General features: G+C 44.2%; 7 protein-coding genes across 7 annotated transcripts in view; 1 reads left to right on the top strand and 6 right to left on the bottom strand.

The window, feature by feature from the left end:
- Positions 1-8,841, top strand: part of etv7 (ETS variant transcription factor 7) — an 11,624-nt gene extending 2,783 nt beyond the window's left edge. The window contains exons 3-8 of the mRNA XM_079516052.1: positions 1-89; positions 1,689-1,901; positions 5,081-5,218; positions 6,500-6,642; positions 6,949-7,049; positions 8,620-8,841. The exon at positions 1-89 is cut by the window's left edge and continues 76 nt beyond it. Coding sequence (XP_079372178.1) covers positions 1-89; positions 1,689-1,901; positions 5,081-5,218; positions 6,500-6,642; positions 6,949-7,049; positions 8,620-8,779 — 844 coding nt within the window. The 3' untranslated portion in view covers positions 8,780-8,841. The remainder of the gene's footprint in view (positions 90-1,688; positions 1,902-5,080; positions 5,219-6,499; positions 6,643-6,948; positions 7,050-8,619) is intronic.
- Positions 8,842-11,522: 2,681 nt separating this feature from the next.
- Positions 11,523-12,482, bottom strand: LOC306933734 (chemerin-like receptor 1; the record flags this gene model as incomplete). Its single annotated transcript, XM_079516043.1, has 1 exon — positions 11,523-12,482. One exon carries the CDS (start codon positions 12,480-12,482, stop codon positions 11,523-11,525), a length of 960 nt encoding a protein of 319 aa, XP_079372169.1.
- Positions 12,483-18,414: 5,932 nt separating this feature from the next.
- LOC306933723 (histone H1-like) lies at positions 18,415-37,070 on the bottom strand (the record flags this gene model as incomplete). Its single annotated transcript, XM_079516033.1, has 2 exons — positions 18,415-18,541; positions 36,499-37,070. 2 exons carry the CDS (start codon positions 37,068-37,070, stop codon positions 18,415-18,417), a joined length of 699 nt encoding a protein of 232 aa, XP_079372159.1.
- Positions 37,071-38,236: 1,166 nt separating this feature from the next.
- On the bottom strand, positions 38,237-56,119 carry LOC306933713 (uncharacterized protein; the record flags this gene model as incomplete). Its single annotated transcript, XM_079516023.1, has 4 exons — positions 38,237-38,275; positions 40,258-40,416; positions 50,362-50,877; positions 55,586-56,119. 4 exons carry the CDS (start codon positions 56,117-56,119, stop codon positions 38,237-38,239), a joined length of 1,248 nt encoding a protein of 415 aa, XP_079372149.1.
- Positions 56,120-57,274: 1,155 nt separating this feature from the next.
- LOC306933702 (histone H1-like) lies at positions 57,275-63,553 on the bottom strand (the record flags this gene model as incomplete). Its single annotated transcript, XM_079516012.1, has 2 exons — positions 57,275-57,281; positions 62,982-63,553. The coding sequence occupies 2 exons, from the start codon at positions 63,551-63,553 to the stop codon at positions 57,275-57,277; spliced, it is 579 nt and encodes a 192-aa protein (XP_079372138.1).
- Positions 63,554-67,840: 4,287 nt separating this feature from the next.
- On the bottom strand, positions 67,841-68,778 carry LOC306936008 (histone H1-like; the record flags this gene model as incomplete). Its single annotated transcript, XM_079519415.1, has 2 exons — positions 67,841-67,908; positions 68,238-68,778. 2 exons carry the CDS (start codon positions 68,776-68,778, stop codon positions 67,841-67,843), a joined length of 609 nt encoding a protein of 202 aa, XP_079375541.1.
- Positions 68,779-69,933: 1,155 nt separating this feature from the next.
- Positions 69,934-72,089, bottom strand: part of LOC306933691 (histone H1-like) — a gene marked incomplete at both ends in the record, with an annotated part of 6,244 nt that continues 4,088 nt past the window's right edge. The window contains one exon of the mRNA XM_079516001.1: positions 69,934-69,940. Coding sequence (XP_079372127.1) covers positions 69,934-69,940 — 7 coding nt within the window. The remainder of the gene's footprint in view (positions 69,941-72,089) is intronic.

The following is a 72,089-nucleotide window of genomic DNA, read 5'->3' as shown; positions in this document are numbered from 1 at the left end:
TCGACCAGAGAAAGGACATTTTGAAATGAACGGACGAGCCCTCTGTCTGCTCACCAAGGAAGACTTCAGAAGACGCTGCCCCAGCTCAGGTATGGACATTATTGCACATGCAGTGACTAATAAGACATATATTAAGACAAACTGCACCTTCATCGAGGTATCGTCATGCGAGGTATACATATCGATGTCGCGAGAGACGGCATCTATCGAGATAAATAAATGGCATATAAATAAATGGCATATTTATATATCTCTGCTGTCGGGAAGAAACCGCCTAACGGCCGGGCTCCACCGGGCGCGTCAGCGTCGCGTCAGCGTCGCGTCTCCGTCACCGTCAGGGAATGTTCCCTTTTTAATCAATGAAGGGTGGCTCCACTGCCCGCGTTGCGTTGCGTTGACGGAGACGCGACGCGTGCATTAAAATTGAACCGGTGCGTTTTTTGACGCACGCAACGGAGACGCAACGCGTCCGGTGGAGCCCTGGCGTAACACCAGGGCTCCACCGGGCGCGTCAGCGTCGCGTCTCCGTCACCGTCAGGGAATGTTCCCTTTTTAATCAATGAAGGGTGGCTCCACTGCCCGCGTTGCGTTGCGTTGACGGAGACACGACGCGTGCATTAAAATTGAACCGGTGCGTTTTTTGACGCACGCGACGGAGACGCAACGCGTCCGGTGGAGCCCTGGCGTAACTCCAAAAAGTTCATTTTCCAGGAAATGGAAAAATATTAAATTTTCAGGAAATTAAGGAAACCTTATATTTTGAAAACAAAGCAATACTGCCTCATCAAAGTTGGTGTTGTGACTTCATATATTGCCAATTACTTACAAGGAAGAGAGGTGGTGCAGTTAGTTGCTTTAGCAGACAGTTTGAGGATCCAATGGAGAGGTTTTGTCCAAAGCATTATTTTTTTTATTACTTTCCATTGGTTCAATATTTTCGAAACAACACACAGACGAAAATAATCAAATACCTCAAAAATGGAGTTAGGTGGTTTCCTCAGGTTTCCAACAGCAACGAATATTTCTTTTGGGTCTTTTTCTGCCTTTATTGATACATTGAAGGTTCTCGTGATCGGGAGTCGAACCCACGACACGCTGTGAGGTGCTTAGACGGCTACGCCAGCCGCCCGGGTCGGCATATATATATTATTATGTAGATTGAGAAATCCCATTGGAAACAAAAAGACATCAGGGATTTCGTTTTTTTATTTGTGGCAACAAAACCCCACTCCTTTTCACCTGTGAACTTGTGATGCCAAGCTGGAGAGACAACGTATTGTCCCGTATCCATTATGCTTGCTATGCCAATAAACATGCACATGGGCAATGACAAATACAGTTGGAGGCCATCGATATTGTCCTTTTCTTTTTGCTGAGGTTTGCGTGATCTGCGCAAAAGGACAGTTAACCCATTTTGGGCGGGAACCCCTTTTGGTGTTTTAAACATTATGTTATAATTTAGCTATTGAAAAATAGCAGATCTACAAGCTCATAGCGCGCCACCGAGTGGCGCGCTACGAGCTTGTAGGTCTGCTATTTTTGAAAAATCGTGAAAATATTTATTTCAGAAAACTGGAGGATTTAGAAGGATTTTTTTAAAATTTTGAGGTCAGGCCTAAATGGGTCAAATGATAAGGGACAATATCGGTGGCACCCAACTGTACACATCTCTCTCTTTCCACCCATAGGTGATGTTCTGTATGAGCTGCTGCAGTGTGTCAAACAGCACAGGACGGGTGCAGCAGGTGTAACTGGAAGCTCCCTGAACTCATCTGCCCATGGTGGTGCCACCCAGGCCAATGGTGGTGCCACCCAGGCCAATGGTGGTGCCACCCAGGCCAATGCCGGCAACATCCAAATGCCCATCAATCACAACACTCACACAACAGATGGAAACCAAGGTCAGTAGAACAGCAAAAATGTAATTCCACTATACATTTATAGTTTAGGTAGCCTCAGCCTGGCCCAGCCAGCGGGATTTTTGGTCTAGAGGGGCGGGTGCCACTGGGATCACAGCGGTGGATTCTATTGGTTTACCGATCTGTGCCGCCGCCCCCCACCCCCCATCCCCTCCCCGGTAGAAAACAGTAGAGAACACTGATGAAATTTGGAGTGACGTCCCTCTGCACTGTAGTTCACTGCCACTCCTAGACCAGGAAATGTGGCTCGTTTGCCCAGGCTTTCCTGCAGTCTCCGTGCACACACACACACACACACACACACACACACACACACACACACACACACACACACACACACACACACACACACACACACACACACACACACACACACACACACACACACACACACACACTCACTCACCTGGCATGAATAGGTGCTTTCCGTGCCTTATGGGTAGTTGGGTGCACGCCAGTGGGGAGTGGATTACCAGGAAATCTGGTAATGAGGCGTATCTAATCTATTGAGGCACGTCTGTCCACTGTTTCACAAGAGCATAGGAATCAGCTTTGTTCCGTGAAATGCACCCCTGGCAGAGAAGTACAGTATGACAATCTTTAACACATATACTGTACTCTTCATGTGAAAATGTTCAGTTGGTGAAATTGACTTTTACTTTCCCTTTAAGTTAGCCACACTTCCGTATATTTCTATGTTCCAGTTTCCACTGTCTACAGCAGGGGTTCTCAACGTTTTTGGCCGGGGACCCCCGGAAATGCTTTGGCAATGTCTCGGGACCCCCGCCCCGCCCCCTCCCGACCCCCAATATAAATTGACTGCTACAATAACCTTAAACCATTTTGGGCGGGAACCCCTTTTGGTGTTTTAAGCATTGTTATAATTTAGCTATTGAAAAATAGCAGATCTACAAGCTCATAGCGCGCCACCGAGTGGCGCGCTACGAGCTTGTAGATCTTTTTTTTTTTTTTTTTTTTTTTTTAATAATTTGGGGACCCCCTAAAATAATTTGGCGACCCCCCGAGGGGTCGCGACCCACGGGTTGAGAACCCCTGGTCTACAGCAACACAATGCCTATAGCCACTGTGAGCAGCGTGACCAGTCAGACAGAACCCATATCATCACCTGTCATGGACCACCAGACATCACGGCCTTCTCAGAACACACACACTAGTGGGTATAATATAATTCTTATCTATCCGCCTCGTTGACGGCAGACTGCTGGGCGAGCTCTGGTGCTTTGGCATGGGTGGTCAGATCAACATGGAATGAATTCTGTACTGGCCATAAAAGGAGCAAGTCTTGAGTCTTTGATGAGGTGAGATCAACATATGGGAATGTCAGAACAGGTCAGCTCCATATATGGAGATCTAAGGGTGGTAGCGGGGACATTCTCTTGAGTGTACAGGGTTTGATGAGGGCCGGGCATTAATTTTGGGCCTGTTGAGAACTCTAGTTTTCGCCGACTGCCGGGCGACTGCACTAATAACTTTGGGGCAGGCCCGTCTATTGTTTGAATGGACAGGTATCAGTCAAAAGGGAGACATCGAAGAGGAAGGATGGATGGGGAAGGATCAACATATGGTCAACATATGTCAGAACAGGTTCTGACATATATCCATATACTGTATGGAGATATAAGGGTTTGAGGTTTGAGGTCAGATGTAGGGATCTCCATATATGGGCTTAATTACGACAGCAGGGATCTCCATCCCTGATGTCACGTGATGTCACGAGACCTGGGCACCAAATATGGGGGCTTCCCCATGTATGGGGATTTTGAGTGACTGATGGACAATAATGTACAATTTCATAGTAAATGCACCAAGTCTCTATATGTGTGTATGTAAGTGCGTCTGTAATCCACATAACTCGAGAACCATTTGCCCCACAGACTTCAAATGTGACACACACGTTCCACACCACCACAGGGAGTGCAGTGCCCGGCCTTGAGCCGGTGGGATACACCATTGTCCAGAACCAGCACAAAAGCCCCTGCCCAGGCTCTGGACAGGGACCCTGCCCAGGCTCTGGACAGGGCCCAAACTAGCCAATTGTTAGCCTGTTCTGACATCACAATGATGTTCTGACATCTGCATAGACTCCATATTTGGGCATGCCTGATCAAAGAACTCCATATATGGGCATAAACAGGACACAGACATAATAACTGGGTGGGGCATGCATTTCCAACTTGCATCGTTCCAAGTAGGCCAGTGCCCGACGGGCACCACTCTAGTATATAGAATCATCAGGAATATTTTTAGTTTTCTGTCCTTCCCTCTCTATTGTTCTTCCCCTTCCTGAAAACCTTTTTTTACATCTGTAAATCTGTAATGTGAAGTCAAACCAGCCTAAGCACTGCAGATACTGTCTGAAATGGCACCTTTTCAACTCTGAGAGTGTACAAATGAAACTAATTTGGTTATATATAGTACACTTAGTTACAAATGGATACATTAACTCTGCGAAGTTTGTGGTGTACTTTATTTTCATGTGTGTCTTTCTGTGTCTCTCTCTCTCTCTCTCTGTCTGTCTCTGTCTCTCTGTCTCTCTCTCTCTCTCTCTCTCTCTCTGTCTCTCTCTCTCTCTCTCTCTCTCTGTCTCTCTCTCTGTCTCTCTCTCTCTCTCTCTCTCTCTCTCTCTATGTACAGTATCTCTAACTCTGTATCTCTTTCTTCATTCTCATAATGTCATAATGTCTCTCAGATATGTAGTGGTGGAAAGTAACTAAGTACATTTACTCAAGTACTGTACTTAAGTACACATTTGAGGTATTTGTACTTTACTTGAGTATTACCAATTTCCAGTACTTTTACTTCTACTCCACTACATCTCAGAGGCAAATATTGTACTTTTACTCCACTACATTTATTTGAAAACGTTAGTCTTCAGCCCTATACATTTCGGGCCATTTGAAAATAGCCAATCTACGTACAAGCTTGTATAGATCTGATATTTTCAAATGATTTTTGGAATTGGACATAATGACTACTTTCTACTTTTGTACTTTAAGTACATTTTGATAATGTGATACCACTACATTAGTACTTTTCAAGTACATTTTGAATTCCGGACTTTTACTTGTAATGGAGTATTTCTAGATTATGGTATTGATAATTTTACTTAAAACAAATTAGTATATTTTCCACCACTGCAGATATGTCCACACGCTGTACTTGCCCTCACGTTGAGTCTTGTCCAAACATTCTTGGCCTCAGGGAGGCGGAGCCTCTCAACCTGTCCAATCAGCTGAGACCCAGGAGTCCGCCGCGCGAAGCCAACGGCCGCATCCCAGGTAAAAATAACGTCTTTTTAAGAGAAGTCGGTTTAGGTGTGCGCCATATTGGTAGAACATGTTTCAACTGACAAGGAAAGCATCCTATTTCCTATCCCTTTGGATGGTTTCCCAAAGGACACCTCTTACACCATGGTGTAAGAGGTATGGTGTTGCACACGCTCAGTTGCCCTCTAGGCCGCACATGAAGCCTGCATGGCAGCCAATCAAACACTATGTCCTTTTTTGGGAAACACTGTCAAACACAACAACATAGAAATACACAACCTAGACTAGACCATACCTGTCCTCATTGCGCACGTAAGGCCTCCTGCATGAATACACAGACCTGTTTCCCTAAAGCCTCTTTAGCCTACACACACACACCTGTCGACATGTGGCAGTATTAAAACCATTTGCAGAGAAATGTGTGGTGCGAGTGGTGACTTTTTTCATCTCATTTAAATATAAAAACTTTGAAATTAAGGCCGACTTCAGCATCAAAGAAATTAAATTGAATTAAAAAAAATTAAGAGTGAAGAGAGCCTACTGTCAGCTGTCCAGCAGTTCAAATATTATTAAATTAAATTTCAGAATGGTAGACCTGAGGCCTACCATACCAGGCCTCAGGCCTGGGGCCTGAGGCCTACCATTGCGTGGCACATCTATGCACAGAATGTCTATGTTCACAGGCTTCATGTGCGGCCTAGAGGGCAACTGAGCATGTTCAACACCATGGTGTAAGAGGTGTCCTTTGGGGCCAAATTATCATTATACATGATAGAGTTACTTACTATACTGCCCCAGCAGTGGCTCAGGGGTAGAGTGGCCGGTAGAGCAGCTGGATGGAAACTGTGAGGTTTCCAGTTCAATACCAGGCTCCCCCAGAGTTAGTGTCAAAGTGTCCTTGAGCAAGACGCCCTAATTGCTCCTGAAACCCTAATTGCCCGATGTGTGCAGGTTGGTGCCTTGCATGGTTTCCTCTGCCATCGGTGTATGAATGGGTGAATGTAATTCAGAATCTATGTAAAGTGCCTTGGATAAAGGCGCTATATAAATGCACCATTTACCATTTTACACACACTGGCAAATTGTTTACAACATAGAGTGTAAGATTTTGTTTTAAAGGACACGGTCAAAGTCATCAACCGGTACGAATGAAGCATCCACTACATGAAGTTTGTCACACATCCAGTGTGTAAAGACTGTATAAATTATCTCTCTTATAACGATGCTGAAAAATTATACCAAAGGCAGTTACAAATGTATGTGTTTCATTTGTCATGTCTGAATGCTGAGCAGAGTGCAAGCTGCTGTGGGACTATGTGTACCACCTCCTCTGTGACCAGCGCTACCACAACTACATCCGCTGGGACGACCAGGACACAATGGTGTTCAGGGTGGTTGACCCCAACGGACTGGCACGGCTCTGGGGAAACCACAAAGTTAGTGGGGACAAGCATTTTCAAACACAGGGAATATAATTGAACTACACAACGAGTCATGGCGCATTGTGAGCTAGTTAGATCGGATATACTATAACTGTTAAACAGATTGATTTAATCGATAAGAAAAATCTATTACATTTTCTTGCGTTGATTTATTGATTTATAAATAAACATGCCTCTTGATTGTTTGATTAATCTAAAAAGGAATCAATCGAACACATACATACATATTAGCAACATAGCAAAAGGAGTGAGAGATGATGGGGCCACTGGGCATTAATGAAGTGTGATCAATTTTCACAGAACCGAATCAACATGACCTATGAAAAGATGTCCCGTGCTTTGAGGCACTACTACAAACTCAATATCATTAAGAAGGAGCTTGGACAGAAACTGACGTTCAGGTTGGTCTGCCTCGGTTCTATAAAACAACTCTGCAAAAAGTAGACTGTCTCTAGTTCCAGATAAAACATTATTATGATTTTTTTTAATTAACTAAATGACCTCATGCGAAGAAGTAGGTCGGGAGCGGCTTATTGTCGGTATCAGCTGGTACACGCGGGAGTCTACAATGCGCTAGACCCCTGGGAGATGGAGTCTATCCCTGTTACAATGCGCTAGACCCCTGGGAGATGGAGTCTATCCCTGTTACAATGCGCTAGACCCCTGGGAGATGGAGTCTATCCCTGTTACAATGCGCTAGACCCCTGGGAGATGGAGTCTATCCCTGTTACAATGCGCTAGACCCCTCGGAGATGGAGTCTATCCCTGTTATAATGCGCTAGACCCCTGGGAGATGGAGTCTATCCCTGTTACAATGCGCTAGACCCCTGGGAGATGGGGTCTATCCCTGTTACAATGCGCTAGACCCTTGGGAGATGGAGTCTATCCCTGTTACAATGCGCTAGACCCCTGGGAGATGGAGTCTATCCCTGTTGTTACAATGCGCTAGACCCCTGGGAGATGGAGTCTATCCCTGTTACAATGCGCTAGACCCCCTGGGAGATGGAGTCTATCCCTGTTACAATGTGCTAGACCCCTGGGAGATGGAGTCTATCCCTGTTACAATGCGCTAGACCCCCTGGGAGATGGAGTCTATCCCTGTTACAATGCACTAGACCCCTGGGAGATGGAGTCTATCCCTGTTACAATGCGCTAGACCCCTGGGAGATGCAGTCTATCCCTGTTACAATGCGCTAGACCCCTGGGAGATGGAGTCTATCCCTGTTACAATGCGCTAGACCCCTGGGAGATGGAGTCTATCCCTGTTACAATGCGCTAGACCCCTGGGAGATGGAGTCTATCCCTGTTACAATGCGCTAAACCCCTGGGAGATGGAGTCTATCCCTGTTACAATGCGCTATAGACCCCTGGGAGATGGATTCTATCCCTGTTACAATGCGCTATAGACCCCTGGGAGATGGAGTCTATCCCTGTTACAATGCGCTAGACCCCTGGGAGATGGATTCATCAGCTCCCAGTACTTCCTGCACGACTTGTTGCACTAAGCCGTGTTGTACTCATTCGCTGAGTTGGCGGTGCCCGTGATCGAACCCATGAACTTGTGGTCCAAAGGCGCAAGCTCTACCGACTGAGCTACCCGGACCCCGATTCAAGGACTGCATCCAAGATCCATTGAAGATCCAAGACCCAAGAAGACATATTTGGCCACATTAGTGAGCAAGTTTAAATGTAAATGTAGTGTGCCCCGGCCTAATGCAATGAAAGGAACAGATATAGAATGCAGATGTCAATGTGATAGGCTTCCACCCGCTTGGACTCCTCATGCATGGAAGGAAGCATGAGGTCAGTCCCTTGCTCTCCCCAGGTTGGCAGAGGGAGTGTAGCGCCCAGGATTACATTAAATCATTGACACTGGGTGAAAGAAGTAAGCTAGCTAAATAATGATCTGGACACTACAGATTATGATACATATCTGAGACTGTTATCTGCTTTTGCAACCCTTTTTTCCAGGTTTCTGAAGACCCCCGAGGACATCAGGACGCATTTTTACAGTGTTTATAAGAAAACCACTCCACCTGTCGTTGGGAACAGCCCTGATCGCCTTCCTTCATACGAGTTCAACTTAGAGGTTTCTCCTGAACCTTCCTCTCCCCCGGCAGAGCCTCAGTGACATTTCAATAAATGTGTATTTATTTATAATGTAAATACAGTAATTACATTTGTAATGTAATTACTGTACAGTAATTTCAGTCAGATAGCTCACGAATAGATTTAACTAATATTTATTATAGAATGAGAATACAAGTGTGCATATAGTATTTTATCTTGGCGTTATGCTCTGCTACGTTTTTCTCCTGCTTGGCACAATTAAACAACCATCGTTAAACATTAAGAGCAAGGAGATAGATATACAATAACACCCTCCATGGGGAACAAACCAATAGCCGAGCCCACTGGTGGCGCCCCTGGGGAGGCGCATACCAACAGTCCAGGGACAAATGACAGCAGTAGGATGACGGCAGGAAGGCTGAGGTGAGCTTAAATAACCCGGCATTATTGGTCAGCTGACTGCCACGTCAGCGTATGACGTATGAATCATATGTAGTACCATTGTAATACGCTTCAGTAGTGTGAAAACCCTCAAGGACACCTGATTGAAGTAACTCCACAAGCTACGTATCATAAGTACAAATTACAACTGAGAATGAACTCTCCTTCAGCTGAAACAGGCCCGAAAAGGAGAGTTGCTCGTGTTTTCAAAGATTAATGGCTTTTATTTATTTTATAATATACTGTAGCCTACTAATACAGTAAGTACACATACTACACAAGGTACACAATTACACTATAGTTGGTGTGGATAGGATACAGGTCCAGTGGGCACCTAAACCTTGTTGTTAGCTTTGGAAAATGCTCGGAATAAATATCAAGTATCATCATCTGTATAAATGTACCTCTGGAGACTTCAAGTTCAGACACGCCTCCCCAGGCGACTTGGCTGAGATCTGAACCCATTTGAGTTGGTGTTAGGGACCATGTTGCGACCACATGCATGCCCTTGCCGACGGCGGATTTTAACATGCACAAATCATTATCAGTAATTTGATTCACAGTTCAACGTCTTGTTTATCCCCAAAATGATCGGCTATCACAGGTTTTGTAATTTGTAGAAATATTGGGCCTTAAATGTAATTTAAAAATCACACCCGTGTGAACTGAGTGGTGTAAGGTATTATATAGCCTGATCAGCTGTGGTCTGACGTAATGTCTGACGTAATGAAATCAGCATCAACCAATCAGCATCAACCATGCTCATTTTTTTAGCACAGACAGACTAAAGCCAGTTGTAGGAGTGGTTTACACCACTCACAAATATATGTATTTGGCCCTGTTTGTAAAGTAAAAAAATGTATACATACATATTCAAAACAAAGTGCCCAGGAATACCAGGTGTCCACTGTTCCGGTTACAGTTGGCGTGTGACAGTTTGTACTATGAGAGAATTATTGATTTACTGTGAATTGTTACTGTGAAAAGTTTGTACTACAGAGATTCAAATAGAATGAACACTAACAGTATGACCCAGACATGTAATGGATGCAGACACGTTTGCATCACATAACAATAAAGCATCCGTGTGTGTGTTTACTGCAATGCATGCATTGCTATCTTTTTCCAGACATTGCTTAGCAAGATAAAGTATGAGCATTACTGGCCAGACATGATCGCTGTCATTGTGGGGACGGTACAGTGGAGTGCTCGGATAAAGTGTTAATGTTTATAGAATATTGTTGTCGGTAGAATTGTCTCAATGTTTAGTTTAGTTAGTTAGTTTATTTCGAACCTTTCACATGTATAACAATACATAATACATTATACACTTGAGTGGCCCGAAAAGGTGTAGGCTGAAGCTAAAAGCTTATAATTGCCTACCCTATTGGTTTACAGAACCAAATACAAAAGAAATAATAATAATAATGATAATAAAGCTGACAAAACTGTCAGACAGTAAACTAAGAAAATAACATAATAATAGTAATAATAATAGTAATAATAATAATAATAATAATGAAATAAGTAAAAGAAAACTCAAACCACATACATTATTAGTTGTCAATATGGTCCGTTGCAGCGTGACAATATGGAAGTATTGCCATCAAGCTGCACCAAACCACACCACACTAGCTACACCACTAGGTGGAGAATCAATAAGTGGTCATATATGGTTTGCACATTGACTTTGTGTATGGAATGATAAGACTCAGACCCTCTATAGACTGCTTCTTTGTAATATTTATACATTACTTATTAATAATTGCATTTGTATATATTTAAATTGATTTAATTATTTGGTTTTAATATTTACTATTACTTATTTCTAAATAGGATACTCTAATGTTTTATATCTATTTATTACCTTAGATTTAAACATTTGTTTGAAATGGCACATTTTCAGATCCTTATCCAGGCTGTTCCATAGACGCACCCCTCTTACGGATAAGCATTTGTCTTTGGTGTTGGTTCTTGCGTTGTTTCTCTTAAATACACCAGTTCCCCTGAGTTTGTACTTGGTCTCTCGTGCTTTGAATAGCTCCTGCATGCAGGGTGGAAGAATATTGTGTGAGGTAGGCTAGGAATATTGTGTGAGGTAGGCTACTGTTGTATCCATGAGCCGATGTTGAGGCTTTCTTCGCTTATAGATCTATGTAAAAAGAAGATATTATAAGATGATGCATGGCAAATGTCTTTGAGGAAACTATAACTATTGCCATGTAAAAAAAGAAATAAAATAAAATTCTTAAATGTGCAATTTGGCTTTCACATTTTACACAATGTCCTAGTTATTTGTAAAATAATAATCATATATTATTATAAATGACAAAGTTGACCGTAATAAAAAACAATTGAAAGACCTATTGTGCATCAGAAAGGGAAAGGTTTGTGGAGGGGTTGGATGGAGGCTCCTCTTCAGTGAAGGCTCTCTCCAGCACTTTCAGGATGGAGTGTTTCTTCTTGAAATCCTGACCCATGAGCACATACAGCAGCAGGTTGAGGCAGTGGTAGAGAGATGCCAGGCAGGCGGCTAGTGCATAGAAGACCACATCTATGTCTGACAATCTCCCAGCCACACCATAGATGACCTCCATGATTTGATAGGGAGCAAAGCAGAGGAAGAAAGAGGCGATAACAGCTGCTGTGGTTCTGAAGGGCCGACCCTGTGAGTGGCCGGCCGGCGAGCGATTCCTCCTGAGTCGGTGGATGATGACAGCGTAGCAGGACACGATGATGGCGAGAGGGACCCCGTATCCCAGGAGGAAGTAAGAGATGGCCATGGCCTGTTCACGAAACTGCGTCAGCAGAACCACGGCGGGATATTCGTACTCGTCGGAGAACGTGGAGACGTTGGAGAAGTTGATTCCGCATTCCGTGCGGTTCTCGACGTAGGGGTCGGGCCCAGAGTCCATGAAGATGAATTGAGGGGAGCTGAGGACCAGGGCCAGCACCCACACACCCACACTCACGCAAGACGCCGTCCTCACGCCGCGGCGGTTCTGCACCCACACTGGCCACACCACTGAAACACACCTGTCGACGCTCATGACCACCAGAACATAGACGCTGGCAAATATGGCCACTTCGTCGACAGTAGAGCGCAGTTTGCACATGAACTTGCCTAAAGGCCAGTGCCAGCCATTGGCCTCATGCATCACCGCCAGTGGCAGGAAGGTGATGTAGAGGAGGTCGGCCACGGCGAGGTTGAGGAACCAAACGGTGTTCATGGTTTTCTTCAGTTTGAAGCCCGTCGCCCAGATGACGAGTCCGTTCCCCAACGCGCCAACGACGAGGACCAGACATTGGACGGCGATGACCATCATGTCGAGGGTCGAGGTAAAGGTTCGGCATAGTCTTCTTCAGACTGCTCCATCACGTTGCTGTGAGAGACCTGAAATGGCAAAACAAAGATACATACATGATGCCTTGTTTTATAATACTACTACAATTTATCCAGCAGGGGGCAGTGATAGACTTAAAACAAAAACAGTTGATGAAACAGTTTCTATGTTTCTGATTTTTCCCCCTAAACATGCATTATTTGCCTTTAAACTGATCTGATTTTTCCTTAATATTAGTGTAGATTAAAAAGTAAAAACAACTCACCTCTCTCAGCGTGCAAGGGATGACAACCAGAGAACTGAATGTCCTGTTCAATGTGTATTGTATGTATGGCTGTCCTAGCTATTGAGGGCGGGGAAAATCCCCAACCCGTTTTGCACTCAAACATTGTAGCACGCACACACATAACAGCAGGCACGTGCACAAGTGTGCACACAGAAACGTTCTCATCCATCTAATGGATCTGTCTTTGCTTTAACTTTAACTGGGTTCATATTTCATTCCTTTGGTGCCAGGCCAACAGGTCCATTACTGAGAGGAGAGGAGAGGAGAAGGGAATAGACCAAAGGAGAGTGGAGGGGAGGAGAGGAGAGTGGGGTAGTAGAATTGCATAAGGAGATGGAGAAGGTGATGAGGCAGGCAGGCAGGCAGGCAGGCAGGCAGGCAGGCAGGCAGGCAGACAGACAGACAGACAGACAGACAGACAGACAGACACACACAAAATGTGATGTACTAAAGTAAAAACAGTAACAGTAACTACAGACAGTACGTGAGTAAATGTACCTATAGTCACTGTACACCACTGATGGTTTCCCTGAAGAGCTTGTAGAAGCAGCTCTCACATTGTGTTCTAGGTCTTACTCCCCCCTGTTCCTCTCTCACATCCTGCTTCTCACTGTACCAAACGTGAACAACACATGTTGTTAAACGATTGAAGGACGATCGGGAGTGGCTTATTGTCGGTATCAGCCGGTAACACGCGGGAGACCCCTTGGACATGGATTGCTGAGGTGGAGCACCACACTTGGTACGACTTGGAGCCGTGGAGCACGACTTTCTGCACCCAAGCCGTGCTACTCATACGCTGAGTTGGCGGTGGCCCTGAGATACAGTAGTAATGTAGTAATCTTCAGAAAGGCCTGTCCTAACACATGTGTCACGGCGTGCTGTCAAGTGGTCAACATTTTATATTATATTTATATTTTATAGCTTTTAAAAGTATATGATTTGTTTTACAAGTGTCTACACGGACTGACTCCTCCTCCAGTGCATGATTTTATCCACAGGAAGAGACATATTGGACGTGATGTTAGGTCAGACACCAGAGAGGACTGTGAGGTCCAGGTCAGACACCAGAGGGGACTGTGAGGTCCAGGTCAGACACCAGAGGGGACTGTGAGGTCCAGGTCAGACACCAGAGGGGACTGTGAGGTCCATCGCAGGTTTTGGAGTGGACAGAATGTTCTGTTGACATCAAGTTTGAATTTCAATGACTTATACTGTAGTCATGCGTGCACGCACGCAAATGCCAGAGTAGACGTTAAAATTATCCCAGATGTGATTTGAAGTGAAATATCCCTTTAAAGCCGGGCAAGGATTATGACTGATGGGTCATAATTATGAATGATTTGTGACATCTGTGGCTGGCTCTGTGAATAAATGGCTCTGACTGTCCGTGGAAATAATGAATTCAATGTATTCATTAATTATTTCTTAATACAAAGAAGCTGTTGTATTTCATGAATTCCCAACTCCTGAGTCACAGCCCTGGACTATAGTCAGAGTCAGTGGATTCACTTGAACATGGGATGGCCGATGGGGCCATGTCTGCTTATTATAACAGACTTTGGGCATTTCTTTCTGGAAAGTTGCTGGTAAATATCACCCGCTTCGACTGTTATCAATGGACAAGACCGCAGTTATCAGTTCGGATCAGTACGATTGTTTTCGACGAGTATGGGCATGCTCTGCCGACTGATTAAGGTTGGCGAACATGCGTTAATATTAGGACCGCGCTGCGACATGCTTGCGGTTAAGTTTAGGGGAGGGTATGAGGAGGCTTGTCATTTTCAGTAGGCTCCCAGCATGTCCAGTAGACCTGAATAGACCGATAAGATCGGTTAACGTGTCATCAACGCCAATCGCAGCCAGTAGGCTCCAGACGAGCCGATCGGCTAGATAAGATCGGCGCAATAAGTAACCTACTGGGAATTATCGGTTGATTTTCGGTCGAAACGGCTGTAAATATTGGTAGTTGCTGGGTGCGTTTTCTTGGACTTGTTTCTAAAGTGTAGTTGCTTATTTGGGCTTGCTCTCACACTTGTGAAGTGAGGGGCACCTTTGGGGGGGCACCCAATATGCCATAGTAAAAAAGTCCATAAACTCGGCTTCCACATCACGGGGGCACTCACAAAGCCAGGGGCCTTTCTGTGTGGAGTTTACATGTTCTCCCGTGTCCCCTAAGGTAGGTGGCGGCTGTGGCTCAGGAGGTAGAGCAGGTCGTCCAATGATCCATGGGTCGGCGGTTCGAATCCCGGCTCCTCCTGTCTACATGTCGAAGTGTCCTTGGGCAAGACACTGAACCCCAAATTGCTCCCGATGTGCTGGTTGGTACCTTGCATGGCTTCCGCTGCAATCGGTGTATGAATGTGTGTGTGAATGGGTGAATGTAATGCACTATCTATGTAAAGCGCCTTGGATAAAGGCGCTATATAAATGCACCATTTACCATTTTAGGTACCCTCACAAAAAAACGTGCAGTAATGCTAGTCTCTAAACCAGGGGTTCCCAACGTTTCTATTACCACGGACCGGCTGCCAGTTCAGCGGGGGTGCGTCGCGGTCGCGCATCATCGTACCGAAACAACGAAAGACAGTTTACTGGCCTCAGCCTACCTGCTGCTATATTATTATATCACAACATATATGTTATATCACTGTCATTGACCATATCATTGATCCTGGTGACGCACGGTTATAGATTCATGGTCGGGGAAACTTGGGATTCCCTTCTCGCGTACCAGTGGGACATGTCCCGAATACCAGCACAGGCACACGTACCAGTGGTTGGGAATCTCTGCCCTAAACTTCGTCGGGGGCGGCAGTTGCTCAGGGGTAGAGTGGCCGGATGTCAAACCCGGGCTCCCTCAGAGTTGGTATCAAAGTGTCCTTGAGCAAGACACTGAACCCCGAATTGCTCCCGATGAGCTGGTTGGTGCCTTGCATGGTTTCCTCTGCTATCGGTGTATGAATGTGTGTGTGAATGGGTGAATGTAATGCACAATCTTATGTAAAGCGCCTTGGATAAAGGCGCTATATAAATGCACCACGTAGCGCAGGACGCGCTACGTCCTGCTTGGACGTAGCGCGTGTTCCTTCCAAGCGCTACGTCCAAGCAGGGAACCTCTCACCTGTCAGGTGAAAAGAAGCGGCTTGGACTATGCAGTGAAGGAAGTATGAGGTCAGTCCGTTGCTCTCCCCAGGTTGGCAGAGGGAGTGTATAGCACCCAGGATTACATTAGATAATTGACACTGGGTGAAAAAATGTGGGTTAAATTAAAAATCACACCCGTGTGAACTGAGTGGTGCAGTGACGTCACACACTAACCATAGCAACCGTGCTCATCTGTACGTGGCCCCACGTACAGGTACACACATACACAGATACAGACAAAGCTGGTTATTGGAGTGGTTTGCACCACTAAAAAATCACACCCGTGTGAACTGAGTGGTGTAAGGTATTATATAGCCTGATCAGCTCTGATCTGACGTAATGAAATCACACCCGGATGTGATTTCACAACTGGCTTTTTTTGTGCAGAGAAAATGACCATGGTTGCTAAGGTCATCCAGTTCACCCGGGTGTGATTTAATTACGTCAGAAATTATTTTGAACATAGCAACCATGCTCATTTTTTTCTGCACACAAAAGCCAGTTGTAGGAGTGGTTTACACCACTCAAAAATAACAGACCGCTGCATCCAATGATTGACCAATCAGAATGAAGCATTCAATCAAGCTGTGCAATAATACTTGTTCCGTTCCGATCGAACAAGCACCCGTGGATGGTCCACCTGTCCTGTGTGCTCTCATTGGCTGTAGCACATCGCTGCTCTCTGCACAACACATGGCATGCTGTATTATTATTTCCAATCGCCAACATGTCAAGATGTATCTAGCATGCCAGCAGGGATGAATCCCGATTCTTCGGGACCCTGAGCCTGAGACCATGCCTCAAACTCCACATCTTGTGCTGTGCAAAAGGGACAGTGTCTGCAACCGTTTTATGGAGGGCCCCCCCTGCCCTGACCTTGGGGCCCCTGTGCCTGACTCTGGGCCTGATGCGCCTGCAGATCCCCAAATGAGTTCAGATATGTCTCTGCGCTCGGGCCTCGGGGAGGCATCTGTGAGCGCTGAGATCATGCTTGGCTCTTGCTCTTTGAACTGTTCACACACACACACACACACACACACACACACACACAGAGCAAAACCTCAGTGAGCATACCCGCTAATCTTACCGGAGCGCTCGGTACAGCAACCTAGTTGGACTCTTTTCTTTTTTTCTCTGAACACTCGGTACCAGTGGCCCGCTTGGCGAGAACAGTCGGTACCAGCGAGGCGGACAGACTAGGCAAAAACGACGGAGGCATGACATCTGAAGCTCGTACTGAGCTTGATTATCCCTCGACTAACCCTGATTTGATCTGGGGCTTTCACTGAAACCCAAAAAGTGGTGAGTGGGTCGAATCGGCACTAAAGTCTCACTCACTGACTCAGTGTACATTTTCTCATTATGTGACATTTGTCCTCTGCATTTATTCATAATATATATTACATTTTACTCCAAGTGGGTACTATTGTTTATTTTTTTACGGCTTTCGCCTTTATTTTATATATTTTATGGAGGGACAGACAGTAGGCTGACAGGAAATGGGGGAGAGAGATGGGGGAGTGACATGCAGTAAAGGCCGTCGGGATCGGGAGTCGAGCCGCGGCACACTGCCAGACTCGGACTACTGGCCAAGGTGCCTGGACCGCTGAGCCACGGCCTGGGCCCAAGTGGTTACTATTAACACAACAACCGGGGAACCATTGAGGATTAAGCGTCTTCCTCAGGGATCGGGCGGTGAACCAGGGACCTTCTGATTCCCAGATCAGACCCATTCAGCTATTGCCACAAGCATAAATTAAGTCAGACTAAAACAGATTAAAACAGAGAAAGAGGAGAAAAGAATAAATCAAATTAAAAACAGACCTTGTCTAAACAGATGCCCTCAGACTGAGCAAAAAGAGGGAGGGAAAAAATGGGTCATTGATTAAAAAGCTGCTAGATATGTGCTCAACCCAGGAAGTGAGTCCCAAATGCAGCTAAAGTATTGGCCCTCAGGACCCTCTCTGCCCCGCCCACAGACCAGATGTGAGGGGGTGAGGAAGGAAAAGTGAATCTCTCCCTCTCTGTCTCTGTGCATTGAAAATGAATGGAGAATTTACGTCATATGTGGACGAGCAAATCGGCTATTTTTGTCCTACACAAACATTAAATTCCTATTGACAATGAATGAACAATATGTACGTCATATGTGGACGAGCAAATCGACATGTTAGGGGTATTCAAATGGAGGCCCCTAGTGGCCCTTGAAACAATTCTTTTTTTTTAAAGAAAAAAAAGATTATTGGAGAGAGCTAATGAAAGTTGCAGGTATGGTGTGTGCGATATGAAGTGTGAGATTATCATAATGATAGTAATCCTTAATCATATTCAGGGCTTTTGGAGAGAAATGAGACAGACACAGTCACTTTAGACTAGAGTATTGCTGGCGTCTGCGTGCGTGAATGGGCTCGTACCAAGAGGCAGGGCTTACAAAGTGCAACCAAGTAAAGGAAAGGTCTGTGACTTGTATGATGGTGATCATCTGACAGGTAGAAGGCCGGGCTCCTGGATTATCGCGCCAGGGAACAGCCGTACCCCCAGCTCCCCCTGAAGGATTGCCCCTATAGCTGCTCTGATGCTATGCGCTTTCTCTGCCTGGATCTTCCTAATACATTGTCAACACAAAGAGAGGATATTAATACTTTCCATAATAGTGCCATAGTGTACACCCAGTTGGAATCAGGACCATGGACCACATGACACATTTAGCCTTCTGTCCTTCAAAAAATAAATCATATTCCCATGAGGCCACAGTAGCCTTGATGCCCCACCCACACTATGCCAGCTGATTGGACCATTTGCCTCTTTCCTCAAGAGTTTTTAGTTGTTGGCCACATGAGCAATTTAAATGAGATGCTTAATATTGAAATTATGACAGGTATCCGATCTCCGACTATTTGCAGGGTCATATCGACCGATACTGTATTACATTATTATATTATATTTGTATTGAACTCATTGCTGACGTTTAAAAATTAAAATGTGCTGGTGAAAGGCCCTCTCCCCACTAACAGCTGACGCTCTTAAAGAGACAAAGCCATTGGCGGTCACATTAATATTGCATCATCAATATCTGTGAAAATAATCAGAATTATTTTGAGATCGGTTCGATACCGATATGGCATTTTTATGGCCGATTTCGATACGCTACCGATTATATCGTGACTGAGCCAAAATTACCTACGTATCACTTTGGGGGTCTTATTGGCACGACAACGTTTGAGAACTACTAACTCTCAATGAGCTCATGTTCTATTTCGTCCCTGCTGACCGCCAGAGGCGGTGCTTAAGCACTGAATACGTCCCTTCGCGCATGCGCCGTCGAGTATTTTATACCAACAATGTCAATTTTGACCCCATGATCAGATGACCCGGAGTCGTCTATATCTTCCGGCAGTCTACAGGGGTTCAGTCCCTAATTTCTTCTCGCTCGCCTGTGAGAACCAAGTTTGCACCGAGCTGCGATGTGTTGCTATGCAATGCAAGATGTAGCCTATGGTGCCTGCCGAGTCGCTGGTAGTTCCGTGACCGCATCGGTCGGAGTAGCGGCTGTTCGCCCTCCAGGAACTGCGACTATGGATTTTGTTTTTACTCCTCTGAGTGGAGTTTATTTGGATTACCGTGGACGCGGCAGCGTCCGATCTCTCTCGCCGGTAATGAAGGCGAACAAAACCTCCCTGGACAAAAGGTACGTTATTGTCTAAAGCGGTGCTATCCCCGCTAAACAGACGTTCAAATTATATGATATATTGCATCATGGCATAACCTCTTGTGAGTAAAGGCTGCGTTCGCGCCACCTCCCTGCTCCGCATACGAGGTTTGTTTGACGGTGAACGCTAACAGACGTTCAAATTATATGATGTATTGTATCATGTCATAACCTCTTGTGAGTAGAGTCTGCGTTCGCGCCGCCTCCCTGCTCCGCATACGAGGTTTGCTCGACTGTGAACGCTAGCGCTTATTATAAGCGACTATAAGATTTGCCGAAGGATAAGAACACTGTCATATTGCCTTCGTTTGATAAACACGCCGCCCGGTACAGGAGCAGCTACCTGCGTCCTCCCAGGGTATTGATGTTGCTACCAGTAGTTTGTAGCTCAATAGTATTAACAGCTATTGGTGTACATAGCTTGTCTGGTTATTAACCCAGCTGGCCCCCAGCAGTGGGCCTCGATACTGATGCTGCTACCAGTATGTCTGGACTCAGCTCAAAGCTCTATTAACAGTTTTTTGTGTGTACAGTGGGTACAACTTTGTTTTTTCCCCACAGGTGCCCCTGGGTACCTCTGGGTACCTCTAGGTCCTATTAGCCCAGCTGGTCCCCAGCACAGGGCATCTGGCGCTGCTGCCAGCGTAGCTCACAGCTGCTACCAGTAGCTTAAAGCTAAAGGCGTTTATTAACAGCTATTCGTGTAGGCTATAGCTTGTCTTGTTGTTAGTAGCCCAGCTGGTCTCCAGCATTGGGTCTCTGACTGGCGCTGCTACCCATAGTTGTAGCCCAAGCGCTTATTATACTATTTATTATAACAGCTATCTGTGTATAGCTTGCCTTACTGTTGGTTGCCCAGCTGGTACAGGGCAGGCAGCGTATGCGCTCCGCTCCTCCAGCATACGGCCTCTAGTTTGATGTTACTTGCTACTAATCGTTTGTTAGCTCAAGCATTTATTAACAGCTATTGGTGTATAGCTTGTTCTGTTTATTAGCTGCAGCTGATACAGGCAGCGTACGCGCTCCCTTCCTTCAGCAGGCGGCCCCTATCGGTGGAGCTATCGGTTGTAGCCTTTTCTCCAAAACTTGTTTGTTGGTTTATTTAACCAAACTTTGGGCTGGTGTAGGCAGCGTTAGTGCTCCCTCCTCCCAGCATGAATGCGTAGTAGTGCCTTGACTAGCGCATTGGAAGTGTCTTTTGTTTCGCTCTGGACTAGCAAACATAAATAATAATGCACTTGTTTGGATAAACGTCATAGTGCTGTGATAAACGTTCGCATAGGAAACACTACAGCTGCTACATAGCAGCGTCCAAGCCTCGACTGAAGGCTACTTTATTATAAGTAAGCCTCAGCTGGGGGTACAGGTAGCGTGCAAGCTCTCCTCCCCCACCGCGACCATGCAGGTCGCACAGTCTAGCTAACAGCAGCGTTTGTGCGCTGTTCCTATGATGCACTTTACATCTGGTTAAATCTCAAAGTGCTACAATGAGCATTTGCATAAAACGTAAATGCATATTCACATGCTGCGGCAGGTATAGCAGCATTCAGTTGTTTGATTAAGTCATTATATGCCGATCTAAGTTAAAGCCTCTGCTGGTACAGGCAGCGTACGCTCCTCCTCCCCCCAGCATATGGCCAACACCTAGCAACCAGTAGCGTCCGCGCCCTGGGCTAGTTGGGACTGGTGTGCACCGGCCGGTCCAGAGGAACCGGTGCCACCACAACAGAGAGCTCCCACTTTTGTACCTCGAAAGCCTCTGCTGGTACAGACGGCGTACGCACTCCCTCCAGCATATGGCCAACACCTAGCAACCAGTAGCGTCCGCGCCCTGGGCTAGTTGGGACTGGTGTGCACTATGCCGATCTAAATTAAAGCCTCTGCTGGTACAGGCAGCGTACACGCTCTCTTCCTCCAGCATATGGCCAACACCTAGCAACCAGTAGCGTCCGCGCCCTGGGCTAGTTGGGACTGGTGTGCACCGGTGTGCACTATGCCGATCTAGATTAAAGCCTCTGCTGGTACAGGCAGCGTACACGCTCCCTTCCTTCAGCATATGGCCAACACCTAGCAACCAGTAGCGTCCGCGCCCTGGGCTAGCTGGTGTGACTGGTGTGCACTGGCCCGTCCAGAGGAACCGGTGCCACCACAATGGAGAGCTCCCACTTTTGTACCTCGTGTGAAGCTCCCCTTCAGCCGTGAGCCGACCTTGGTCCTGCCCCGTGTGCCAGGAGGAAAAGGTCTGACCGCCGGCCACAGCAGATCTGAGAGGACTCAGCTATCTGCGGAGCTGGCCCACATGAGGTCCATGCTCACCTAACATAACACCTAGGCACCTCGGAGGGTTCGAGTGCCTCCCCCTCCGATGCCACAGCTGACTCGAGGACGATGTACTCTCCCCGACAGCTTAAGCTATGCACTTCCATGACTATGAGGAAGATGCAGAAGACGGTGCCTCCCAGGCATCAGAGCCAGCCTCCCACTTCTCAGCTCAGGACCCACTGGCCGAGATGGCTCCATGCGCACCTTCATGCGCATAGCCGTGGAACGCTAATTGTTAGTCATACCACAGTAGGCAGTCGGATCCTCCAAGCGCCTTCTTCAGACGCGGGTCAGCCCTCACCGTCACTGGAGGCATTTGGTGTCATGTCCTCAAAGAGAGGACGGCTGATGTCCATCCTAGCTCTAGCCCATCGCCAAGTCGGGCTTTCACAGTCAAGCCTGACTGAGGAGCCTCTCTTCCTTCAGCATATGGCCAACACCTAGCAACCAGTAGCGTCCGCACCCTGGGCTAGTTGGGACCGGTGTGCACCGGTGTGCACTATGCCGATCTAGATTAAAGCCTCTGCTGGTACAGGCAGCGTACACGCTCCCTTCCTTCAGCATATGGCCAACACCTAGCAACCAGTAGCGTCCGCGCCCTTGGCTAGCTGGTGTGACTGGTGTGCACTGGCCCGTCCAGAGGAACCGGTGCCACCCGCCAAGTCGGGCTTTCACAGTCAAGCCTGACTGAGAAGCCTAGGCCAACTCTCCGTAGTCTCCATGAGGAGCCAGGAGCACTAGGTGGTTCAGCTGTGCTCTCCGGGCTGTGCAGTGCCTTCTGACGCCAGCCCCCCATATCCGGCGGGGTCAAAATGGCCGTTATCAGCAACATGACGAGAGCCCTAGTATCAGACCAGGAGTGATGTGTCCTCCTGCCCAAGGGCGCAACAGAGGCCGTAGATCCTCAGTCACACCAAGGGAAGTCCGATCTACATACTTCCTCGTGACGCAAGACAGACTGTTGTCGACATGTCTTGAACTGATGGGACCCAACAGGGTTATGAAGTTCATGCTCTGCTCTACAGCACTTCCTGCCGTACCTGAGAGGCAAGCACATTCTCATACGTTCGGGCAACACCTCGACCGTGTATCATGTAAGTCATCGGGCGGGGCCACGTTTGCTTGGCCGCCGTAGGTGTCTATGGACCCTCTGACTTGGGCAGCCCCCCCCCCGCCTGATCAGCCTATGGGCAAGTTATCTAAGTGGAGAGCGGGACTACATGGTAGGCTCTCTCCCATCAAAAGCTTCCATGAGGGGAGCGGTACCCCATCCAATGGTGGTGAACACTAATCAGAGGCTACCTCGGCAGAGCGGAGGTGGACCTCCTCACCCTAGAGTCGCTGACTCGCTAACCTCTCTGGTTCTCCCTAACGGAGACATCCAGCCCTCCGGGCCAGGACGCAATGGTCCGATGGTTTCATAGAACCTGAACGCCACAAATGGCTGTCAGCCCGCAGGCCTTCATGCCACATAGCCAGTATGAACAGAACGACCTGCATCGTTCCGACACATGGCCCTAAGTAGGCCACCGCCCACAGGGCACTATCCTTTTAAATGCGCACTGGCCAGAGGCACTGCATATGCCTTGCCACTGCCTCTCTGATACGACCAGCGCTTCAGAGAGTTCTTTAGGAGGGTCACACCATACTTCTGGTTGCCCCCCTCCAGCCAAGAAGTACTTGGTTTCCTCTGCTGAACAGACCCAGTCGGAGGACGCCATGGCGTCTCCTCGACAGAGGTCTCCTCAACTGGGAGGCGGTCGGATATGGCATTCAAATGCTCGACGCCCCCAACTGTGTGTTTGACCGCTGGCAGCCCTGAACCGCTGCCGAGCAGCTGTGTGGAACCAGCCAGGCATGCCACCCTGAATTCAAAGGTGCCATGACATCCATCAGACTACGGTACGATAACCGATGGAATCTATTTCCAACTGACGTGAGGGTCAGAGCAAAGACCTAGTGCGCTGCTCTGCCTACCTTTCTGGAGTTCCGCAGTCCCTCCTAGACGAGGGCCGATCTCCTACTCTAAAAGCATAAGTAGGGGAGATATCATGTCGATATGCTAGAATCAATATCGCACAGCCACAGTGGGGGCACGCCCCGTTTGTCAGTGACTTGCGTCTGGAGCAAAGCTCAGACGGCCTGAGTGTCTCTGTGGCCGAACACAGTGTTCCTCCTGAGGGTGCTGTCACATACACACCTCAACCAGCCTATACGGCTAGCACAGTCTTGCCCTCCACCAGGAGAGTGGATTGACAAGCGGGAACTATTGCGCCCAATGTGGGCCCTGAGAGCCGCTTGTTAGACCTGCCGCATGCATTCGGCGGTCAGAATAGCTGTTCTGTTGTGACGATGGCCCTTTCAAAGGTGGCGCTCTCTCCAGACAGCGCCCGCCCCACACTATTGTGGATGCCATTAACCACGCTTATGGGGCGAGTAACCGTACCCTACCATTTGGCGTGAGGTGCCACTCTAACGGGAGCGTCCCCACATCATGGGCTGCCCCGAGGGAAGTACCCCTGGAATATATCTGCCGCTGCCTCATGGGCATCACAGCGAGTTTTCTATGTTCCACTGGGTGAGTGTTGCCACTCCCCACCCGCTGGACGTGGTCCTCTTACGAGAGTCCTCCGATTCTACTCCTTATGGCTTGGGATCAGGATTCCTCGTGACTTTGCTGGTATAAGTCATTCAGTGCTTAAGCACCGCCTCTGGCGGTCCAACTCTCACAGACTGATGCTGAACGCTCTGAAGGGGCTGGACTTAAACACCACATGAGAACCATGTAGAGTCAACACACAAAGGCCCTCTTCTCTCTTGTGCCACTTGTGTTTTCTCCTCGATTAAAACAAGTTATAACAAACTACTGTGTATATTATTTAATGCGACAAAGAGCTGACACACATGTGCCTTTCTATCATGAATGTATATCTAAGATGAAAGCAGTGCACTCCTTTTTAGTAATAACCTCAAAACATCACCTGTCTAGAGTCAGATCAAAGTGTTGCCTTTGTCATTTTTCTTCTAAAATATTGTAAACTATGTTCTAATAACAACAATACTCACAATCAATTTAGTAGACATTCCTGGTGACGTGATACCATAAACTATGATTTTGTTATGTCATCCGTTTTGCTATAAATATAATGTTTTCTGAACGCAGTAAACACACTCCTGTTCAAGGAAAGCATGATGGTGGAGTTGATCCCAACTTCCAATGACAGAATGCCAGCTGTTGGAAAACTTGGTTAATTTTAATTTGGACAAATAACTCACTGTGATCAGAAAACTAAGAGTGTTTAAATCTTCTATAAACTGTATGTATATTTGATTATGGAGACACTTCTCAGGTAGGCCTAGATACTTCTAGCCTGGTTAATAAACCAGACCGAATCAGCCGTTGGCAAAAAAAGAAAAGCCTGCCAGTGTTGTGTGATATTAGTCTGGCTTATTAGCCAGGCTAAGATACTTCATTATGTGCCATGCTGCAAAGCAAATGTACTCATTGTACTCTGTATAAAATACAAATATATATAGGCATACTTCTTCCCTAGTGCCATTTCACACATTTCCATTACAATTACAATTACAATGTATGCGTTTAGCAGACACTCTTAATCCAGAGCGATTTACATTAAATTTACAAAAAGCATGGCAATACATCACATACATAGAAAGGGGAGGCATTGTTTCATTGTATTGAACTCAACAAGATGCTTCACACCAAAACCAGCAGTTGTTCACACTTCATCGTCCTGGAATGGGTGCGGAATGAGACTCTTCTGTACCAAGCAAGTCTAGAGTTTTGGTTTAAATCTAATCTACATGTCTAGTATCAGTGGCTTCTCAAAGCGCGTGGGGGTTGAGGACGCTGTCATTGTACAGCTGCACAACTCCTGAATCCAGTCACCAGGAGTTAATCTGCAATAAAATGTAGTCCAATCTCCCATTTGATGCCCCGTACTGAGTTCAAAGGTTATCTAAAGTCCAATAAACATAACTCATGGGACCTTAAAGAAATTAAATTTTTTAATGATTACCACCGGGATACATATCCCAAAACGAATGGGTCAGCGTGATATGAACAAATGAGTGTGTGTGTGTGTGTGTGTGTGTGTGTGTGTGTGTGTGTGTGTGTGTGTGTGTGTGTGTGTGTGTGTGTGTGTGTGTGTGTGTGTGTGTGTGCGTGCGTGCGTGTATGCATTGATGTAGGCCTATGTATGTGTAAAAGGACCCCCCCTAAAATGAGAAGCTGCATCTCAAGGGCTAACCTCTGTGTGTGTGGACGCTGCACACAGAAAAAAGAAACAACAAGCAATGCTTGATAAATGCATTTTATATATGTGATGTATCCCCATGCTTTTTGTTCTTGCCTAATGTAAATCGCTCTGGATTAAATGTCTGCTAAATTGTTGTAAATTGCACAGCAGAATTAGGGCGATACCCACTCATTAATACCCACTCATCAAAATAATGAAGAGAGCGATTACATTTCAGGACCGCCTAAAATAAAGGTGGTCAATCATAGAGAAAACCTACAGGGATGCCCCCTATGTCAGATGGTCCAGGGACTATATGCCAGGCGGTAAACCCATTGGATTTAACCAGATTATAAGAAAACAAAAAGAAAGCTATACCTGACCCTTGATACAATAATAATCAATGTGTTGCGTGCCCTGGCCGTGATAATAAAGTACAAATAAAAACGAGATGATCACCTTTAGACGGTAAACATATATGCCCGCCCCTATCCAACCAATCTATAAGTCTACATAAAGTGCTATCTAAGGGGGTAGTGTAAGTGCTACGGGCCATGATGGAGTCTGAAAAGGTGGGTTTTCAGACTATAGCGGAATATTGGGAGTGAGGCTGCAGTTCTGATTGTAATGGGAAGTGCATTCCATAGTTTTGGAACACCATTGCTTGATGTTCTGTGTAAAGCACATTTAATTGACTTGTTGAAATAAAATGGCTTTGCCTTTCATAGTAGCGTGCCCCCCCTCATTGTGTTATTTAGAACAAAAGGAGTCATGCAGAACATTGGGCCACACAACTAATAGTCTTCACGCAATGTCACCCAACACAAGACATTTTGTAAGATGTGTTTATCACTCTTCTACAGTATATAGAAAAACACCAACCTGGGTGTGCTTTTCATTAAAAGCAAATGGCCCATTGATTGATGGCTTCACAAATATTGATGTCAATATTTATTAGGGGTGGGGGGGATTTGCAAAATGTTCTAACTGAATGTATTGATTTGATTACGTGAGTAACTTTGATGTATTAATCTGATGACATGTATTCATTATCTGATGTAATGTAATGCCATGCATTGAATATTGTGTTGTACTGTTTTGGATCAGAGCAATGAGAGCATCATAGATAGGTCAGCAGCAGAAATTATGTTTGCAATACATAATATTAGCAATGAATATTTTAGAAAGGGTCCATATTTTTGCTCGTAAGGCAAAAAAAATGTATACGAAAATGTATTAATATAAAGCCATAAGCTTCCAGTGCCAACATGTGACCATGACGTAAAAAGTGAGGATAGTATACTCTTATAAAATAATGTGGTCGGCTCTTAAAAGAGCCTTTTGTGGGTATAAAGATGGAGCAGGCAGTTTACTTCTTTTTGCATTGTATGTACCCTAACCCTATGATGACTGATTATTATCAGAGCTTTCACGTTTTGATTTAACCAAAAACTAACAGACCTTTGAATAAAACTAATTCAATATCGAAAATGTATATGGAGAAACACGGTCCTCGTCCATTTTTTTCAGCAGGTAATCGATCCGCTCCGGGCCGGCCATCTCCTCTGGACACACATACCACCCGACGGCGCGCTTTGAGCCGGGCGGGGAGAGCTGTTTCTCTGGAGAGAAACAGTGCAGTTTGTCATCACGGTCCAGGATGGAACCGGGCCGCTCTGTGGAGACACGTTCCACGGGGAGACGCGGGCAGAGAGGAGACTCCACGACCACCACACCGGTCAGGCCGGTCATCTCCCGCACCAGGCGCTGGAAGAGCAGCTTGCGGATAAGCAGGATCTCCCTCAGAGCCACTGTACCTGGACGGTAACGGTGAGGTTTCTTCACTCCACCGGTTGCCGGCGCGCTCTTACGAGCTGCCTTGGTGGCGAGCTGTTTCCTGGGCGCTTTGCCGCCGGTGGACATACGAGCGGTCTGCTTCTTAGTTCTTGCCATTGTATCTTGTCTTGTTCTCTTCCAAAGAAGTTGAGAATAGAATGCTTATTGCAGCCGCAAACTTCTGCTTTTATTTGCGCTTCTGAGACGCCGTTGTTCTCTGATTGGTCAGTGGTGAGTCCAGGCGATACCCACTCATTAATACCCACTCATCAAAATAATGAAGAGAGCGATTACATTTCAGGACCGCCTAAAATAAAGGTGGTCAATCATAGAGAAAACCTACAGGGATGCCCCCTATGTCAGCTGGTCCAGGGACTATATGCCAGGCGGTAAACCCATTGGATTTAACCAGATTATAAGAAAACAAAAAGAAAGCTATACCTGACGACAGGAAAGAGACTACCAAAAAACATAGCTAAATGGAATGCTATCTATCACTAAAAAGATAATATACATGGCTGAATACCTGAGCACGGTAAAATGACCCAAAATGTAGGAAGTGTGTATGTGTGTGTGTGTGTGTGTGTGTGTGTGTGTGTGTGTGTGTGTGTGTGTGTGTGTGTGTGTGTGTGTGTGTGTGTGTGTGCACATGCATGAGAACAACTACAGAGAGTGCTTTAACACCAAGCAACAGTGCAAGACTAAGAACTTTGTTTCCTATGGTGATCCAGCCTAGGAAATACCCACAGACTGGTTGTCAGAGGGTTTCGACAACTTGGGATGCTCGCCCAAAGACAAGGCATGCAAGGCTGGCAAAGTGTGTCATCTCTGCTGCCCTTTATATCATGAGGACATATCCATGAGTTTGTGAATGTAACCTTTACGGCACCTAAAATATTTGTGTTCCTGTATGCTTTCCGTGTGTGGACATACATAAATTGTTACGTTAAACTGTGTGTGCGTGTGCGCGTGTGTGTGTGTGTGTGTGTGTGTGTGTGTGTGTGTGTGTGTGTGTGTGTGTGTGTGTGTGTGTGTGTGTGTGTGTGTGTGTGTGTTAGAGAGAGAGGGGGAGGGGGAGTGGGAATGTCTCTCTCTCTCTCTCTCTCTCTCTCTCTCTCTCTCTCTCTCTCTCTCTCTCTCTCTCAAAAATAACGAGCGACCCTTGATACAATAATAATCAATGTGTTGCGTGCCCTGGCCGTGATAATAAAGTACAAATAAAAACGAGATGATCACCTTTAGACGGTAAACATATATGCCCGCCCCTATCCAACCAATCTATAAGTCTACATAAAGTGCTATCTAAGGGGGTAGTGTAAGTGCTACGGGCCATGATGGAGTCTGAAAAGGTGGGTTTTCAGACTATAGCGGAATATTGGGAGTGAGGCTGCAGTTCTGATTGTAATGGGAAGTGCATTCCATAGTTTTGGAACACCATTGCTTGATGTTCTGTGTAAAGCACATTTAATTGACTTGTTGAAATAAAATGGCTTTGCCTTTCATAGTAGCGTGCCCCCCCTCATAGTGTTATTTAGAACAAAAGGAGTCATGCAGAACATTGGGCCACACAACTAATAGTCTTCACGCAATGTCACCCAACACAAGACATTTTGTAAGATGTGTTTATCACTCTTCTACAGTATATAGAAAAACACCAACCTGGGTGTACATGCTTTTCATTAAAAGCAAATGGCCCATTGATTGATGGCTTCAAAAATATTGATGTCAATATGTATTAGGGGTGGGGGGGATTTGCAAAATGTTCTAACTGAATGTATTGATTTGATTACGTGACTAATAAAATGGCTTTGCCTTTCATAGCGTGCCCCCCCTCATAGTGTTATTTAGAACAAAAGGAGTCATAAGGCAAAAAAAATGTATACGAAAATGTATTAATATAAAGCCATAAGCTTCCAGTGCCAACATGTGACCATGACGTAAAAAGTGAGGATAGTATACTCTTATAAAATAATGTGGTCGGCTCTTAAAAGAGCCTTTTGTGGGTATAAAGATGGAGCAGGCAGTTTACTTCTTTTTGGGAGCGGCCTTCTTTGCTGCCTTAAGTTTGGCAACCTTCTTGGCTGGAGCTTGGACTTATATCGTGTTATGTAGACAACACTAGATTCGAATTGCATTGTATGTACCCTAACCCTATGATGACTGATTATTATCAGAGCTTTCACGTTTTGATTTAACCAAAAACGAACAGACCTTTGAATAAAACTAAAACAATATCGAAAATGTATATGGAGAAACACGGTCCTCGTCCATTTTTTTCAGCAGGTAATCGATCCGCTCCGGGCCGGGCATCTCCTCTGGACACACATACCACCCGACGGCGCGCTTTGAGCCGGGCGGGGAGAGCTGTTTCTCTGGAGAGAAACAGTGCAGTTTGTCATCACGGTCCAGGATGGAACCGGGCCGCTCTGTGGAGACACGTTCCACGGGGAGACGCGGGCAGAGAGGAGACTCCACGGTCACCACACCACCACACCGGTCAGGCCCGGCAGACGACTTGAAGAAGTCCATGGCCATCTTATGCACGTGCTTGCTGCGCTGCACCTGGACCAGGGTGCCTTTAGCGACCAGGCTCTTGACGGCGATCTTAACGCGGGACTTGTTCTTCTCAACATCGTAGCCGCCGGCAGCCAGAGCCTTCTTGACCGCAGCCAGGGACACACCGCTCCGCTCCTTGGAGGCGGACACGGCCTTGACGACCAGCTCAGCGACGCTGGGGCCGGTGTTCTTGGGTCGGGGTGGTGCCTTCTTCTTGGCGGCCTTGGCCGGTGACGGAGCTGGTGCTGGTGCGACTTCTGCCATTATTGTCTCGGATAGTAGATTGCTGTTCCTTCTCTCAAGTAAACTCTCACAGACTGATGCTGAACGCTCTGAAGGGGCTGGACTTAAACACCACATGAGAACCATGTAGAGTCAACACACAAAGGCCCTCTTCTCTCTTGTGCCACTTGTGTTTTCTCCTCGATTAAAACAAGTTATAACAAACTACTGTGTATATTATTTAATGCGACAAAGAGCTGACCAGTTAACACACATGTGCCTTTCTATCATGAATGTATATCTAAGATGAAAGCAGTGCACTCCTTTTTAGTAATAACCTCAAAACATCACCTGTCTAGAGTCAGATCAAAGTGTTGCCTTTGTCATTTTTCTTCTAAAATATTGTAAACTATGTTCTAATAACAACAATACTCACAATCAATTTAGTAGACATTCCTGGTGACGTGATACCATAAACTATGATTTTGTTATGTCATCCGTTTTGCTATAAATATAATGTTTTCTGAACGCAGTAAACACACTCCTGTTCAAGGAAAGCATGATGGTGGAGTTGATCCCAACTTCCAATGACAGAATGCCAGCTGTTGGAAAACTTGGTTAATTCTAATAACAAATAACTCACTGTGATCAGAAAACTAAGAGTGTTTAAATCTTCTATAAACTGTATGTATATTTGATTATGGAGACACTTCTCAGGTAGGCCTAGATACTTCTAGCCTGGTTAATAAACCAGACCGAATCAGCCGTTGGCAAAAAAAGAAAAGCCTGCCAGTGTTGTGTGATATTAGTCTGGCTTCATTATGTGCCATGCTGCAAAGCAAATGTACTCATTGTACTCTGCATAAAATACAAATATATATAGGCATACTTCTTCCCTAGTGCCATTTCACACATTTCCATTACAATTACAATTACAATGTATGCGTTTAGCAGACACTCTTAATCCAGAGCGATTTACATTAAATTTACAAAAAGCATGGCAATACATCACATACATAGAAAGGGGAGGCATTGTTTCATTGTATTGAACTCAACAAGATGCTTCACACCAAAACCAGCAGTTGTTCACACTTCATCGTCCTGGAATGGGTGCGGAATGAGACTCTTCTGTACCAAGCAAGTCTAGAGTTTTGGTTTAAATCTAATCTACATGTCTAGTATCAGTGGCTTCTCAAAGCGCAGGTTGAGCATGTTTTACTAGGGGAGGGGATCAGAATTTATTGTAAGAATTGTTATCAGAGTAATAAATACACAAGCGTTTACAGGACATTGCAGAAAACATAGCAGGACGCTGTTATTGTACAGCTGCACAACTCCTGAATCCAGTCACCAGGAGTTAATCTGCAATAAAATGTAGTCCAATCTCCCATTTGATGCCCCGTACTGAGTTCAAATGTTATCTAAAGTCCAATAAACATAACTCATGGGACCTTAAAGAAATTTATTTTTTTAATGATTACCACCGGGATACATATCCCAAAACGAATGGGTCAGCGTGATATGAACAAATGAGTGTGTGTGTGTGTGTGTGTGTGTGTGTGTGTGTGTGTGTGTGTGTGTGTGTGTGTGTGTGTGTGTGTGTGTGTGTGTGTGTGTGTGTGTGTGCGTGTATGCATTGATGTAGGCCTATGTATGTGTAAAAGGACCCCCCCTAAAATGAGAAGCTGCATCTCAAGGGCTAACCTCTGTGTGTGTGGACGCTGCACACAGAATGAAAAACAACAAGCAATGCTTGATAAATGCATTTTATATATGTGATGTATCCCAATGCTTTTAGTTCTTGCCTAATGTAAATCGCTCTGGATTAAATGTCTGCTAAATGTCTAAATTGTTGTAAATTGCACAGCAGAATTAGGGCGATACCCACTCATTAATACCCACTCATCAAAATAATGAAGAGAGCGATTACATTTCAGGACCGCCTAAAATAAAGGTGGTCAATCATAGAGAAAACCTACAGGGATGCCCCCTATGTCAGCTGGTCCAGGGACTATATGCCAGGCGGTAAACCCATTGGATTTAACCAGATTATAAGAAAACAAAAAGAAAGCTATACCTGACGACAGGAAAGAGACTACCAAAAAACATAGCTAAATGGAATGCTATCTATCACTAAAAAGATAATATACATGGCTGAATACCTGAGCACGGTAAAATGACCCAAAATGTAGGAAGTGTGTATGTGTGTGTGTGTGTGTGTGTGTGTGTGTGTGTGTGTGTGTGTGTGTGTGTGTGCACATGCATGAGAACAACTACAGAGAGTGCTTTAACACCAAGCAACAGTGCAAGACTAAGAACCAATCTATAAGTCTACATAAAGTGCTATCTAAGGGGGTAGTGTAAGTGCTACGGGCCATGATGGAGTCTGAAAAGGTGGGTTTTCAGACTATAGCGGAATATTGGGAGTGAGGCTGCAGTTCTGATTGTAATGGGAAGTGCATTCCATAGTTTTGGAACACCATTGCTTGATGTTCTGTGTAAAGCACATTTAATTGACTTGTTGAAATAAAATGGCTTTGCCTTTCATAGTAGCGTGCCCCCCCTCATAGTGTTATTTAGAACAAAAGGAGTCATGCAGAACATTGGGCCACACAACTAATAGTCTTCACGCAATGTCACCCAACACAAGACATTTTGTAAGATGTGTTTATCACTCTTCTACAGTATATAGAAAAACACCAACCTGGGTGTGCTTTTCATTAAAAGCAAATGGCCCATTGATTGATGGCTTCACAAATATTGATGTCAATATTTATTAGGGGTGGGGGGGATTTGCAAAATGTTCTAACTGAATGTATTGATTTGATTACGTGAGTAACTTTGATGTATTAATCTGATGACATGTATTCATTATCTGATGTAATGTAATGCCATGCATTGAATATTGTGTTGTACTGTTTTGGATCAGAGCAATGAGAGCATCATAGATAGGTCAGCAGCAGAAATTATGTTTGCAATACATAATATTAGCAATGAATATTTTAGAAAGGGTCCATATTTTTGCTCGTAAGGCAAAAAAAATGTATACGAAAATGTATTAATATAAAGCCATAAGCTTCCAGTGCCAACATGTGACCATGACGTAAAAAGTGAGGATAGTATACTCTTATAAAATAATGTGGTCGGCTCTTAAAAGAGCCTTTTGTGGGTATAAAGATGGAGCAGGCAGTTTACTTCTTTTTGCATTGTATGTACCCTAACCCTATGATGACTGATTATTATCAGAGCTTTCACGTTTTGATTTAACCAAAAACTAACAGACCTTTGAATAAAACTAATTCAATATCGAAAATGTATATGGAGAAACACGGTCCTCGTCCATTTTTTTCAGCAGGTAATCGATCCGCTCCGGGCCGGGCATCTCCTCTGGACACACATACCACCCGACGGCGCGCTTTGAGCCGGGCGGGGAGAGCTGTTTCTCTGGAGAGAAACAGTGCAGTTTGTCATCACGGTCCAGGATGGAACCGGGCCGCTCTGTGGAGACACGTTCCACGGGGAGACGCGGGCAGAGAGGAGACTCCACGACCACCACACCGGTCAGGCCGGTCATCTCCCGCACCAGGCGCTGGAAGAGCAGCTTGCGGATAAGCAGGATCTCCCTCAGAGCCACTGTACCTGGACGGTAACGGTGAGGTTTCTTCACTCCACCGGTTGCCGGCGCACTCTTACGAGCTGCCTTGGTGGCGAGCTGTTTCCTGGGCGCTTTGCCGCCGGTGGACATACGAGCGGTCTGCTTCTTAGTTCTTGCCATTGTATCTTGTCTTGTTCTCTTCCAAAGAAGTTGAGAATAGAATGCTTATTGCAGCCGCAAACTTCTGCTTTTATTTGCGCTTCTGAGACGCCGTTGTTCTCTGATTGGTCAGTGGTGAGTCCAGGCGATACCCACTCATTAATACCCACTCATCAAAATAATGAAGAGAGCGATTACATTTCAGGACCGCCTAAAATAAAGGTGGTCAATCATAGAGAAAACCTACAGGGATGCCCCCTATGTCAGCTGGTCCAGGGACTATATGCCAGGCGGTAAACCCATTGGATTTAACCAGATTATAAGAAAACAAAAAGAAAGCTATACCTGACGACTGGAAAGAGACTACCAAAAAACATAGCTAAATGGAATGCTATCTATCACTAAAAAGATAATATACATGGCTGAATACCTGAGCACGGTTTGTGTTCCTGTATGCTTTCCGTGTGTGGACATACATAAATTGTTACGTTAAACTGTGTGTGCGTGTGTGTGTGTGTGTGTGTGTGTGTGTGTGTGTGTGTGTGTGTGTGTGTGTGTGTGTGTGTGTGTGTGTGTGTGTGTTAGAGAGAGAGGGGGGGGGAGTGGGAATGTCTCTCTCTCTCTCTCTCTCTCTCTCTCTCTCTCTCTCTCTCTCTCTCTCTCTCTCTCTCAAAAATAACGAGCGACCCTTGATACAATAATAATCAATGTGTTGCGTGCCCTGGCCGTGATAATAAAGTACAAATAAAAACGAGATGATCACCTTTAGACGGTAAACATATATGCCCGCCCCTATCCAACCAATCTATAAGTCTACATAAAGTGCTATCTAAGGGGGTAGTGTAAGTGCTACGGGCCATGATGGAGTCTGAAAAGGTGGGTTTTCAGACTATAGCGGAATATTGGGAGTGAGGCTGCAGTTCTGATTGTAATGGGAAGTGCATTCCATAGTTTTGGAACACCATTGCTTGATGTTCTGTGTAAAGCACATTTAATTGACTTGTTGAAATAAAATGGCTTTGCCTTTCATAGTAGCGTGCCCCCCCTCATAGTGTTATTTAGAACAAAAGGAGTCATGCAGAACATTGGGCCACACAACTAATAGTCTTCACGCAATGTCACCCAACACAAGACATTTTGTAAGATGTGTTTATCACTCTTCTACAGTATATAGAAAAACACCAACCTGGGTGTACATGCTTTTCATTAAAAGCAAATGGCCCATTGATTGATGGCTTCAAAAATATTGATGTCAATATGTATTAGGGGTGGGGGGGATTTGCAAAATGTTCTAACTGAATGTATTGATTTGATTACGTGACTAATAAAATGGCTTTGCCTTTCATAGCGTGCCCCCTAGTGTTATTTAGAACAAAAGGAGTCATAAGGCAAAAAAAATGTATACGAAAATGTATTAATATAAAGCCATAAGCTTCCAGTGCCAACATGTGACCATGACGTAAAAAGTGAGGATAGTATACTCTTATAAAATAATGTGGTCGGCTCTTAAAAGAGCCTTTTGTGGGTATAAAGATGGAGCAGGCAGTTTACTTCTTTTTGGGAGCGGCCTTCTTTGCTGCCTTGGGTTTGGCAACCTTCTTGGCTGGAGCTTGGACTTATATCGTGTTATGTAGACAACACTAGATTCGAATTGCATTGTATGTACCCTAACCCTATGATGACTGATTATTATCAGAGCTTTCACGTTTTGATTTAACCAAAAACGAACAGACCTTTGAATAAAACTAAAACAATATCGAAAATGTATATGGAGAAACACGGTCCTCGTCCATTCCACTGTTACGTACGCATTTACTACTTTCTATGTATGTGATGTATTGCCATGCTTTTTGTAAATTTAATGTAAATCGCTCGCTCTGTACATTTGCTTTGCAGCATGGCACATAATGAAGTATCTTAGCCTGGCTAAGAAGCCTGCTGCTGCGGGCTTCTTAGCCACTTTCTTGGGGCTCTTGGCGGCCTTCTTCGGGCTTTTAGCTGCTACTTTCTTGGCGGCAGGCTTCTTGGCTTTCTTGGGTGATTTCTTGGCGGCTGCGGGCTTCTTTGCTGCCACCTTCTTGGGCTTCTTAGCTGCTGCGGGTTTCTTGACTGAAGCAGGCTTCTTTGCTTTAACTGCTTTCTTAGCAATAGGTTTCTTTACCTTCACCGCTTCTGCCTTGTTCATCTTGAAAGAGCCAGAAGCCCCGGTGCCTTTGAGCTGGACCAGGGTGCCTTTAGCGACCAGGCTCTTGACGGCGATCTTAACGCGGGACTTGTTCTTCTCAACATCGTAGCCGCCGGCAGCCAGAGCCTTCTTGACCGCAGCCAGGGACACACCGCTCCGCTCCTTGGAGGCGGACACGGCCTTGACGACCAGCTCAGCGACGCTGGGGCCGGTGTTCTTGGGTCGGGGTGGTGCCTTCTTCTTGGCGGCCTTGGCCAGTGACGGAGCTGGTGCTGGTGCGACTTCTGCCATTATTGTCTCGGATAGTAGATTGCTGTTCCTTCTCTCAAGTAAACTCTCACAGACTGATGCTGAACGCTCTGAAGGGGCTGGACTTAAACACCACATGAGAACCATGTAGAGTCAACACACAAAGGCCCTCTTCTCTCTTGTGCCACTTGTGTTTTCTCCTCGATTAAAACAAGTTATAACAAACTACTGTGTATATTATTTAATGCGACAAAGAGCTGACACACATGTGCCTTTCTATCATGAATGTATATCTAAGATGAAAGCAGTGCACTCCTTTTTAGTAATAACCTCAAAACATCACCTGTCTAGAGTCAGATCAAAGTGTTGCCTTTGTCATTTTTCTTCTAAAATATTGTAAACTATGTTCTAATAACAACAATACTCACAATCAATTTAGTAGACATTCCTGGTGACGTGATACCATAAACTATGATTTTGTTATGTCATCCGTTTTGCTATAAATATAATGTTTTCTGAACGCAGTAAACACACTCCTGTTCAAGGAAAGCATGATGGTGGAGTTGATCCCAACTTCCAATGACAGAATGCCAGCTGTTGGAAAACTTGGTTAATTTTAATTTGGACAAATAACTCACTGTGATCAGAAAACTAAGAGTGTTTAAATCTTCTATAAACTGTATGTATATTTGATTATGGAGACACTTCTCAGGTAGGCCTAGATACTTCTAGCCTGGTTAATAAACCAGACCGAATCAGCCGTTGGCAAAAAAAGAAAAGCCTGCCAGTGTTGTGTGATATTAGTCTGGCTTATTAGCCAGGCTAAGATACTTCATTATGTGCCATGCTGCAAAGCAAATGTACTCATTGTACTCTGTATAAAATACAAATATATATAGGCATACTTCTTCCCTAGTGACATTTCACACATTTCCATTACAATTACAATTACAATGTATGCGTTTAGCAGACACTCTTAATCCAGAGCGATTTACATTAAATTTACAAAAAGCATGGCAATACATCACATACATAGAAAGGGGAGGCATTGTTTCATTGTATTGAACTCAACAAGATGCTTCACACCAAAACCAGCAGTTGTTCACACTTCATCGTCCTGGAATGGGTGCGGAATGAGACTCTTCTGTACCAAGCAAGTCTAGAGTTTTGGTTTAAATCTAATCTACATGTCTAGTATCAGTGGCTTCTCAAAGCGCGTGGGGGTTGAGGACGCTGTCATTGTACAGCTGCACAACTCCTGAATCCAGTCACCAGGAGTTAATCTGCAATAAAATGTAGTCCAATCTCCCATTTGATGCCCCGTACTGAGTTCAAAGGTTATCTAAAGTCCAATAAACTTAACTCATGGGACCTTAAAGAAATTTAATTTTTTAATGATTACCACCGGGATACATATCCCAAAACGAATGGGTCAGCGTGATATGAACAAATGAGTGTGTGTGTGTGTGTGTGTGTGTGTGTGTGTGTGTGTGTGTGTGTGTGTGTGTGTGTGTGTGTGTGTGTGTGTGCGTGCGTGCGTGTATGCATTGATGTATAGGCCTATGTATGTGTAAAAGGACCCCCCCTAAAATGAGAAGCTGCATCTCAAGGGCTAACCTCTGTGTGTGTGGACGCTGCACACAGAAAACAAAAACAACAAGCAATGCTTGATAAATGCATTTTATATATGTGATGTATCCCCATGCTTTTTGTTCTTGCCTAATGTAAATCGCTCTGGATTAAATGTCTGCTAAATTGTTGTAAATTGCACAGCAGAATTAGGGCGATACCCACTCATTAATACCCACTCATCAAAATAATGAAGAGAGCGATTACATTTCAGGACCGCCTAAAATAAAGGTGGTCAATCATAGAGAAAACCTACAGGGATGCCCCCTATGTCAGATGGTCCAGGGACTATATGCCAGGCGGTAAACCCATTGGATTTAACCAGATTATAAGAAAACAAAAAGAAAGCTATACCTGACCCTTGATACAATAATAATCAATGTGTTGCGTGCCCTGGCCGTGATAATAAAGTACAAATAAAAACGAGATGATCACCTTTAGGGTAAACATATATGCCCGCCCCTATCCAACCAATCTATAAGTCTACATAAAGTGCTATCTAAGGGGGTAGTGTAAGTGCTACGGGCCATGATGGAGTCTGAAAAGGTGGGTTTTCAGACTATAGCGGAATATTGGGAGTGAGGCTGCAGTTCTGATTGTAATGGGAAGTGCATTCCATAGTTTTGGAACACCATTGCTTGATGTTCTGTGTAAAGCACATTTAATTGACTTGTTGAAATAAAATGGCTTTGCCTTTCATAGTAGCGTGCCCCCCCTCATAGTGTTATTTAGAACAAAAGGAGTCATGCAGAACATTGGGCCACACAACTAATAGTCTTCACGCAATGTCACCCAACACAAGACATTTTGTAAGATGTGTTTATCACTCTTCTACAGTATATAGAAAAACACCAACCTGGGTGTACATGCTTTTCATTAAAAGCAAATGGCCCATTGATTGATGGCTTCAAAAATATTGATGTCAATATGTATTAGGGGTGGGATTTGCAAAATGTTCTAACTGAATGTATTGATTTGATTACGTGACTAATAAAATGGCTTTGCCTTTCATAGCGTGCCCCCTAGTGTTATTTAGAACAAAAGGAGTCATAAGGCAAAAAAAATGTATACGAAAATGTATTAATATAAAGCCATAAGCTTCCAGTGCCAACATGTGACCATGACGTAAAAAGTGAGGATAGTATACTCTTATAAAATAATGTGGTCGGCTCTTAAAAGAGCCTTTTGTGGGTATAAAGATGGAGCAGGCAGTTTACTTCTTTTTGGGAGCGGCCTTCTTTGCTGCCTTGGGTTTGGCAACCTTCTTGGCTGGAGCTTGGACTTATATCGTGTTATGTAGACAACACTAGATTCGAATTGCATTGTATGTACCCTAACCCTATGATGACTGATTATTATCAGAGCTTTCACGTTTTGATTTAACCAAAAACGAACAGACCTTTGAATAAAACTAAAACAATATCGAAAATGTATATGGAGAAACACGGTCCTCGTCCATTCCACTGTTACGTTCTTAGCTTACGCATTTACTACTTTCTATGTATGTGATGTATTGCCATGCTTTTTGTAAATTTAATGTAAATCGCTCGCTCTGTACATTTGCTTTGCAGCATGGCACATAATGAAGTATCTTAGCCACTTTCTTGGGGCTCTTGGCGGCCTTCTTCGGGCTTTTAGCTGCTACTTTCTTGGCGGCAGGCTTCTTGGCTTTCTTGGGTGATTTCTTGGCGGCTGCGGGCTTCTTTGCTGCCACCTTCTTGGGCTTCTTAGCTGCTGCGGGTTTCTTGACTGAAGCAGGCTTCTTTGCTTTAGCTGCTTTCTTAGCAATAGGTTTCTTTACCTTCACCGCTTCTGCCTTGTTCATCTTGAAAGAGCCAGAAGCCCCGGTGCCTTTGAGCTGGACCAGGGTGCCTTTAGCGACCAGGCTCTTGACGGCGATCTTAACGCGGGACTTGTTCTTCTCAACATCGTAGCCGCCGGCAGCCAGAGCCTTCTTGACCGCAGCCAGGGACACACCGCTCCGCTCCTTGGAGGCGGACACGGCCTTGACGACCAGCTCAGCGACGCTGGGGCCGGTGTTCTTGGGTCGGGGTGGTGCCTTCTTCTTGGCGGCCTTGGCCAGTGACGGAGCTGGTGCTGGTGCGACTTCTGCCATTATTGTCTCGGATAGTAGATTGCTGTTCCTTCTCTCAAGTAAACTCTCACAGACTGATGCTGAACGCTCTGAAGGGGCTGGACTTAAACACCACATGAGAACCATGTAGAGTCAACACACAAAGGCCCTCTTCTCTCTTGTGCCACTTGTGTTTTCTCCTCGATTAAAACAAGTTATAACAAACTACTGTGTATATTATTTAATGCGACAAAGAGCTGACACACATGTGCCTTTCTATCATGAATGTATATCTAAGATGAAAGCAGTGCACTCCTTTTTAGTAATAACCTCAAAACATCACCTGTCTAGAGTCAGATCAAAGTGTTGCCTTTGTCATTTTTCTTCTAAAATATTGTAAACTATGTTCTAATAACAACAATACTCACAATCAATTTAGTAGACATTCCTGGTGACGTGATACCATAAACTATGATTTTGTTATGTCATCCGTTTTGCTATAAATATAATGTTTTCTGAACGCAGTAAACACACTCCTGTTCAAGGAAAGCATGATGGTGGAGTTGATCCCAACTTCCAATGACAGAATGCCAGCTGTTGGAAAACTTGGTTAATTTTAATTTGGACAAATAACTCACTGTGATCAGAAAACTAAGAGTGTTTAAATCTTCTATAAACTGTATGTATATTTGATTATGGAGACACTTCTCAGGTAGGCCTAGATACTTCTAGCCTGGTTAATAAACCAGACCGAATCAGCCGTTGGCAAAAAAAGAAAAGCCTGCCAGTGTTGTGTGATATTAGTCTGGCTTATTAGCCAGGCTAAGATACTTCATTATGTGCCATGCTGCAAAGCAAATGTACTCATTGTACTCTGTATAAAATACAAATATATATAGGCATACTTCTTCCCTAGTGCCATTTCACACATTTCCATTACAATTACAATTACAATGTATGCGTTTAGCAGACACTCTTAATCCAGAGCGATTTACATTAAATTTACAAAAAGCATGGCAATACATCACATACATAGAAAGGGGAGGCATTGTTTCATTGTATTGAACTCAACAAGATGCTTCACACCAAAACCAGCAGTTGTTCACACTTCATCGTCCTGGAATGGGTGCGGAATGAGACTCTTCTGTACCAAGCAAGTCTAGAGTTTTGGTTTAAATCTAATCTACATGTCTAGTATCAGTGGCTTCTCAAAGCGCGTGGGGGTTGAGGACGCTGTCATTGTACAGCTGCACAACTCCTGAATCCAGTCACCAGGAGTTAATCTGCAATAAAATGTAGTCCAATCTCCCATTTGATGCCCCGTACTGAGTTCAAAGGTTATCTAAAGTCCAATAAACATAACTCATGGGACCTTAAAGAAATTTAATTTTTTAATGATTACCACCGGGATACATATCCCAAAACGAATGGGTCAGCGTGATATGAACAAATGAGTGTGTGTGTGTGTGTGTGTGTGTGTGTGTGTGTGTGTGTGTGTGTGTGTGTGTGTGTGTGTGTGTGTGTGTGTGTGTGTGTGTGTGTGTGTGTGTGTGCGTGCGTGCGTGCGTGTATGCATTGATGTAGGCCTATGTATGTGTAAAAGGACCCCCCCTAAAATGAGAAGCTGCATCTCATGCAGAACATTGGGCCACACAACTAATAGTCTTCACGCAATGTCACCCAACACAAGACATTTTGTAAGATGTGTTTATCACTCTTCTACAGTATATAGAAAAACACCAACCTGGGTGTGCTTTTCATTAAAAGCAAATGGCCCATTGATTGATGGCTTCACAAATATTGATGTCAATATTTATTAGGGGTGGGGGGGATTTGCAAAATGTTCTAACTGAATGTATTGATTTGATTACGTGAGTAACTTTGATGTATTAATCTGATGACATGTATTCATTATCTGATGTAATGTAATGCCATGCATTGAATATTGTGTTGTACTGTTTTGGATCAGAGCATGAGAGCATCATAGATAGGTCAGCAGCAGAAATTATGTTTGCAATACATAATATTAGCAATGAATATTTTAGAAAGGGTCCATATTTTTGCTCGTAAGGCAAAAAAAATGTATACGAAAATGTATTAATATAAAGCCATAAGCTTCCAGTGCCAACATGTGACCATGACGTAAAAAGTGAGGATACTCTTATAAAATAATGTGGTCGGCTCTTAAAAGAGCCTTTTGTGGGTATAAAGATGGAGCAGGCAGTTTACTTCTTTTTGCATTGTATGTACCCTAACCCTATGATGACTGATTATTATCAGAGCTTTCACGTTTTGATTTAACCAAAAACTAACAGACCTTTGAATAAAACTAATTCAATATCGAAAATGTATATGGAGAAACACGGTCCTCGTCCATTTTTTTCAGCAGGTAATCGATCCGCTCCGGGCCGGGCATCTCCTCTGGACAAACATACCACCCGACGGCGCGCTTTGAGTCGGGCGGGGAGAGCTGTTTCTCTGGAGAGAAACAGTTCAGTTTGTCATCACGGTCCAGGATGGAACCGGGCCGCTCTGTGGAGACACGTTCCACGGGGAGACGCGGGCAGAGAGGAGACTCCACGACCACCACACCGGTCAGGCCGGTCATCTCCCGCACCAGGCGCTGGAAGAGCAGCTTGCGGATACGCAGGATCTCCCTCAGAGCCACTGTACCTGGACGGTAACGGTGAGGTTTCTTCACTCCACCGGTTGCCGGCGCGCTCTTACGAGCTGCCTTGGTGGCGAGCTGTTTCCTGGGCGCTTTGCCGCCGGTGGACATACGAGCGGTCTGCTTCTTAGTTCTTGCCATTGTATCTTGTCTTGTTCTCTTCCAAAGAAGTTGAGAATAGAATGCTTATTGCAGCCGCAAACTTCTGCTTTTATTTGCGCTTCTGAGACGCCGTTGTTCTCTGATTGGTCAGTGGTGAGTCCAGGCGATACCCACTCATTAATACCCACTCATCAAAATAATGAAGAGAGCGATTACATTTCAGGACCGCCTAAAATAAAGGTGGTCAATCATAGAGAAAACCTACAGGGATGCCCCCTATGTCAGCTGGTCCAGGGACTATATGCCAGGCGGTAAACCCATTGGATTTAACCAGATTATAAGAAAACAAAAAGAAAGCTATACCTGACGACTGGAAAGAGACTACCAAAAAACATAGCTAAATGGAATGCTATCTATCACTAAAAAGATAATATACATGGCTGAATACCTGAGCACGGTTTGTGTTCCTGTATGCTTTCCGTGTGTGGACATACATAAATTGTTACGTTAAACTGTGTGTGCGTGTGTGTGTGTGTGTGTGTGTGTGAGTGTGTGTGTGTGTGTGTGTGTGTGTGTGTGTGTGTGTGTGTGTGTGTGTGTGTGTGTGTGTGTGTGTGTGTGTGTGTGTGTGTGTGTGTGTGTGTGTGTTAGAGAGAGAGGGGGGGGGAGTGGGAATGTCTCTCTCTCTCTCTCTCTCTCTCTCTCTCTCTCTCTCTCTCGCGACCCTTGATACAATAATAATCAATGTGTTGCGTGCCCTGGCCGTGATAATAAAGTACAAATAAAAACGAGATGATCACCTTTAGGGTAAACATATATGCCCGCCCCTATCCAACCAATCTATAAGTCTACATAAAGTGCTATCTAAGGGGTAAGTGCTACGGGCCATGATGGAGTCTGAAAAGGTGGGTTTTCAGACTATAGCGGAATATTGGGAGTGAGGCTGCAGTTCTGATTGTAATGGGAAGTGCATTCCATAGTTTTGGAACACCATTGCTTGATGTTCTGTGTAAAGCACATTTAATTGACTTGTTGAAATAAAATGGCTTTGCCTTTCATAGTAGCGTGCCCCCCCTCATAGTGTTATTTAGAACAAAAGGAGTCATGCAGAACATTGGGCCATCTGCAATAAAATGTAGTCCAATCTCCCATTTGATGCCCCGTACTGAGTTCAAAGGTTATCTAAAGTCCAATAAACATAACTCATGGGACCTTAAAGAAATTTAATTTTGTAATGATTACCACCGGGATACATATCCCAAAACGAATGGGTCAGCGTGATATGAACAAATGAGTGTGTGTGTGTGTGTGTGTGTGTGTGTGTGTGTGTGTGTGTGTGTGTGTGTGTGTGTGTGTGTGTGTGTGTGTGTGTGTGTGTGTGTGTGTGTGTGTGTGTGCGTGCGTGCGTGCGTGCGTGCGTGTATGCATTGATGTAGGCCTATGTATGTGTAAAAGGACCCCCCCTAAAATGAGAAGCTGCATCTCATGCAGAACATTGGGCCACACAACTAATAGTCTTCACGCAATGTCACCCAACACAAGACATTTTGTAAGATGTGTTTATCACTCTTCTACAGTATATAGAAAAACACCAACCTGGGTGTGCTTTTCATTAAAAGCAAATGGCCCATTGATTGATGGCTTCACAAATATTGATGTCAATATTTATTAGGGGTGGGGGGGATTTGCAAAATGTTCTAACTGAATGTATTGATTTGATTACGTGAGTAACTTTGATGTATTAATCTGATGACATGTATTCATTATCTGATGTAATGTAATGCCATGCATTGAATATTGTGTTGTACTGTTTTGGATCAGAGCAATGAGAGCATCATAGATAGGTCAGCAGCAGAAATTATGTTTGCAATACATAATATTAGCAATGAATATTTTAGAAAGGGTCCATATTTTTGCTCGTAAGGCAAAAAAAATGTATACGAAAATGTATTAATATAAAGCCATAAGCTTCCAGTGCCAACATGTGACCATGACGTAAAAAGTGAGGATACTCTTATAAAATAATGTGGTCGGCTCTTAAAAGAGCCTTTTGTGGGTATAAAGATGGAGCAGGCAGTTTACTTCTTTTTGCATTGTATGTACCCTAACCCTATGATGACTGATTATTATCAGAGCTTTCACGTTTTGATTTAACCAAAAACTAACAGACCTTTGAATAAAACTAATTCAATATCGAAAATGTATATGGAGAAACACGGTCCTCGTCCATTTTTTTCAGCAGGTAATCGATCCGCTCCGGGCCGGGCATCTCCTCTGGACAAACATACCACCCGACGGCGCGCTTTGAGTCGGGCGGGGAGAGCTGTTTCTCGGGAGAGAAACAGTTCAGTTTGTCATCACGGTCCAGGATGGAACCGGGCCGCTCTGTGGAGACACGTTCCACGGGGAGACGCGGGCAGAGAGGAGACTCCACGACCACCACACCGGTCAGGCCGGTCATCTCCCGCACCAGGCGCTGGAAGAGCAGCTTGCGGATACGCAGGATCTCCCTCAGAGCCACTGTACCTGGACGGTAACGGTGAGGTTTCTTCACTCCACCGGTTGCCGGCGCGCTCTTACGAGCTGCCTTGGTGGCGAGCTGTTTCCTGGGCGCTTTGCCGCCGGTGGACATACGAGCGGTCTGCTTCTTAGTTCTTGCCATTGTATCTTGTCTTGTTCTCTTCCAAAGAAGTTGAGAATAGAATGCTTATTGCAGCCGCAAACTTCTGCTTTTATTTGCGCTTCTGAGACGCCGTTGTTCTCTGATTGGTCAGTGGTGAGTCCAGGCGATACCCACTCATTAATACCCACTCATCAAAATAATGAAGAGAGCGATTACATTTCAGGACCGCCTAAAATAAAGGTGGTCAATCATAGAGAAAACCTACAGGGATGCCCCCTATGTCAGCTGGTCCAGGGACTATATGCCAGGCGGTAAACCCATTGGATTTAACCAGATTATAAGAAAACAAAAAGAAAGCTATACCTGACGACTGGAAAGAGACTACCAAAAAACATAGCTAAATGGAATGCTATCTATCACTAAAAAGATAATATACATGGCTGAATACCTGAGCACGGTTTGTGTTCCTGTATGCTTTCCGTGTGTGGACATACATAAATTGTTACGTTAAACTGTGTGTGCGTGCATGTGTGTGTGTGTGTGTGTGTGTGTGTGTGTGTGTGTGTGTGTGTGTGTGTGTGTGTGTGTGTGTGTGTGTGTGTGTGTGTGTGTGTGTGTGTTAGAGAGAGAGGGGGGGGGAGTGGGAATGTCTCTCTCTCTCTCTCTCTCTCTCTCTCTCTCTCTCTCGCGACCCTTGATACAATAATAATCAATGTGTTGCGTGCCCTGGCCGTGATAATAAAGTACAAATAAAAACGAGATGATCACCTTTAGGGTAAACATATATGCCCGCCCCTATCCAACCAATCTATAAGTCTACATAAAGTGCTATCTAAGGGGGTAGTGTAAGTGCTACGGGCCATGATGGAGTCTGAAAAGGTGGGTTTTCAGACTATAGCGGAATATTGGGAGTGAGGCTGCAGTTCTGATTGTAATGGGAAGTGCATTCCATAGTTTTGGAACACCATTGCTTGATGTTCTGTGTAAAGCACATTTAATTGACTTGTTGAAATAAAATGGCTTTGCCTTTCATAGTAGCGTGCCCCCCCCTCATAGTGTTATTTAGAACAAAAGGAGTCATGCAGAACATTGGGCCACACAACTAATAGTCTTCACGCAATGTCACCCAACACAAGACATTTTGTAAGATGTGTTTATCACTCTTCTACAGTATATAGAAAAACACCAACCTGGGTGTACATGCTTTTCATTAAAAGCAAATGGCCCATTGATTGATGGCTTCAAAAATATTGATGTCAATATGTATTAGGGGTGGGGGGGATTTGCAAAATGTTCTAACTGAATGTATTGATTACAATTTACAATTTACAATTTAGGCATTTAGCAGACGCTCTTAATCCAGAGCGACTTACATTAAGCAATAACAAAAAGCATGGCATACATCACATGTATAAAAAGTAGTTATCATGAATCATGCGTAAACTAAGAACGTAACAGTGGAGTATCTATGTAAACTATACATACTATACTATTTGATTACGTGACTAATAAAATGGCTTTGCCTTTCATAGCGTGCCCCCTAGTGTTATTTAGAACAAAAGGAGTCATAAGGCAAAAAAAATGTATACGAAAATGTATTAATATAAAGCCATAAGCTTCCAGTGCCAACATGTGACCATGACGTAAAAAGTGAGGATAGTATACTCTTATAAAATAATGTGGTCGGCTCTTAAAAGAGCCTTTTGTGGGTATAAAGATGGAGCAGGCAGTTTACTTCTTTTTGCATTGTATGTACCCTAACCCTATGATGACTGATTATTATCAGAGCTTTCACGTTTTGATTTAACCAAAAACTAACAGACCTTTGAATAAAACTAATTCAATATCGAAAATGTATATGGAGAAACACGGTCCTCGTCCATTTTTTTCAGCAGGTAATCGATCCGCTCCGGGCCGGGCATCTCCTCTGGACAAACATACCACCCGACGGCGTGCTTTGAGTCGGGCGGGGAGAGCTGTTTCTCTGGAGAGAAACAGTGCAGTTTGTCATCACGGTCCAGGATGGAACCGGGCCGCTCTGTGGAGACACGTTCCACGGGGAGACGCGGGCAGAGAGGAGACTCCACGACCACCACACCGGTCAGGCCGGTCATCTCCCGCACCAGGCGCTGGAAGAGCAGCTTGCGGATAAGCAGGATCTCCCTCAGAGCCACTGTACCTGGACGGTAACGGTGAGGTTTCTTCACTCCACCGGTTGCCGGCGCGCTCTTACGAGCTGCCTTGGTGGCGAGCTGTTTCCTGGGCGCTTTGCCGCCGGTGGACATACGAGCGGTCTGCTTCTTAGTTCTTGCCATTGTATCTTGTCTTGTTCTCTTCCAAAGAAGTTGAGAATAGAATGCTTATTGCAGCCGCAAACTTCTGCTTTTATTTGCGCTTCTGAGACGCCGTTGTTCTCTGATTGGTCAGTGGTGAGTCCAGGCGATACCCACTCATTAATACCCACTCATCAAAATAATGAAGAGAGCGATTACATTTCAGGACCGCCTAAAATAAAGGTGGTCAATCATAGAGAAAACCTACAGGGATGCCCCCTATGTCAGCTGGTCCAGGGACTATATGCCAGGCGGTAAACCCATTGGATTTAACCAGATTATAAGAAAACAAAAAGAAAGCTATACCTGACGACTGGAAAGAGACTACCAAAAAACATAGCTAAATGGAATGCTATCTATCACTAAAAAGATAATATACATGGCTGAATACCTGAGCACGGTTTGTGTTCCTGTATGCTTTCCGTGTGTGGACATACATAAATTGTTACGTTAAACTGTGTGTGCGTGTGTGTGTGTGTGAGTGTGTGTGTGTGTGTGTGTGTGTGTGTGTGTGTGTGTGTGTGTGTGTGCGTGTGTGTGTGTTAGAGAGAGAGGGGGGGGGGGAGTGGGAATGTCTCTCTCTCTCTCTCTCTCTCTCTCTCTCTCTCTCTCTCTCTCGCGACCCTTGATACAATAATAATCAATGTGTTGCGTGCCCTGGCCGTGATAATAAAGTACAAATAAAAACGAGATGATCACCTTTAGGGTAAACATATATGCCCGCCCCTATCCAACCAATCTATAAGTCTACATAAAGTGCTATCTAAGGGGGTAGTGTAAGTGCTACGGGCCATGATGGAGTCTGAAAAGGTGGGTTTTCAGACTATAGCGGAATATTGGGAGTGAGGCTGCAGTTCTGATTGTAATGGGAAGTGCATTCCATAGTTTTGGAACACCATTGCTTGATGTTCTGTGTAAAGCACATTTAATTGACTTGTTGAAATAAAATGGCTTTGCCTTTCATAGTAGCGTGCCCCCCCTCATAGTGTTATTTAGAACAAAAGGAGTCATGCAGAACATTGGGCCACACAACTAATAGTCTTCACGCAATGTCACCCAACACAAGACATTTTGTAAGATGTGTTTATCACTCTTCTACAGTATATAGAAAAACACCAACCTGGGTGTACATGCTTTTCATTAAAAGCAAATGGCCCATTGATTGATGGCTTCAAAAATATTGATGTCAATATGTATTAGGGGTGGGGGGGATTTGCAAAATGTTCTAACTGAATGTATTGATTTGATTACGTGACTAATAAAATGGCTTTGCCTTTCATAGCGTGCCCCCTAGTGTTATTTAGAACAAAAGGAGTCATAAGGCAAAAAAAAATGTATACGAAAATGTATTAATATAAAGCCATAAGCTTCCAGTGCCAACATGTGACCATGACGTAAAAAGTGAGGATAGTATACTCTTATAAAATAATGTGGTCGGCTCTTAAAAGAGCCTTTTGTGGGTATAAAGATGGAGCAGGCAGTTTACTTCTTTTTGGGAGCGGCCTTCTTTGCTGCCTTGGGTTTGGCAACCTTCTTGGCTGGAGCTTGGACTTATATCGTGTTATGTAGACAACACTAGATTCGAATTGCATTGTATGTACCCTAACCCTATGATGACTGATTATTATCAGAGCTTTCACGTTTTGATTTAACCAAAAACGAACAGACCTTTGAATAAAACTAAAACAATATCGAAAATGTATATGGAGAAACACGGTCCTCGTCCATTCCACTGTTACGTTCTTAGCTTACGCATTTACTACTTTCTATGTATGTGATGTATTGCCATGCTTTTTGTAAATTTAATGTAAATCGCTCGCTCTGTACATTTGCTTTGCAGCATGGCACATAATGAAGTATCTTAGCCTGGCTAAGAAGCCCGCTGCTGCGGGCTTCTTAGCCACTTTCTTGGGGCTCTTGGCGGCCTTCTTCGGGCTTTTAGCTGCTACTTTCTTGGCGGCAGGCTTCTTGGCTTTCTTGGGTGATTTCTTGGCGGCTGCGGGCTTCTTTGCTGCCACCTTCTTGGGCTTCTTAGCTGCTGCGGGTTTCTTGACTGAAGCAGGCTTCTTTGCTTTAACTGCTTTCTTAGCAATAGGTTTCTTTACCTTCACCGCTTCTGCCTTGTTCATCTTGAAAGAGCCAGAAGCCCCGGTGCCTTTGAGCTGGACCAGGGTGCCTTTAGCGACCAGGCTCTTGACGGCGATCTTAACGCGGGACTTGTTCTTCTCAACATCGTAGCCGCCGGCAGCCAGAGCCTTCTTGACCGCAGCCAGGGACACACCGCTCCGCTCCTTGGAGGCGGACACGGCCTTGACGACCAGCTCAGCGACGCTGGGGCCGGTGTTCTTGGGTCGGGGTGGTGCCTTCTTCTTGGCGGCCTTGGCCAGTGACGGAGCTGGTGCTGGTGCGACTTCTGCCATTATTGTCTCGGATAGTAGATTGCTGTTCCTTCTCTCAAGTAAACTCTCACAGACTGATGCTGAACGCTCTGAAGGGGCTGGACTTAAACACCACATGAGAACCATGTAGAGTCAACACACAAAGGCCCTCTTCTCTCTTGTGCCACTTGTGTTTTCTCCTCGATTAAAACAAGTTATAACAAACTACTGTGTATATTATTTAATGCGACAAAGAGCTGACACACATGTGCCTTTCTATCATGAATGTATATCTAAGATGAAAGCAGTGCACTCCTTTTTAGTAATAACCTCAAAACATCACCTGTCTAGAGTCAGATCAAAGTGTTGCCTTTGTCATTTTTCTTCTAAAATATTGTAAACTATGTTCTAATAACAACAATACTCACAATCAATTTAGTAGACATTCCTGGTGACGTGATACCATAAACTATGATTTTGTTATGTCATCCGTTTTGCTATAAATATAATGTTTTCTGAACGCAGTAAACACACTCCTGTTCAAGGAAAGCATGATGGTGGAGTTGATCCCAACTTCCAATGACAGAATGCCAGCTGTTGGAAAACTTGGTTAATTTTAATTTGGACAAATAACTCACTGTGATCAGAAAACTAAGAGTGTTTAAATCTTCTATAAACTGTATGTATATTTGATTATGGAGACACTTCTCAGGTAGGCCTAGATACTTCTAGCCTGGTTAATAAACCAGACCGAATCAGCCGTTGGCAAAAAAAGAAAAGCCTGCCAGTGTTGTGTGATATTAGTCTGGCTTATTAGCCAGGCTAAGATACTTCATTATGTGCCATGCTGCAAAGCAAATGTACTCATTGTACTCTGTATAAAATACAAATATATATAGGCATACTTCTTCCCTAGTGCCATTTCACACATTTCCATTACAATTACAATTACAATGTATGCGTTTAGCAGACACTCTTAATCCAGAGCGATTTACATTAAATTTACAAAAAGCATGGCAATACATCACATACATAGAAAGGGGAGGCATTGTTTCATTGTATTGAACTCAACAAGATGCTTCACACCAAAACCAGCAGTTGTTCACACTTCATCGTCCTGGAATGGGTGCGGAATGAGACTCTTCTGTACCAAGCAAGTCTAGAGTTTTGGTTTAAATCTAATCTACATGTCTAGTATCAGTGGCTTCTCAAAGCGCGTGGGGGTTGAGGACGCTGTCATTGTACAGCTGCACAACTCCTGAATCCAGTCACCAGGAGTTAATCTGCAATAAAATGTAGTCCAATCTCCCATTTGATGCCCCGTACTGAGTTCAAAGGTTATCTAAAGTCCAATAAACATAACTCATGGGACCTTAAAGAAATTTAATTTTTTAATGATTACCACCGGGATACATATCCCAAAACGAATGGGTCAGCGTGATATGAACAAATGAGTGTGTGTGTGTGTGTGTGTGTGTGTGTGTGTGTGTGTGTGTGTGTGTGTGTGTGTGTGTGTGTGTGTGTGTGTGTGTGTGTGTGTGTGTGTGTGTGCGTGCGTGCGTGCGTGTATGCATTGATGTAGGCCTATGTATGTGTAAAAGGACCCCCCCTAAAATGAGAAGCTGCATCTCATGCAGAACATTGGGCCACACAACTAATAGTCTTCACGCAATGTCACCCAACACAAGACATTTTGTAAGATGTGTTTATCACTCTTCTACAGTATATAGAAAAACACCAACCTGGGTGTGCTTTTCATTAAAAGCAAATGGCCCATTGATTGATGGCTTCACAAATATTGATGTCAATATTTATTAGGGGTGGGGGGGATTTGCAAAATGTTCTAACTGAATGTATTGATTTGATTACGTGAGTAACTTTGATGTATTAATCTGATGACATGTATTCATTATCTGATGTAATGTAATGCCATGCATTGAATATTGTGTTGTACTGTTTTGGATCAGAGCAATGAGAGCATCATAGATAGGTCAGCAGCAGAAATTATGTTTGCAATACATAATATTAGCAATGAATATTTTAGAAAGGGTCCATATTTTTGCTCGTAAGGCAAAAAAAAATGTATACGAAAATGTATTAATATAAAGCCATAAGCTTCCAGTGCCAACATGTGACCATGACGTAAAAAGTGAGGATAGTATACTCTTATAAAATAATGTGGTCGGCTCTTAAAAGAGCCTTTTGTGGGTATAAAGATGGAGCAGGCAGTTTACTTATTTTTGCATTGTATGTACCCTAACCCTATGATGACTGATTATTATCAGAGCTTTCACGTTTTGATTTAACCAAAAACTAACAGACCTTTGAATAAAACTAATTCAATATCGAAAATGTATATGGAGAAACACGGTCCTCGTCCATTTTTTTCAGCAGGTAATCGATCCGCTCCGGGCCGGGCATCTCCTCTGGACAAACATACCACCCGACGGCGCGCTTTGAGTCGGGCGGGGAGAGCTGTTTCTCTGGAGAGAAACATTGCAGTTTGTCATCACGGTCCAGGATGGAACCGGGCCGCTCTGTGGAGACACGTTCCACGGGGAGACGCGGGCAGAGAGGAGACTCCACGACCACCACACCGGTCAGGCCGGTCATCTCCCGCACCAGGCGCTGGAAGAGCAGCTTGCGGATAAGCAGGATCTCCCTCAGAGCCACTGTACCTGGACGGTAACGGTGAGGTTTCTTCACTCCACCGGTTGCCGGCGCGCTCTTACGAGCTGCCTTGGTGGCGAGCTGTTTCCTGGGCGCTTTGCCGCCGGCGGACATACGAGCGGTCTGCTTCTTAGTTCTTGCCATTGTATCTTGTCTTGTTCTCTTCCAAAGAAGTTGAGAATAGAATGCTTATTGCAGCCGCAAACTTCTGCTTTTATTTGCGCTTCTGAGACGCCGTTGTTCTCTGATTGGTCAGTGGTGAGTCCAGGCGATACCCACTCATTAATACCCACTCATCAAAATAATGAAGAGAGCGATTACATTTCAGGACCGCCTAAAATAAAGGTGGTCAATCATAGAGAAAACCTACAGGGATGCCCCCTATGTCAGCTGGTCCAGGGACTATATGCCAGGCGGTAAACCCATTGGATTTAACCAGATTATAAGAAAACAAAAAGAAAGCTATACCTGACGACTGGAAAGAGACTACCAAAAAACATAGCTAAATGGAATGCTATCTATCACTAAAAAGATAATATACATGGCTGAATACCTGAGCACGGTTTGTGTTCCTGTATGCTTTCCGTGTGTGGACATACATAAATTGTTACGTTAAACTGTGTGTGCGTGTGTGTGTGTGTGTGTGAGTGTGTGTGTGTGTGTGTGTGTGTGTGTGTGTGTGTGTGTGTGTGTGTGTGTGTGTGTGTGTGTGTGTGTGTGTGTGTGTGTGTGTGTGTGTGTTAGAGAGAGAGGGGGGGGGGGGTGGGAATGTCTCTCTCTCTCTCTCTCTCTCTCTCTCTCTCTCTCTCTCTCGCGACCCTTGATACAATAATAATCAATGTGTTGCGTGCCCTGGCCGTGTTAATAAAGTACAAATAAAAACGAGATGATCACCTTTAGGGTAAACATATATGCCCGCCCCTATCCAACCAATCTATAAGTCTACATAAAGTGCTATCTAAGGGGGTAGTGTAAGTTCTACGGGCCATGATGGAGTCTGAAAAGGTGGGTTTTCAGACTATAGCAGAATATTGGGAGTGAGGCTGCAGTTCTGATTGTAATGGGAAGTGCATTCCATAGTTTTGGAACACCATTGCTTGATGTTCTGTGTAAAGCACATTTAATTGACTTGTTGAAATAAAATGGCTTTGCCTTTCATAGTAGCGTGCCCCCCCTCATAGTGTTATTTAGAACAAAAGGAGTCATGCAGAACATTGGGCCACACAACTAATAGTCTTCACGCAATGTCACCCAACACAAGACATTTTGTAAGATGTGTTTATCACTCTTCTACAGTATATAGAAAAACACCAACCTGGGTGTACATGCTTTTCATTAAAAGCAAATGGCCCATTGATTGATGGCTTCAAAAATATTGATGTCAATATGTATTAGGGGTGGGGGGGATTTGCAAAATGTTCTAACTGAATGTATTGATTTGATTACGTGACTAATAAAATGGCTTTGCCTTTCATAGCGTGCCCCCTAGTGTTATTTAGAACAAAAGGAGTCATAAGGCAAAAAAAATGTATACGAAAATGTATTAATATAAAGCCATAAGCTTCCAGTGCCAACATGTGACCATGACGTAAAAAGTGAGGATAGTATACTCTTATAAAATAATGTGGTCGGCTCTTAAAAGAGCCTTTTGTGGGTATAAAGATGGAGCAGGCAGTTTACTTCTTTTTGGGAGCGGCCTTCTTTGCTGCCTTGGGTTTGGCAACCTTCTTGGCTGGAGCTTGGACTTATATCGTGTTATGTAGACAACACTAGATTCGAATTGCATTGTATGTACCCTAACCCTATGATGACTGATTATTATCAGAGCTTTCACGTTTTGATTTAACCAAAAACGAACAGACCTTTGAATAAAACTAAAACAATATCGAAAATGTATATGGAGAAACACGGTCCTCGTCCATTCCACTGTTACGTTCTTAGCTTACGCATTTACTACTTTCTATGTATGTGATGTATTGCCATGCTTTTTGTAAATTTAATGTAAATCGCTCGCTCTGTACATTTGCTTTGCAGCATGGCACATAATGAAGTATCTTAGCCTGGCTAAGAAGCCCGCTGCTGCGGGCTTCTTAGCCACTTTCTTGGGGCTCTTGACGGCCTTCTTCGGGCTTTTAGCTGCTACTTTCTTGGCGGCAGGCTTCTTGGCTTTCTTGGGTGATTTCTTGGCGGCTGCGGGCTTCTTTGCTGCCACCTTCTTGGGCTTCTTAGCTGCTGCGGGTTTCTTGACTGAAGCAGGCTTCTTTGCTTTAACTGCTTTCTTAGCAATAGGTTTCTTTACCTTCACCGCTTCTGCCTTGTTCATCTTGAAAGAGCCAGAAGCCCCGGTGCCTTTGAGCTGGACCAGGGTGCCTTTAGCGACCAGGCTCTTGACGGCGATCTTAACGCGGGACTTGTTCTTCTCAACATCGTAGCCGCCGGCAGCCAGAGCCTTCTTGACCGCAGCCAGGGACACACCGCTCCGCTCCTTGGAGGCGGACACGGCCTTGACGACCAGCTCAGCGACGCTGGGGCCGGTGTTCTTGGGTCGGGGTGGTGCCTTCTTCTTGGCGGCCTTGGCCAGTGACGGAGCTGGTGCTGGTGCGACTTCTGCCATTATTGTCTCGGATAGTAGATTGCTGTTCCTTCTCTCAAGTAAACTCTCACAGACTGATGCTGAACGCTCTGAAGGGGCTGGACTTAAACACCACATGAGAACCATGTAGAGTCAACACACAAAGGCCCTCTTCTCTCTTGTGCCACTTGTGTTTTCTCCTCGATTAAAACAAGTTATAACAAACTACTGTGTATATTATTTAATGCGACAAAGAGCTGACACACATGTGCCTTTCTATCATGAATGTATATCTAAGATGAAAGCAGTGCACTCCTTTTTAGTAATAACCTCAAAACATCACCTGTCTAGAGTCAGATCAAAGTGTTGCCTTTGTCATTTTTCTTCTAAAATATTGTAAACTATGTTCTAATAACAACAATACTCACAATCAATTTAGTAGACATTCCTGGTGACGTGATACCATAAACTATGATTTTGTTATGTCATCCGTTTTGCTATAAATATAATGTTTTCTGAATGCAGTAAACACACTCCTGTTCAAGGAAAGCATGATGGTGGAGTTGATCCCAACTTCCAATGACAGAATGCCAGCTGTTGGAAAACTTGGTTAATTTTAATTTGGACAAATAACTCACTGTGATCAGAAAACTAAGAGTGTTTAAATCTTCTATAAACTGTATGTATATTTGATTATGGAGACACTTCTCAGGTAGGCCTAGATACTTCTAGCCTGGTTAATAAACCAGACCGAATCAGCCGTTGGCAAAAAAAGAAAAGCCTGCCAGTGTTGTGTGATATTAGTCTGGCTTATTAGCCAGGCTAAGATACTTCATTATGTGCCATGCTGCAAAGCAAATGTACTCATTGTACTCTGTATAAAATACAAATATATATAGGCATACTTCTTCCCTAGTGCCATTTCACACATTTCCATTACAATTACAATTACAATGTATGCGTTTAGCAGACACTCTTAATCCAGAGCGATTTACATTAAATTTACAAAAAGCATGGCAATACATCACATACATAGAAAGGGGAGGCATTGTTTCATTGTATTGAACTCAACAAGATGCTTCACACCAAAACCAGCAGTTGTTCACACTTCATCGTCCTGGAATGGGTGCGGAATGAGACTCTTCTGTACCAAGCAAGTCTAGAGTTTTGGTTTAAATCTAATCTACATGTCTAGTATCAGTGGCTTCTCAAAGCGCGTGGGGGTTGAGGACGCTGTCATTGTACAGCTGCACAACTCCTGAATCCAGTCACCAGGAGTTAATCTGCAATAAAATGTAGTCCAATCTCCCATTTGATGCCCCGTACTGAGTTCAAAGGTTATCTAAAGTCCAATAAACATAACTCATGGGACCTTAAAGAAATTTATTTTTTTAATGATTACCACCGGGATACATATCCCAAAACGAATGGGTCAGCGTGATATGAACAAATGAGTGTGTGTGTGTGTGTGTGTGTGTGTGTGTGTGTGTGTGTGTGTGTGTGTGTGTGTGTGTGTGTGTGTGTGTGTGTGTGTGTGTGTGTGTGTGTGTGTGTGTGTGTGCGTGCGTGCGTGTATGCATTGATGTAGGCCTATGTATGTGTAAAAGGACCCCCCCTAAAATGAGAAGCTGCATCTCATGCAGAACATTGGGCCACACAACTAATAGTCTTCACGCAATGTCACCCAACACAAGACATTTTGTAAGATGTGTTTATCACTCTTCTACAGTATATAGAAAAACACCAACCTGGGTGTGCTTTTCATTAAAAGCAAATGGCCCATTGATTGATGGCTTCACAAATATTGATGTCAATATTTATTAGGGGTGGGGGGGATTTGCAAAATGTTCTAACTGAATGTATTGATTTGATTACGTGAGTAACTTTGATGTATTAATCTGATGACATGTATTCATTATCTGATGTAATGTAATGCCATGCATTGAATATTGTGTTGTACTGTTTTGGATCAGAGCAATGAGAGCATCATAGATAGGTCAGCAGCAGAAATTATGTTTGAAATACATAATATTAGCAATGAATATTTTAGAAAGGGTCCATATTTTTGCTCGTAAGGCAAAAAAAATGTATACGAAAATGTATTAATATAAAGCCATAAGCTTCCAGTGCCAACATGTGACCATGACGTAAAAAGTGAGGATACTCTTATAAAATAATGTGGTCGGCTCTTAAAAGAGCCTTTTGTGGGTATAAAGATGGAGCAGGCAGTTTACTTCTTTTTGCATTGTATGTACCCTAACCCTATGATGACTGATTATTATCAGAGCTTTCACGTTTTGATTTAACCAAAAACTAACAGACCTTTGAATAAAACTAATTCAATATCGAAAATGTATATGGAGAAACACGGTCCTCGTCCATTTTTTTCAGCAGGTAATCGATCCGCTCCGGGCCGGGCATCTCCTCTGGACAAACATACCACCCGACGGCGCGCTTTGAGTCGGGCGGGGAGAGCTGTTTCTCTGGAGAGAAACAGTGCAGTTTGTCATCACGGTCCAGGATGGAACCGGGCCGCTCTGTGGAGACACGTTCCACGGGGAGACGCGGGCAGAGAGGAGACTCCACGACCACCACACCGGTCAGGCCGGTCATCTCCCGCACCAGGCGCTGGAAGAGCAGCTTGCGGATAAGCAGGATCTCCCTCAGAGCCACTGTACCTGGACGGTAACGGTGAGGTTTCTTCACTCCACCGGTTGCCGGCGCGCTCTTACGAGCTGCCTTGGTGGCGAGCTGTTTCCTGGGCGCTTTGCCGCCGGTGGACATACGAGCGGTCTGCTTCTTAGTTCTTGCCATTGTATCTTGTCTTGTTCTCTTCCAAAGAAGTTGAGAATAGAATGCTTATTGCAGCCGCAAACTTCTGCTTTTATTTGCGCTTCTGAGACGCCGTTGTTCTCTGATTGGTCAGTGGTGAGTCCAGGCGATACCCACTCATTAATACCCACTCATCAAAATAATGAAGAGAGCGATTACATTTCAGGACCGCCTAAAATAAAGGTGGTCAATCATAGAGAAAACCTACAGGGATGCCCCCTATGTCAGCTGGTCCAGGGACTATATGCCAGGCGGTAAACCCATTGGATTTAACCAGATTATAAGAAAACAAAAAGAAAGCTATACCTGACGACTGGAAAGAGACTACCAAAAAACATAGCTAAATGGAATGCTATCTATCACTAAAAAGATAATATACATGGCTGAATACCTGAGCACGGTTTGTGTTCCTGTATGCTTTCCGTGTGTGGACATACATAAATTGTTACGTTAAACTGTGTGTGCGTGTGTGTGTGTGTGTGTGTGTGTGTGTGTGTGTGTGTGTGTGTGTGTGTGTGTGTGTGTGTGTGTGTGTGTGTGTGTGTGTGTGTGTGTTAGAGAGAGAGGGGGGGGAGTGGGAATGTCTCTCTCTCTCTCTCTCTCTCTCTCTCTCTCTCGCGACCCTTGATACAATAATAATCAATGTGTTGCGTGCCCTGGCCGTGATAATAAAGTACAAATAAAAACGAGATGATCACCTTTAGGGTAAACATATATGCCCGCCCCTATCCAACCAATCTATAAGTCTACATAAAGTGCTATCTAAGGGGGTAGTGTAAGTGCTACGGGCCATGATGGAGTCTGAAAAGGTGGGTTTTCAGACTATAGCGGAATATTGGGAGTGAGGCTGCAGTTCTGATTGTAATGGGAAGTGCATTCCATAGTTTTGGAACACCATTGCTTGATGTTCTGTGTAAAGCACATTTAATTGACTTGTTGAAATAAAATGGCTTTGCCTTTCATAGTAGCGTGCCCCCCCTCATAGTGTTATTTAGAACAAAAGGAGTCATGCAGAACATTGGGCCACACAACTAATAGTCTTCACGCAATGTCACCCAACACAAGACATTTTGTAAGATGTGTTTATCACTCTTCTACAGTATATAGAAAAACACCAACCTGGGTGTGCTTTTCATTAAAAGCAAATGGCCCATTGATTGATGGCTTCAAAAATATTGATGTCAATATGTATTAGGGGTGGGGGGGATTTGCAAAATGTTCTAACTGAATGTATTGATTTGATTACGTGAGTAACTTTGATGTATTAATCTGATGACATGTATTCATTATCTGATGTAATGTAATGCCATGCATTGAATATTGTGTTGTACTGTTTTGGATCAGAGCAATGAGAGCATCATAGATAGGTCAGCAGCAGAAATTATGTTTGCAATACATAATATTAGCAATGAATATTTTAGAAAGGGTCCATATTTTTGCTCGTAAGGCAAAAAAAAATGTATACGAAAATGTATTAATATAAAGCCATAAGCTTCCAGTGCCAACATGTGACCATGACGTAAAAAGTGAGGATAGTATACTCTTATAAAATAATGTGGTCGGCTCTTAAAAGAGCCTTTTGTGGGTATAAAGATGGAGCAGGCAGTTTACTTCTTTTTGCATTGTATGTACCCTAACCCTATGATGACTGATTATTATCAGAGCTTTCACGTTTTGATTTAACCAAAAACTAACAGACCTTTGAATAAAACTAATTCAATATCGAAAATGTATATGGAGAAACACGGTCCTCGTCCATTTTTTTCAGCAGGTAATCGATCCGCTCCGGGCCGGGCATCTCCTCTGGACAAACATACCACCCGACGGAGCGCTTTGAGTCGGGCGGGGAGAGCTGTTTCTCTGGAGAGAAACAGTGCAGTTTGTCATCACGGTCCAGGATGGAACCGGGCCGCTCTGTGGAGACACGTTCCACGGGGAGACGCGGGCAGAGAGGAGACTCCACGACCACCACACCGGTCAGGCCGGTCATCTCCCGCACCAGGCGCTGGAAGAGCAGCTTGCGGATAAGCAGGATCTCCCTCAGAGCCACTGTACCTGGACGGTAACGGTGAGGTTTCTTCACTCCACCGGTTGCCGGCGCGCTCTTACGAGCTGCCTTGGTGGCGAGCTGTTTCCTGGGCGCTTTGCCGCCGGTGGACATACGAGCGGTCTGCTTCTTAGTTCTTGCCATTGTATCTTGTCTTGTTCTCTTCCAAAGAAGTTGAGAATAGAATGCTTATTGCAGCCGCAAACTTCTGCTTTTATTTGCGCTTCTGAGACGCCGTTGTTCTCTGATTGGTCAGTGGTGAGTCCAGGCGATACCCACTCATTAATACCCACTCATCAAAATAATGAAGAGAGCGATTACATTTCAGGACCGCCTAAAATAAAGGTGGTCAATCATAGAGAAAACCTACAGGGATGCGCCCTATGTCAGCTGGTCCAGGGACTATATGCCAGGCGGTAAACCCATTGGATTTAACCAGATTATAAGAAAACAAAAAGAAAGCTATACCTGACGACTGGAAAGAGACTACCAAAAAACATAGCTAAATGGAATGCTATCTATCACTAAAAAGATAATATACATGGCTGAATACCTGAGCACGGTTTGTGTTCCTGTATGCTTTCCGTGTGTGGACATACATAAATTGTTACGTTAAACTGTGTGTGCGTGTGTGTGTGTGTGTGTGTGTGTGTGTGTGTGTGTGTGTGTGTGTGTGTGTGTGTGTGTGTGTGTGTGTGTGTGTGTGTGTGTGTGTGTGTGTGTGTGTGTTAGAGAGAGAGGGGGGGGGAGTGGGAATGTCTCTCTCTCTCTCTCTCTCTCTCTCTCTCTCTCTCTCGCGACCCTTGATACAATAATAATCAATGTGTTGCGTGCCCTGGCCGTGATAATAAAGTACAAATAAAAACGAGATGATCACCTTTAGGGTAAACATATATGCCCGCCCCTATCCAACCAATCTATAAGTCTACATAAAGTGCTATCTAAGGGGGTAGTGTAAGTGCTACGGGCCATGATGGAGTCTGAAAAGGTGGGTTTTCAGACTATAGCGGAATATTGGGAGTGAGGCTGCAGTTCTGATTGTAATGGGAAGTGCATTCCATAGTTTTGGAACACCATTGCTTGATGTTCTGTGTAAAGCACATTTAATTGACTTGTTGAAATAAAATGGCTTTGCCTTTCATAGTAGCGTGCCCCCCCTCATAGTGTTATTTAGAACAAAAGGAGTCATGCAGAACATTGGGCCACACAACTAATAGTCTTCACGCAATGTCACCCAACACAAGACATTTTGTAAGATGTGTTTATCACTCTTCTACAGTATATAGAAAAACACCAACCTGGGTGTACATGCTTTTCATTAAAAGCAAATGGCCCATTGATTGATGGCTTCAAAAATATTGATGTCAATATGTATTAGGGGTGGGGGGGATTTGCAAAATGTTCTAACTGAATGTATTGATTTGATTACGTGACTAATAAAATGGCTTTGCCTTTCATAGCGTGCCCCCTAGTGTTATTTAGAACAAAAGGAGTCATAAGGCAAAAAAAATGTATACGAAAATGTATTAATATAAAGCCATAAGCTTCCAGTGCCAACATGTGACCATGACGTAAAAAGTGAGGATAGTATACTCTTATAAAATAATGTGGTCGGCTCTTAAAAGAGCCTTTTGTGGGTATAAAGATGGAGCAGGCAGTTTACTTCTTTTTGGGAGCGGCCTTCTTTGCTGCCTTGGGTTTGGCAACCTTCTTGGCTGGAGCTTGGACTTATATCGTGTTATGTAGACAACACTAGATTCGAATTGCATTGTATGTACCCTAACCCTATGATGACTGATTATTATCAGAGCTTTCACGTTTTGATTTAACCAAAAACGAACAGACCTTTGAATAAAACTAAAACAATATCGAAAATGTATATGGAGAAACACGGTCCTCGTCCATTCCACTGTTACGTTCTTAGCTTACGCATTTACTACTTTCTATGTATGTGATGTATTGCCATGCTTTTTGTAAATTTAATGTAAATCGCTCGCTCTGTACATTTGCTTTGCAGCATGGCACATAATGAAGTATCTTAGCCTGGCTAAGAAGCCCGCTGCTGCGGGCTTCTTAGCCACTTTCTTGGGGCTCTTGGCGGCCTTCTTCGGGCTTTTAGCTGCTACTTTCTTGGCGGCAGGCTTCTTGGCTTTCTTGGGTGATTTCTTGGCGGCTGCGGGCTTCTTTGCTGCCACCTTCTTGGGCTTCTTAGCTGCTGCGGGTTTCTTGACTGAAGCAGGCTTCTTTGCTTTAACTGCTTTCTTAGCAATAGGTTTCTTTACCTTCACCGCTTCTGCCTTGTTCATCTTGAAAGAGCCAGAAGCCCCGGTGCCTTTGAGCTGGACCAGGGTGCCTTTAGCGACCAGGCTCTTGACGGCGATCTTAACGCGGGACTTGTTCTTCTCAACATCGTAGCCGCCGGCAGCCAGAGCCTTCTTGACCGCAGCCAGGGACACACCGCTCCGCTCCTTGGAGGCGGACACGGCCTTGACGACCAGCTCAGCGACGCTGGGGCCGGTGTTCTTGGGTCGGGGTGGTGCCTTCTTCTTGGCGGCCTTGGCCAGTGACGGAGCTGGTGCTGGTGCGACTTCTGCCATTATTGTCTCGGATAGTAGATTGCTGTTCCTTCTCTCAAGTAAACTCTCACAGACTGATGCTGAACGCTCTGAAGGGGCTGGACTTAAACACCACATGAGAACCATGTAGAGTCAACACACAAAGGCCCTCTTCTCTCTTGTGCCACTTGTGTTTTCTCCTCGATTAAAACAAGTTATAACAAACTACTGTGTATATTATTTAATGCGACAAAGAGCTGACACACATGTGCCTTTCTATCATGAATGTATATCTAAGATGAAAGCAGTGCACTCCTTTTTAGTAATAACCTCAAAACATCACCTGTCTAGAGTCAGATCAAAGTGTTGCCTTTGTCATTTTTCTTCTAAAATATTGTAAACTATGTTCTAATAACAACAATACTCACAATCAATTTAGTAGACATTCCTGGTGACGTGATACCATAAACTATGATTTTGTTATGTCATCCGTTTTGCTATAAATATAATGTTTACTGAACGCAGTAAACACACTCCTGTTCAAGGAAAGCATGATGGTGGAGTTGATCCCAACTTCCAATGACAGAATGCCAGCTGTTGGAAAACTTGGTTAATTTTAATTTGGACAAATAACTCACTGTGATCAGAAAACTAAGAGTGTTTAAATCTTCTATAAACTGTATGTATATTTGATTATGGAGACACTTCTCAGGTAGGCCTAGATACTTCTAGCCTGGTTAATAAACCAGACCGAATCAGCCGTTGGCAAAAAAAGAAAAGCCTGCCAGTGTTGTGTGATATTAGTCTGGCTTATTAGCCAGGCTAAGATACTTCATTATGTGCCATGCTGCAAAGCAAATGTACTCATTGTACTCTGTATAAAATACAAATATATATAGGCATACTTCTTCCCTAGTGCCATTTCACACATTTCCATTACAATTACAATTACAATGTATGCGTTTAGCAGACACTCTTAATCCAGAGCGATTTACATTAAATTTACAAAAAGCATGGCAATACATCACATACATAGAAAGGGGAGGCATTGTTTCATTGTATTGAACTCAACAAGATGCTTCACACCAAAACCAGCAGTTGTTCACACTTCATCGTCCTGGAATGGGTGCGGAATGAGACTCTTCTGTACCAAGCAAGTCTAGAGTTTTGGTTTAAATCTAATCTACATGTCTAGTATCAGTGGCTTCTCAAAGCGCGTGGGGGTTGAGGACGCTGTCATTGTACAGCTGCACAACTCCTGAATCCAGTCACCAGGAGTTAATCTGCAATAAAATGTAGTCCAATCTCCCATTTGATGCCCCGTACTGAGTTCAAAGGTTATCTAAAGTCCAATAAACATAACTCATGGGACCTTAAAGAAATTTAATTTTTTAATGATTACCACCGGGATACATATCCCAAAACGAATGGGTCAGCGTGATATGAACAAATGAGTGTGTGTGTGTGTGTGTGTGTGTGTGTGTGTGTGTGTGTGTGTGTGTGTGTGTGTGTGTGTGTGTGTGTGTGTGTGTGTGTGTGTGTGTGTGTGTGTGCGTGCGTGCGTGCGTGTATGCATTGATGTAGGCCTATGTATGTGTAAAAGGACCCCCCCTAAAATGAGAAGCTGCATCTCATGCAGAACATTGGGCCACACAACTAATAGTCTTCACGCAATGTCACCCAACACAAGACATTTTGTAAGATGTGTTTATCACTCTTCTACAGTATATAGAAAAACACCAACCTGGGTGTGCTTTTCATTAAAAGCAAATGGCCCATTGATTGATGGCTTCACAAATATTGATGTCAATATTTATTAGGGGTGGGGGGGATTTGCAAAATGTTCTAACTGAATGTATTGATTTGATTACGTGAGTAACTTTGATGTATTAATCTGATGACATGTATTCATTATCTGATGTAATGTAATGCCATGCATTGAATATTGTGTTGTACTGTTTTGGATCAGAGCAATGAGAGCATCATAGATAGGTCAGCAGCAGAAATTATGTTTGCAATACATAATATTAGCAATGAATATTTTAGAAAGGGTCCATATTTTTGCTCGTAAGGCAAAAAAAAATGTATACGAAAATGTATTAATATAAAGCCATAAGCTTCCAGTGCCAACATGTGACCATGACGTAAAAAGTGAGGATAGTATACTCTTATAAAATAATGTGGTCGGCTCTTAAAAGAGCCTTTTGTGGGTATAAAGATGGAGCAGGCAGTTTACTTCTTTTTGCATTGTATGTACCCTAACCCTATGATGACTGATTATTATCAGAGCTTTCACGTTTTGATTTAACCAAAAACTAACAGACCTTTGAATAAAACTAATTCAATATCGAAAATGTATATGGAGAAACACGGTCCTCGTCCATTTTTTTCAGCAGGTAATCGATCCGCTCCGGGCCGGGCATCTCCTCTGGACAAACATACCACCCGACGGCGCGCTTTGAGTCGGGCGGGGAGAGCTGTTTCTCTGGAGAGAAACAGTGCAGTTTGTCATCACGGTCCAGGATGGAACCGGGCCGCTCTGTGGAGACACGTTCCACGGGGAGACGCGGGCAGAGAGGAGACTCCACGACCACCACACCGGTCAGGCCGGTCATCTCCCGCACCAGGCGCTGGAAGAGCAGCTTGCGGATAAGCAGGATCTCCCTCAGAGCCACTGTACCTGGACGGTAACGGTGAGGTTTCTTCACTCCACCGGTTGCCGGCGCGCTCTTACGAGCTGCCTTGGTGGCAAGCTGTTTCCTGGGCGCTTTGCCGCCGGTGGACATACGAGCGGTCTGCTTCTTAGTTCTTGCCATTGTATCTTGTCTTGTTCTCTTCCAAAGAAGTTGAGAATAGAATGCTTATTGCAGCCGCAAACTTCTGCTTTTATTTGCGCTTCTGAGACGCCGTTGTTCTCTGATTGGTCAGTGGTGAGTCCAGGCGATACCCACTCATTAATACCCACTCATCAAAATAATGAAGAGAGCGATTACATTTCAGGACCGCCTAAAATAAAGGTGGTCAATCATAGAGAAAACCTACAGGGATGCCCCCTATGTCAGCTGGTCCAGGGACTATATGCCAGGCGGTAAACCCATTGGATTTAACCAGATTATAAGAAAACAAAAAGAAAGCTATACCTGACGACTGGAAAGAGACTACCAAAAAACATAGCTAAATGGAATGCTATCTATCACTAAAAAGATAATATACATGGCTGAATACCTGAGCACGGTTTGTGTTCCTGTATGCTTTCCGTGTGTGGACATACATAAATTGTTACGTTAAACTGTGTGTGCGTGTGTGTGTGTGTGTGTGTGTGTGTGTGTGTGTGTGTGTGTGTGTGTGTGTGTGTGTGTGTGTGTGTGTGTGTGTGTGTGTGTGTGTGTGTGTGTGTGTTAGAGAGAGAGGGGGGGGGAGTGGGAATGTCTCTCTCTCTCTCTCTCTCTCTCTCTCTCTCTCTCTCGCGACCCTTGATACAATAATAATCAATGTGTTGCGTGCCCTGGCCGTGTTAATAAAGTACAAATAAAAACGAGATGATCACCTTTAGGGTAAACATATATGCCCGCCCCTATCCAACCAATCTATAAGTCTACATAAAGTGCTATCTAAGGGGGTAGTGTAAGTGCTACGGGCCATGATGGAGTCTGAAAAGGTGGGTTTTCAGACTATAGCGGAATATTGGGAGTGAGGCTGCAGTTCTGATTGTAATGGGAAGTGCATTCCATAGTTTTGGAACACCATTGCTTGATGTTCTGTGTAAAGCACATTTAATTGACTTGTTGAAATAAAATGGCTTTGCCTTTCATAGTAGCGTGCCCCCCCTCATAGTGTTATTTAGAACAAAAGGAGTCATGCAGAACATTGGGCCACACAACTAATAGTCTTCACGCAATGTCACCCAACACAAGACATTTTGTAAGATGTGTTTATCACTCTTCTACAGTATATAGAAAAACACCAACCTGGGTGTACATGCTTTTCATTAAAAGCAAATGGCCCATTGATTGATGGCTTCAAAAATATTGATGTCAATATGTATTAGGGGTGGGGGGGATTTGCAAAATGTTCTAACTGAATGTATTGATTTGATTACGTGACTAATAAAATGGCTTTGCCTTTCATAGCGTGCCCCCTAGTGTTATTTAGAACAAAAGGAGTCATAAGGCAAAAAAAATGTATACGAAAATGTATTAATATAAAGCCATAAGCTTCCAGTGCCAACATGTGACCATGACGTAAAAAGTGAGGATAGTATACTCTTATAAAATAATGTGGTCGGCTCTTAAAAGAGCCTTTTGTGGGTATAAAGATGGAGCAGGCAGTTTACTTCTTTTTGGGAGCGGCCTTCTTTGCTGCCTTGGGTTTGGCAACCTTCTTGGCTGGAGCTTGGACTTATATCGTGTTATGTAGACAACACTAGATTCGAATTGCATTGTATGTACCCTAACCCTATGATGACTGATTATTATCAGAGCTTTCACGTTTTGATTTAACCAAAAACGAACAGACCTTTGAATAAAACTAAAACAATATCGAAAATGTATATGGAGAAACACGGTCCTCGTCCATTCCACTGTTACGTTCTTAGCTTACGCATTTACTACTTTCTATGTATGTGATGTATTGCCATGCTTTTTGTAAATTTAATGTAAATCGCTCGCTCTGTACATTTGCTTTGCAGCATGGCACATAATGAAGTATCTTAGCCTGGCTAAGAAGCCCGCTGCTGCGGGCTTCTTAGCCACTTTCTTGGGGCTCTTGGCGGCCTTCTTCGGGCTTTTAGCTGCTACTTTCTTGGCGGCAGGCTTCTTGGCTTTCTTGGGTGATTTCTTGGCGGCTGCGGGCTTCTTTGCTGCCACCTTCTTGGGCTTCTTAGCTGCTGCGGGTTTCTTGACTGAAGCAGGCTTCTTTGCTTTAACTGCTTTCTTAGCAATAGGTTTCTTTACCTTCACCGCTTCTGCCTTGTTCATCTTGAAAGAGCCAGAAGCCCCGGTGCCTTTGAGCTGGACCAGGGTGCCTTTAGCGACCAGGCTCTTGACGGCGATCTTAACGCGGGACTTGTTCTTCTCAACATCGTAGCCGCCGGCAGCCAGAGCCTTCTTGACCGCAGCCAGGGACACACCGCTCCGCTCCTTGGAGGCGGACACGGCCTTGACGACCAGCTCAGCGACGCTGGGGCCGGTGTTCTTGGGTCGGGGTGGTGCCTTCTTCTTGGCGGCCTTGGCCAGTGACGGAGCTGGTGCTGGTGCGACTTCTGCCATTATTGTCTCGGATAGTAGATTGCTGTTCCTTCTCTCAAGTAAACTCTCACAGACTGATGCTGAACGCTCTGAAGGGGCTGGACTTAAACACCACATGAGAACCATGTAGAGTCAACACACAAAGGCCCTCTTCTCTCTTGTGCCACTTGTGTTTTCTCCTCGATTAAAACAAGTTATAACAAACTACTGTGTATATTATTTAATGCGACAAAGAGCTGACACACATGTGCCTTTCTATCATGAATGTATATCTAAGATGAAAGCAGTGCACTCCTTTTTAGTAATAACCTCAAAACATCACCTGTCTAGAGTCAGATCAAAGTGTTGCCTTTGTCATTTTTCTTCTAAAATATTGTAAACTATGTTCTAATAACAACAATACTCACAATCAATTTAGTAGACATTCCTGGTGACGTGATACCATAAACTATGATTTTGTTATGTCATCCGTTTTGCTATAAATATAATGTTTTCTGAACGCAGTAAACACACTCCTGTTCAAGGAAAGCATGATGGTGGAGTTGATCCCAACTTCCAATGACAGAATGCCAGCTGTTGGAAAACTTGGTTAATTTTAATTTGGACAAATAACTCACTGTGATCAGAAAACTAAGAGTGTTTAAATCTTCTATAAACTGTATGTATATTTGATTATGGAGACACTTCTCAGGTAGGCCTAGATACTTCTAGCCTGGTTAATAAACCAGACCGAATCAGCCGTTGGCAAAAAAAGAAAAGCCTGCCAGTGTTGTGTGATATTAGTCTGGCTTATTAGCCAGGCTAAGATACTTCATTATGTGCCATGCTGCAAAGCAAATGTACTCATTGTACTCTGTATAAAATACAAATATATATAGGCATACTTCTTCCCTAGTGCCATTTCACACATTTCCATTACAATTACAATTACAATGTATGCGTTTAGCAGACACTCTTAATCCAGAGCGATTTACATTAAATTTACAAAAAGCATGGCAATACATCACATACATAGAAAGGGGAGGCATTGTTTCATTGTATTGAACTCAACAAGATGCTTCACACCAAAACCAGCAGTTGTTCACACTTCATCGTCCTGGAATGGGTGCGGAATGAGACTCTTCTGTACCAAGCAAGTCTAGAGTTTTGGTTTAAATCTAATCTACATGTCTAGTATCAGTGGCTTCTCAAAGCGCGTGGGGGTTGAGGACGCTGTCATTGTACAGCTGCACAACTCCTGAATCCAGTCACCAGGAGTTAATCTGCAATAAAATGTAGTCCAATCTCCCATTTGATGCCCCGTACTGAGTTCAAAGGTTATCTAAAGTCCAATAAACATAACTCATGGGACCTTAAAGAAATTTAATTTTTTAATGATTACCACCGGGATACATATCCCAAAACGAATGGGTCAGCGTGATATGAACAAATGAGTGTGTGTGTGTGTGTGTGTGTGTGTGTGTGTGTGTGTGTGTGTGTGTGTGTGTGTGTGTGTGTGTGTGTGTGTGTGTGTGTGTGTGTGTGTGTGTGCGTGCGTGCGTGTATGCATTGATGTAGGCCTATGTATGTGTAAAAGGACCCCCCCTAAAATGAGAAGCTGCATCTCATGCAGAACATTGGGCCACACAACTAATAGTCTTCACGCAATGTCACCCAACACAAGACATTTTGTAAGATGTGTTTATCACTCTTCTACAGTATATAGAAAAACACCAACCTGGGTGTGCTTTTCATTAAAAGCAAATGGCCCATTGATTGATGGCTTCACAAATATTGATGTCAATATTTATTAGGGGTGGGGGGGATTTGCAAAATGTTCTAACTGAATGTATTGATTTGATTACGTGAGTAACTTTGATGTATTAATCTGATGACATGTATTCATTATCTGATGTAATGTAATGCCATGCATTGAATATTGTGTTGTACTGTTTTGGATCAGAGCAATGAGAGCATCATAGATAGGTCAGCAGCAGAAATTATGTTTGAAATACATAATATTAGCAATGAATATTTTAGAAAGGGTCCATATTTTTGCTCGTAAGGCAAAAAAAATGTATACGAAAATGTATTAATATAAAGCCATAAGCTTCCAGTGCCAACATGTGACCATGACGTAAAAAGTGAGGATACTCTTATAAAATAATGTGGTCGGCTCTTAAAAGAGCCTTTTGTGGGTATAAAGATGGAGCAGGCAGTTTACTTCTTTTTGCATTGTATGTACCCTAACCCTATGATGACTGATTATTATCAGAGCTTTCACGTTTTGATTTAACCAAAAACTAACAGACCTTTGAATAAAACTAATTCAATATCGAAAATGTATATGGAGAAACACGGTCCTCGTCCATTTTTTTCAGCAGGTAATCGATCCGCTCCGGGCCGGGCATCTCCTCTGGACAAACATACCACCCGACGGCGCGCTTTGAGTCGGGCGGGGAGAGCTGTTTCTCTGGAGAGAAACAGTGCAGTTTGTCATCACGGTCCAGGATGGAACCGGGCCGCTCTGTGGAGACACGTTCCACGGGGAGACGCGGGCAGAGAGGAGACTCCACGACCACCACACCGGTCAGGCCGGTCATCTCCCGCACCAGGCGCTGGAAGAGCAGCTTGCGGATAAGCAGGATCTCCCTCAGAGCCACTGTACCTGGACGGTAACGGTGAGGTTTCTTCACTCCACCGGTTGCCGGCGCGCTCTTACGAGCTGCCTTGGTGGCGAGCTGTTTCCTGGGCGCTTTGCCGCCGGTGGACATACGAGCGGTCTGCTTCTTAGTTCTTGCCATTGTATCTTGTCTTGTTCTCTTCCAAAGAAGTTGAGAATAGAATGCTTATTGCAGCCGCAAACTTCTGCTTTTATTTGCGCTTCTGAGACGCCGTTGTTCTCTGATTGGTCAGTGGTGAGTCCAGGCGATACCCACTCATTAATACCCACTCATCAAAATAATGAAGAGAGCGATTACATTTCAGGACCGCCTAAAATAAAGGTGGTCAATCATAGAGAAAACCTACAGGGATGCCCCCTATGTCAGCTGGTCCAGGGACTATATGCCAGGCGGTAAACCCATTGGATTTAACCAGATTATAAGAAAACAAAAAGAAAGCTATACCTGACGACTGGAAAGAGACTACCAAAAAACATAGCTAAATGGAATGCTATCTATCACTAAAAAGATAATATACATGGCTGAATACCTGAGCACGGTTTGTGTTCCTGTATGCTTTCCGTGTGTGGACATACATAAATTGTTACGTTAAACTGTGTGTGCGTGTGTGTGTGTGTGTGTGTGTGTGTGTGTGTGTGTGTGTGTGTGTGTGTGTGTGTGTGTGTGTGT

Source organism: Electrona antarctica (assembly GCF_951216825.1).
Source record: "Electrona antarctica genome assembly, chromosome: 2".
NCBI lineage: Eukaryota > Metazoa > Chordata > Actinopteri > Myctophiformes > Myctophidae > Electrona > Electrona antarctica.
The sequence above is the reverse complement of the archived record's forward strand: the minus strand, read 5'-3'. Positions and strand labels throughout refer to the sequence as shown.